A 72,089-nucleotide genomic window follows, 5' to 3' on the forward strand; every position below is an offset into this window, starting at 1 on the left:
TACCTGCACCTATCTTCCAATGATTTTCAGTCTGAGTGTGGTCCAAATCTTCCACTTCCCCAAAACTGCACTAACATTAGGATTCCATGAGCTTCTTTGGACAGAAATGTGTAATTTCTTTATGGTATTCTTCCTAAAATTTTTAAGCATAGCTTAAAAATCCCATTTTCTGGACTTCAAAATATGAACTTGCTAATTTTAATTACTGGACTATGATTATTTCCTTTTTGCTGATAAGGTCCTGAAGCTATTTTACATGAGGGAGAAGATAAAAGCAAACACATGCATCTTTCTAAGGGCTTTACAGATAATGGCAATAATGGCATAACACTTATAGGAACACTTATTATAAATGACAGATGAGGGAACTAAGGAATGAAGAACTTAGTAACTTATCTAACATTCACAGTAATGTCAGAACTGGGATTAAATCATCGAAGCTGGTGCCCACAATATGTGCTGTCAATTGCACACCACACTGCCTCTCTTGAAAAAGCAGAAATTTTCCTTTAGTTACATTTTATGAAAGACAAAGCAAAATATAGAAACTTAAAGTTTCATTTAGGCAATCACCATGAACTGTATTTTTACCTTATGCAAAATTATTTGATAACAGAGTTCAGAAACACAACTATTTCTAATTGTATCATTTTTCAATTCCAAAGAACAAGGTCATAACACATACAAATTTATTTTAAATAAGCTTTAGAATTAGAATTAAATTGATAAATGAAGTCATATGCTGAAAAAGTATTATTTTACATCCATTTTGGAGAAATATTATCTTGAACTAAAAAAGTAGAAGCATATCATTTGCCAGTATTTTAAAACCAGGTCCAGATACAAATTAGTTCTAAAGTTCTTGTAAAGCAATGAGAAAGCAAGTGACTTGTTTTTCTCCATTATTTAACTATTACTATAATAACCTTTAAAGAAACAACAGTAATAAATTTTGGACAATAAAAACTGTAAAACCAGACTGCTGGCAGAGGAAACAACAAACTGTAAGTTAAAATAATTCATAAACATACGTTTATTCAGGAAATACAATTACTAGAGTCCTTAATATTTCAATGATCATTCCATATTATAAAATATTCACAACATGTATTCTTTTAAGTCCATACCAAGTCATGCTGACATTCTTTCCAGATAAGCCATGCTATTTCTTCTACTACATGCTATCATATCCATTTTAATTGTAAACAAAGTATTTGAGCCAAACTATTTAAATACTTGACAAGAAAAAATAAAACATAAACTAAAAATTTAGAAGAGGAGGAAAATGACAACAAAACAAAATAACTCCCTACATATCTGAATCATCAAAATTTTAAAGAACTAGGCCACTATAATCTAGCATTACAGCAAAAGATAGAGTGACCATATTAAGACAGTATGTAATCATGAATTACAACATTTCTCATCTGTAATTTTAAGCTGCTTTTTCAAAGAATAAACACTATCTTTGTAAGTTTTAAAGCAAAAGGGGCAGAAAGATTAAACATTAAAAGTTTATATTTAAACTACTAGTTTTCTTAATAAAAGAAAAAAGGTAGACTATTATTACTTTCCAAATAAGAAATGCCAAGTATGTTTTATGCCTAAATAAATAATATAATCAATCAGCATGTAGCTACGAATTGAAGTATTCTATTCTGATACTTGCAAACAGAATTAGTGGTTCTCAACCCTGGATGTCCCTTAGAACCATCTGGTATGTTTTTTTTTTTTTAAATAAACAAGTGACCCTGAATTAGTTGTATGGGAGGGGACCCAAGTATTAATAATTTTTGAGCTCTGCAGGGCTTTCTAATATGCAACTAAGGTTCAGAAACACTGAGTCAACTCATTTTGAAGTAATAAGAAAATTTTTAAAAAATGAAGGGGGGGTTAACATTTGTAATTTAAAAATCAAGCACCGATTATATACTTACTTTATGCTTAGCTTTATTCACAAACCATCCATTTACAAGATGAAAATTGCTTCATTTCCTCATCATACTAGACCACTTTTCTGTATCTTTGCTATTGACTGAACAGTTCTATGATAAGATTTAAAATTCTGAGATATACTATAAAAATTGCATTCATGAAAACAAACTACTGCTACTCATGCTCAACAGTACCAACAGTACCAAGCAAAACTACTGTATTTGGGTCATTATGCTATCTTTATTTTAAGAATTATAAATAGGTGCCAACTCACACAAAGAATAGATTGTGAATTACTGCGAAAGAAAAAACAACCCAGCTTACTTAATTTACTGAGATTCAACACCAAAAAAAGATTTAACTTGGCTCAAAGTTCAGATACAGCTGAGACATTGAACCAGGAAGCTATAATTTATAAGGAAATGTTGATATATCCTAAAAGCTACTATAGCTGTAGCTATATTAAAATAAGATTTCTTCAGGGTTTATTTACCCTGTAATGCAAGAATACAAGCATAACAATAACAATAATATTTTTATATACACCAATAATTTAATATATTAAGCTCTACAACAAATATCTCTAATAATTTTACAATTAAATTAAGTCCATAATTCTTCTATACTACTTTGGTCCCAATATTTTTAAAACACACCAATTAATTTTGAAAATATACAATTTAACAACATGATCCTACCAATAACAAGCATGTTTTTTAGTGGACTACAGACACATTCAACCATGCAATCCAGTGTTAAATACCTAAATGATAAATAACAATGCTGATTGACTTATATTCTGAGAAATCAGTGAAAACTGGAATAATCTTTTAAGACTCACAGTGCTCACAAACATGCAGAAAAATGTATAGAAATTTCTTTTCTTCCTGAAGGAATATTACAATGCCCACTTTTTAAAATACAGGATTGATAATTATGCCAAACTCTTATTTTTTTAAAAAAATCCATCTTCTTTTAGCATGTCTTTCACAATTTTTAAAAAATGTACAAATGTTCCTGTGAATTGTGACTGAAAATTAACTCTTTAATTTCAACTTTTATGAAGAACTCAGTCACAGTCATATACTAATAGCTGCCGTTTAGTAAAAGAGTGACATCCAGTGGACAAATGACAAAGTAACTTTCAAAATTCCCATTGTATTTGAATCGTAAACAAAGATTGCATCCCTAAATCCAACCGTTTTAATATAAATGAGTTCCTACTCATTGTGACAATCTACAGATTCTTATCAAATCACCTCATAGTTTTTACAGATCTTAAAATATATCCTCTTTTTCCTATTTAACATTGATTCTTTAAAATGACCTAGTAAGATGTGTAACTCAAGACTAGTGAGGTTAAATTTTTCTTCTTTCTTTCTGCTATTTCCCACCACAAACTAACTGGCTCATCTCTAGGCATGGAAAGACCAAACCATGAGAAATGTACTTAAATAAAAATCAATAGTCTTAAAAAAATTTGCAAGATGAGATCTAAACCTGTTTTGCATTTATACTTTTTGATATATTGTTGACTACAATTAGAAAGGGATATAATCATTAATGCTAATAGTCAAATTACATCCTCTTTCCACACTGCTTAAATATTATGAAATACATATTTTAGGCGATGATTGTTTCAGTGTTTAAAACTCACTTTTATAAATCAGTATAAATGAATACCCATTATACATGTTCAAATGAAAGTAAAAAAACTTCCAATATGCTGTGTTATTATCTACAATTGACTATATATATATATATATTATGTGTATGTTCAAAGTACAAAATGCAGCAATGATGTTAACAACGAAGGGTTATGAAGTGCTGTAGGTGAGACTGCCATATTTAATTTCTTGGAAATCTGTAAAGAATTTCAGAGGTTAAAAAAATATATATAGTAAGCAAAAAAAAAAAGTTAGAGAACTGTTAAATTTTAAATAAGTAGCCAGATGGAAAAAAACATTCTTCTTAAATATTACATTTTAATATTTAAAAAGCATTTTTAAAAATCTATAACAACTTTATGACAAAAATCTGCATTTGAAAAAGGTCCGTAAAAACAACAAGACAGAATTGCCCTCAACACCTTTTACTTTTTCTTGTCAGAAAAAAAGTGTATGCATCTCTAGAACCATAAATGATGTTAAAATAGGCATTTATAAAATGGCAAGGAGGATTTCAAGGGAAGTTTTTATTTTTTTGTTTTTTACAATTATTGGCATTTTGGCCATTAGTAGGTCACAAGTAAAACTTCTCTAGCTAAAAAGCAAAATTAAATATAAAGTTTTAAATGTATTAGGTCTGTTGCCTGTGTTTTGCAGATCTCATTTTTTCAAAGCGTGACTCCATTTCTTCTAAGACTTTGGGTTTATACCGTACTACCAATTTAACCTTTCCTTGGGCTGCTTTCAGCAGTTCTAAAGCTTTTTCATGATGTTCTCCTTCAATGCTCTGGAAAATGTGCACACACACAACTAATACTTAGGTTTTGAGAGTAACGACAACTACAAATATTTAAAATTAAGTAAAGAGAGTCTTCATTGCATCAATTCACACAAGATTTGGCAAATTCAGGGTGGTATAGCTATAGAGATACTGAATCCTTTCAATGCTAAATCTTGTTTTATCATTGTGAAATCCAGTGATACATCAATTGTGCTTACAGTCTCGAAATCATTTTTTTAAGTTCCAAGTAATTAGCATTTCAATATACATGTCTTATTACTGCACTATGTCAGAATTTAATCAAGCAACTGTCATTCTATAAAAGTAAATATGATGATACATTTCTAATTTAGTATAATGTTTTAACTACTGAAGAGTTTAATTATCTAATAAAAATCCCACTAAGCACTGGTAATTTACATTGAAGGGATGCAAACCACTTTTAGAGTACCTTAAAAAGATCACTGGGCTGGGGACAGAGCTCAGTGATAAAGCACTTGACCAGTATGAGCAAAGCTCCCGATTCAATCCCCAGAGCTGCATTTTTTTAAAAAAGAAACAAACAAAAAACAACCACTGTCCTAAACAGTACTGCCTAGCATTCACTGAAAGCATTCCTAAACTACAAAGTTTATTAATCCCTTGCACTGGCATCTTCTGTTTCTACAATCCACAGGCACCCCCAAGTGGTCACAGAACATTACTGCAAATTTAAATAAAATTCATCCTCACCACTCCATTAACAGAAAGAAGTTGATCTCCTCATTTAAGGTCCTGAGGGCTCTGAAAAGAGGCCTGATGGAAGGGCCCCATCCTTCTTCCAGGTGAGAACACACAGAAGATGTCATCCATGGGGACGGCACTCACCAGACACCGAATCCCCTGGCCAGTTGATCCGAGATGTCTGGCCTCCAGAACTATGTGGAATTATTTCTGTCAGCCCTGAATGACCCAGTCTGAGCATTTTGTCACAGGCTGAGTAGATTAAGACAATACCATGCAAATATCGCAAACGTTACCTGATGTGAACTTTCTATTGTACATGTGCTCATAAAAGGTTATTTTAAAAAGCAAAATGAGGATCCTCCTAATATTGAATTTATATTTGTTGGAAGATAGATGAGTTTGTGGTCTTGGGGTTTGTACTCCAGTAAAGCAGCCTGCTGATGCTCAGTCTTTTACATAACATGTCTCTCACATACACACACACACACACACACACACACACACACACACACACACATACACACACTTAAAAAAGAGTGAGACTTTGGCATTCTATCATCCAGCCTAGATCTAAGCACTGAGAGTCTGTCCTGATTGTTTCTCGGGCGTATGAAAGCGAGCTTTCTGTCTTGGCTGCAGGCGATCCATCTTTTGCTTCTGTGTTTCGGCTTCTTGGCTCACTCACATTCCTGTCCCTAGGTATGGTTTGCACATGGAAGGCACATACAGCCATGTTGTGGTGGGGCTTCAGGAGATCCTCCGTCAGGCCACTTCACTGGTTTATGCGTGGGAGGAGCAGTGGTTGGCAGGAGTGCAGCCCTGGGGTGCAAGGCATTTCTACCCCTGCTGTGGCCAGGAGCAGGGATGCGCCCCTCGCATCCTGGAGTTCTGCCCTTCCTGACCAGTGCTTGTAAGCAAAGCGGGTTCTTCTCAGGTGCACGTGCCTCATGAGGACAGGGGTTTTCTCAGAACCACCAAGAAAGCCTGTCAGTGGGCAGTGGGTTCCTGTGGCCAAGGGGGAGGAAGGCGGTAAGGCCACATTCAGGGACATCAGTGAGCAGGTGTGGGTGAGTTAGTGCGGGGTCCGCAGCACCTCCAGTACTGCCTGACAGGTTGAAACTGAGAACCCTGTGGATCACCTGTCGCCACTATTCCTAGTGCACTTACACCAGGATAGGAGGCTCTGCTGTGTCTCAGCCATATTTTTTTACAATATTTATGATTTAATTATTTGCTTTAAAGGCATGTGTCTTTTTCAGGATGAAGAAATGGACACTGTTTTCTTAGGCTATTTTCAGTTGGAATTACCTATTTCATGTGACAACCCTGTACAGGGGGCATTAGTGGTATTTTGGCTTCTTGGCAGTTTTTAACACTTTGGCTATCATGCCATTTCCAGCCTTAGGACAACAACTCCCTACACTAGAACTCAGATAACTGATCTACAAAAATGGGACCGAGCAACTCTAAATCCAGAAATGAGCTAGCAGAGGACAGAGTCTCTACCTAGAATCATTTTTGCTGGCCCCAGTGGTGGAAGTGGCTTTGGCTTTGGGGGTGACAGGGTCAGCAGGAGGGGATCCTTGAACAACAGGAATGTCGACAGTTTGCTCTTTGGGCCTGGTGTGTACTGTGTTGGGCATTCTCTGGAGCTCGTTGTTGAACCGCATCTCGGTATCCTTTGAATTCCTTTTCCATGTGATTAGCCAGAATCGGCTGCTATCACTTACCAACAAGTCCCCAAAGGAGATCAGTTAGCAATTAGCCTAAGAAACATCTCGTTAGGGTAAACAGACTGCCGCAGTCTGGCTGGGCACAATTCAGGAGCCACTTGTCAAAAGAAACTAACTTTATTTTTAGAATTACAAACGCCAAACAAAACAGCTCCTCAGGGAAAAAAACCTCAGAGCCCAACTGCCACCACCGGCTTCCAGAAGCCTCTCCCCCCCACACCAGCCTCTCAACCTCCCACAATCCTCCTGCTCTTGAGGCCGATTGGCTGGGTTGCGTGGGCAGAGCCAAAGAAGTCCCCCAATGAGCAGCTCCGTGGAGGAGCCAATCAGTTAGATGTTGCTGGGGCCGCTGTGAGCCAATCATCAGCTGGCAGTCTGAAGGGCAGGGAAACAGCCCAATGAACATCACCGCAGAGGAGCCAATCAGCTAGATGTTGCTGGGGCCACTGTGAGCCAATCATCAGCCAGCAGCTGGAAGTTTGCTGGCAGCCGGAAGTTTGCTGGCAGATAGAAGTTTGCTGGGGCCCCTTTGGCTGTGGCTCTCAACAACAGACTACATATGTCTAGCTGTGTTTTAATGACAGGGGCCAAGGGCAGGATCTGAGCTCAAAACCTGAATGATGTCATTTCCAGGAAGACATTGAAAGGTAGAACCATAAATGAAGAGTGAAGACCAGATTAAAGGTGGACTTTTGGGTGGACCCAGAGTCCACACTTGGGAGCGCCAGCTCCAGGATGAGGTGAGGCACAGTGAGCAGCCTGGGAAGCCAGGAGGTTCCATTCTTGATTGAGAGACAAGGCACAACCTGTGATCACTGTCTCGGCATTGGGAACTTTCATCTTTCCTTATCTTTCCTGAATTCCCACTTCCCTTTGTCATAATTCCAAGATCGAAAATCTTAAAATAGGTTCAAACAATCACATTTTTGTTGACTGTATATGAAGTAACTAAACCAAAACTACTTTTGTTGTTTTTAGGGTTATTTACTGGCATCCATAGTTCCACTTAGTATTTAAGAGTGATGCTAGTTTATCATTGTTTATTGACCATGTGCCCAAGAAAGCAGTTAGAATGAAAAAAAACTGCTTCTAGAATCTGTGGACCTCTGCTCATTGTTTGCCTTTCCTGAGCTCCATATAGTGGATCTATAATCTAAAGTATTGTTTAAATTTTCTTATTGAAAAATAATGCAAACAGCTGGATGTGGTGATACATGCCTGTATCCCAGCAATTTGGAAGCCTGGGGCAGGAGGATTGCAATTTTGAGACCAGCGTCAGCAACTTATCAGGGCCCTAAGGAACTTAGCAAGACCCTGTCTCAAAAAATAAAAAGGGCTGAGGATGCAGCTCAGTGGCAAAGTTCCCTGAATTCAGTCCCCAGTATTAGAAAAAAGAAAAAATAATATGTATAATAATGGGTCTCAGGTCTATTTTAAGCTTATGTCTCACAGTAATTTCAAGTGAAATGAGAGGAAACTAAATGCATTTTCTAGGAATCTTGACTTTTTACTTTTTCTCAACTTGACCTCAGAATCAAAGTCGGAGGGCCCTGTGGTCCATCATTGCCTATTTTCCTCCAGACAGTTGTCAGCCTTAATCTCCTGGCCAGCTCTGTGACTTGATTTCAAGGTTACCTTTTAACATCTGGCAACAACTACTGAGAATCACTTCTTTTCATTCCTGTTGGTGAAGTAACTTCTCGGGTTTGAGCTTTACCTTCTCTGGTTTCTGTTCTTCACACGTGGCTCAAACAGCACCCAGGTGAGAGAATGCTCTGGGAAGCTCAAACCCTCTCTCACTAGCTGCTCGACAGCTGCAGACTCGGGCTGTTTTCCTCCTTTAGGCTGAAAGAGTAAATCAGACCCCTCTCCTCAGACCAGGAGGTGCTGGCCCTGATGTGCAGCTCCTCTGCAGGCCTTAGTTTGTTTGAATGCTGTGGCTCTCAGTGAAGTACCTCCACGGGCTTTCCAGAGCAGGGTTCTTCAAGGCACTTTGAATAATGTGTAACAGGATATTTGCACATATTTTAAACTGGTTTTGTGTGAAGTCATACCACCTTAGCCAGTGGTAGAGAGAGGGGGAAAAAAAACAAAACCTTATCAGACTTAATTCAACCTTGTGGTACTATTTGAGGAACAAATTAAAATTTGTTTAATTTGTTTTTATTTAGATGAATCACTGCCCAGTAAAATGCAAAGGGTGTACTGCACTTCCATCATCAATCCACGTTCAAAACCAGACAGCAGGAATCATTATAAAGCCTTTTGACATTTTAGGCTATAAATAAATCCTGATTTTAAAGTTTACTTTTTCTTAGAGTACTGTTAATTGTGTAAAGTTTGGGTTGATGAGTCTAAATAATGTATAGAATGAAATGTCCATCATTTACCAAACACTTTATAATCTAAACTGCATCTGTATATCATTTGAGATGGCACATTATGATAAGTGCATAGTATTTAAGGCACATGCCTTCAATTAAGCCTTAGGCATAAGTTCTTTGTTAGGAGGGATGGTATTTGACTAAAATATACTTGAGACAAGCCAGAGGTTACAGAAGAAAGAAAGTGACTTTAAAAGGTATTGGGTGTGTGGGAGTATATACATATAAACTCTTAGGTATTTAAGATGTTCAAAATTCTAACAGAGTATTGATTTAGTAGTAGATTGACCTGTGTCATGTCAATAACTCTGGAACTTACATTTTAAATACCATGTTAGTATGCTCAAGGATATAGTTATTATAGAACATTACTATTTCATAGCAGAAAATTAGAGCACCTTGCTTAATAAATTCTAGGGTGCACTTATTTTTACATCTAAATGAAGATGCATCTTGTGGTTGGTGATATTTTATAATGAGTGAAAGCATTTTTGTCATTTTTTCCTTAGTGCATTTTGAAACAAAAGATTTATTTTGCATTGATGAAATCTGTTCCGTGAAATACTGTATAGCAAATGGGAAGTTACTAGACCCTTTACTAGTAATCAAAGTATCTAGCTGAAGGTACTAGTTAGAAAGTTCTACAGCATTTTGAGGAATGTTTTACCCAGCTTTGTTTTATTCTAGGAAGTGGTGATGGTCTATCTAAATGAGAAGGAAGAAGTTAGTGTTAACTATGTAGGCATAAATAAAAGTCTTGATAAGTTTTAGCATTTTCTTCCCATACAATTTTTAGAGAAATGAATCCATGAATGTTGGATGGTGTCAGAGCTTGTTAGCAGGCTGAGGTTGGTTTTCTGCAGATGATTTTAGACTGGAACAATGTTGCATTTTATTTAGTAAATGGAATGAAAACATGCAAAGGTTATTGAAGCATGACATGAATAGGAGAAATTGGAGGCATCAAGAGAATACAAGAATTAAATTAGTTGTGGAAAGTTTGGTCAAGCACACCAATAGCTCTATGGTATGTTGAACTGAAGAGTTATTTATGTAAAAAATTGGGGCTTGGCACTCACCCAAAAAGAGAAATAAACTCTGTGTAGCACACATAGATTATGTCGAGGAGATATTGTTCTTGAAAGATTTAACATTACCCTGGGGTATGCAGTGTAAATGTTGAGAAATAATTTTTCTGTTACACACTGGAGAAAGTCATTAAAAATGGGTTAGGAAAGAGATCTGAGAAAATTTAAAAGATGTTGAAATTATTTGATTGGACAGAAAATTCAAATGATCAGGACTTCCAAGGAGAAGAGGTGCCAGTTCTTCATTTCTGTTGAGGTGGAGTTAGAACAAGGGGGTGCTCAGCAGAGTGGAAAGGATGCAAGCCGGCTGCCAGACCAGATCCAGGAAGAAAAAGAGCATTTCTCCTGAGAAATTGTCAGTGCAACCTGTGGTTGGACCTGGTAATAGCTGCACACACTCATTTAATTAATGCACATCGAATGTCGTCAGTAGAAATGTCCAGTGTTAAATGTTGTTTCCTTTTGAATACAAGAAACTAAAACCCAGGCCTCGAGATCTGTGCCCCACTACTTCTGTGACTCTTCTGCATATAGGTAGTAGGTGGACACTTCTTGAGAGCTGGAAAGCCAGTGTCAGCCTTCCCAGTGGAACACTGTACCAAGAGGACATATGCAAAGCTGGAATGGTGTGGCTCTACAGAGTTATTCACCCTGTGATGTCAGTTAATTCGACCTTCATACCTAAGTGTCTTCTGAATATTCCTTAAGAAATGTCAAGAGAAGCGAGATGCATTTAGTAATGCTACTCATATTTTCTTTGTCATTATTTATGGTGTATTATGTATACAATGTAATCCATCAGCCAACTTTAATTTCATAAGCTATTTATCGTGTTTAAAGAGTGCCTTTCTTATTTTAAATATTTATGGAAGTCTTTGGGAAAAATACATTAAAATGGCAGATGGGGGTCATTTAAAATATGTCATTGATGGAAGGCAAGGGACTCTCTTGTGAATTTATAGTCTGCTTTCAAAGAAAGTTCACACTGTCTGATAACCCAAGGAGGCAAGAATCCCACCAATTCCCAGCACTGTGGTTTCAAATCCCATGGCTGCAAACAATCTTCATGCTTCGGCGCCTCCCATTTTGAAATTGTTTGCAAGGGCAGTGAAGAATGGTAAACAAAAACATTGACAGTTGTATTGCCTATTAATAATTCAAGTCCAGTACTCTTCTTTTGCATTAATATTACTTTTTAATCGATTTTCCACTGCACTAGTATAGCTATGTGGAAAATGAAAATGTTTGACCTATGTTGGACAGGAATATGTGTTGTAGGCTCTAGAATTTTGGACTGTGAAAGATATTTGAATAATTGCATCCTGGATTTTTTAAAATCAGAGATGTGCTTTTTTGCTTTACTATTTCCTCTTTGCCTTGGTAACTGGTAGGCCTGAATCCAGGGATAAGAGTTATTCTCCCCTGACCCTGGGGTGGTTTCATAGTATAAATTCAGAAGAACTATACATCCTAATTACATTATATTTTCTTTAATATTCATCTTGACCTTAATATAAATTTTTTTGTTAATTTTTATTAAAATCTTAGAAGATATTAATTGAACTATCATCTATTGGTAGTTGGTTCTTTCTTTTTTTTTTAGAGAGAATTTTTAATATTTATTTTTCAGTTCTCGGCAGACACAACATCTTTGTTGGTATGTGGTGCTGAGGATTGAACCCGGGTCGCACGCATACCAGGCAAGTGCGCTACCGCTTGAGCCACATCCCCAGCCCCAGTTGGTTCTTTCTTAACCAGTCTTAACTCTGTTTTGCAAAGTGAATAGCTTGTGTTTGATGTAAAAGGGGAATAGTTTGTTTCTGAAGATCTTATTTAGTTTTCATTAGCTATGTTATTAATGTTTGGTGAGAGCTTTGAAAGTCTCAGGCCAGGGAGATTATGTAATACTTAAGACCTATGCCAGTCAATACTGGCCATCCTTGCCCGATAGAGAATTATGTTACAGTCATGCAGAAGGAGTGCGTGGGAGCCCTAGGCATCTGGGAGGAAATAGTGTCTTGCAAATGATCCTTCAACATTCATGAAACGGGCATGTGAAGAAATTCAGTATGCCTTTGTTTTAAAAAATGTTTCATTAGGCACAGTGATCATAGCATCCCATTGGAACATACAATCCAGGAGTTTTCTACAGATTGTTCTCTGTGGATCCATGAGTCACTTGAAGTATAAAGCCATGTGTTACATGGGGCTTGTTTTCAGAAGTGGACCCATTCCTTATGTCCATGTCAATGAATCTTGAACCCAGAAACCTTGAGTAGATAGCCTGGTCTACACTCCTTGGTTTTCAGATGAAGAAACCAAGATCTGACAAAATCAGATATTTTATTTAAAGTGTGGCAATACTGGAAAAGCTCCAATTAAAATCATTTTCCCTCCAGAGACTGTCTCTGAGATGTCTGAAATTCTTCTATAAATCAGATGCTGAGAACCCAGAATAGGTGGGGGGCAGGGGAATACCTTTTTCATACAGAAATCTGTTCAACTCAAATTATGCTTGAACTTGAGTCCTGATTCATATTATCTTGGGATATTGTTTTGAGTTGCATCTGAGCTTGAGGATGATATCAGTAAAGCCGATGTGTCAATATTCATGACATCTTCTAATGAAAATACACTGACCCCAGTCTTAGCGCTGTGAAGTAGGAGTGAGCCTCTCCTTCCAGCTGTTGTTAGTTCCTGGCAGTTCCTCCATGTGGCGGGTTCCCAGTGGTGGCAAAAATCCCCACTCAAAGGTCTAAGCTGAGTGGGTATCTTCCCTGGGAAGATGGTGGCAACAGATGACTTTAATGTATGCAGCCATTTGTCAGCTGGGTTTTCTTTGGGGAAAAGCCAGGTCTTCCCTGAGGAGGGGGCATGTAAAGATACTGCCCCATTCTTCCTCTGGTACAGTCTCACCTGGGAGCCAATGAGAGCATCTCCTGTATGGCGCAGGGTAACAGAAAATGAAAAGGAGAACAGAAGTGGTGCCCCAGGGGCTGCGGGCGGAAGGCGAGATGGTGGAAGGGGCGGGGACGAGACTTCCTGTCTGGGCCTTGTGTGTTTTCATGTTACTAGCAGAAACATTTGCTTTATATTTAGCTTTTTCTTTCACATTCATGATCATCAAGTTAGGCATTATTATTGTTTTGAGGCCGCCAGAGAGCAGGCCAATGTATTATTTTTAAGTTTTGCTAGATGACATCTGAAGATTTTCCACCTGTCCACCTCTAGGGCTACTAGCAGATGTGTCCACCCACTGGCCAGGGGCCCTGATAACCCCCTTTAGGGCTCATCAGCCAAGCCAAGACTCGAGTCAACACCTCCTCCCCTTTTATTCACAGAATACAAAGGGAAAAGGCTCCAAGCCTTTGTACATTGTTTTTTAAAGGGTATCAGTTTCTGATTTATGACTCCAGGGTTTGTTTAAATACTCTAAAACTGTGTTCTCTTATTAGTTTTAAATTATTTTCATAAAGTTGGTTTACAGGGTAATGTCTTTATCAAGTTGATTTGCATTTTCTGGAGGAAAAGTGTAAGTACTTTCTGAACTTCTCTCTTGATAACAAAAACTACCAAGAGAAACTGCATTCAAACAAACAAAAATCTAATTTTGTAAACATTTAATGACTTTAAAAAGATTCAAACCACACTAATGAAAGCTATTTAAGAGAAGTCAGTTGAAGTGGTTTTCAGCATTTATTTCATTGCTTTTTTAACTCCTTGACTGTTAACACCATAAATGTGAATTTGAGAAAAATTAACTTTTTTTTGAACTCTATAAAAAGTATTTTTTTCTTTTAATTAACTTTATTGTTTTTCAAGCCCTGCACCCAGCTCTATTTCTGTGCTTGGGTAGTTCCCATTTGCAGACAGGACAATTTCTGCCTATAGGTCTGAACAGGCTATGCCATAATTATCCCTTTTATTGTAACTTTACTGTCTAAGAAGTAGTTTTCTTCTCCAAATTGCAATTCCAGAGTAACCCAAATGCCTTAGTAAACAAATTGTCATTTACTATTTCCAAAAGCAATGATCCCGGGTCCTGCTAAGAAGACCCATGTTGTGACCTGGAAGGGATTCTTATCCCCTCCCCGTTCTTTGGTATCTTACAGACTAAGGACAGTGGCTGACATTTGTTGTTTACATGAGTGATCTCATGTAACCTTTACATCCACTTCTCCACGTGGGGTATTACCATTACTGTCATATCACAGGTGGGAAGACCTAAGTCCAGGTAGTCAGGGCTGCGTAGGCTACTGAGCTGGTAAGTGTTCAGGCCAGAACACCCACCCCCATCCCCATGCAAATTCTAAAGCCTATTCTACCCTGAATCACCATTCCACAGGACATATAGGAATGTGCATTCCTTCCCATCTGTGAGGTGTTTCCTAGTTACAGTTCACCCTTGAAGTCACTTCCCCTGGGAGAGGGACTGTAAGACCCTTGGCCTTGTGTGGGTACCAGGCGCTGTGCTGTGTTGTTGACTTGCAGACTTTTGGGCAGTGAAGGACAATCATCCAGTACCACTGTGCCCATAACAGACACATTCACAGGGTGTATTAGTGTGTGCTCTTCACTGCCTGAGAGAGGTAGAACCAGGAGTCGCCCTCCACATAGAACTACACCATTGCTGGTAAGCACCCTGCCAGCACGCTACCAAAGGGAGTAAAAAGTGCAAGGACATTCTCTTTTTACATGTGGGTGTCATTTGTCTCTGTGACTCTGATTACCTCTAAAACATGATTTCCTTAACCATAGTAATACTGGGGAAAACTTTAAGTGCTTTTTGTAACAGTGAAGTATTTGAGTGTCTCCCTCGCTTCTGCCCCTTTGCTTTCCTTCCTTTAGTGACAGTAGTAATAAAGCTCTAGAGTCACTGTGCTAAGAGCTAGGTGACCTGCAGTGGGAAGAAAAAATGACCTTTACCTGAGGGGACTTGATATTTTTTTGAACAACAACTGTTTATTGCTTGCTTTAAAGTTATAAATGGAGTAAAATTCATAAAATCCTCAGTGGATTGATCTTACAATATAGATCATCTCCATTTATGTATTTTGCATCTCAAACATCGGGGTTTTTCTGCCTCTGCTTTAGTGCCCACCCATAACCATAATACGTGGCATCATGTACTTCTCTCTCCAATTACTTCTTCCAAATGTAGTAGAAAACATCATGGTGACATGTGAACCAGTTCCAAGCCATAGCAATAGAGGGTCAATAATGGGGAAAATGAATTCATAGTATGAAAGTTAAATATATTCAAGGAAGGAATTTTGAAAGGTTTTGAAAGGAATTACATTTTTTTAGGGTTTCCATGACTATAATTAAGTTGTTGTATACTCTCTCATGAGCCCCAAACTGCTCTGTCAAGATGTGGTTGTCAGGATCACAATCACCCCAGATGCCTCCCACCATGGCCTACTCAATCTTGCCCCCCAAACCCCCATCTGAACTTTTTAACACGCTCTCTACAAGGAGCACCCGACCCATTTCCTGTCATTTTTATTTATATTTAAGTAAGTAGAAAGAAACTTTGCGTAAAAGAGGAACTGGAGAGGGTTCCTGATGACCTGTGAGCCCTGAGGAAAGCCTCCTTGGAGTCCCTGAGTTGAACTGGCACAGGCCACCTGCCCCAAAATCTGCCTTCCTGAACAGAAGAGAGGTCTTCAGTGGATCTGAACTAGGCCGAAGCTAGATTCCCCTCATACCAAGTTCTGCAGTCCCGAAGTTCATTTTAGAGAAATGAATTTTCCAACCAATCTCCAAAAAACGTTTCCTGAAAGAAAGACGTTGGAAGGCATTTTCAACTTAGTTCCAGTGAGAGCACGTTTTCTGATGGATTCATGTGGTCCACACCGGCCTCTCCTGGGGAACCCCCCAACAGTATTGTTACATCCTGGCCATGCGCCAGACCTCGATGTTGTTTGTTTTATTGAAGTTAATTGTGTTACTGCATTCAGCAGTCAGAGGAGATGGTTAGTATTTTCCCCCAGGTCCAATAAGTGACTTGCCTGGGGACCTGAGTTAATGAGCAGAGGAGCTAGGAACCACACCCTGCTTGGCTGGATTTCAAAGCTTTTTGCTTGAGGTGGGGCTTGGGAAGGAAGACAGTTATTATATTCTGAATCTCAAAAAATTCACCCCAGGAAGCCCCCATCTTTGCAAAATCAGCAGCAGAGTAGCATGGACTAAGAGGACTTTTCTTCTGCCATCCTAAAGAAAGAGGGCCACCTTCTTTGTGAATGTGATTGTCCACCTCCTGCAGGAGCATACTGTACCCTTGGCTTCAGGGCAAAAAAGATACTTGTTTGGGTTTCAAAGATCTTTCCTTCTGATTCTTATAGGACTAGAGTATACCAAGGTAAAGTTTATGTTGAGAGTTATTTAGCCAAATAAGTGACATTATGAGTTTGAAAGCTGGTGGTAGTTGACTTAAAAAGGATGAGGTAGTCATGAACTGAAACCAGAGGCCTAAAATTAAGAATGTCTGTGACTGTAACTTTAGCACATTTGCCTGAATGTTATAATATGTTCACTGTAAAGTCTAGAAGCCTTATAAATATATGACTGGCAGTTGCCTCAGGCAGAAATCTTTTACTGATGCAATGAGATAAAAGTAATTAAGCTACATGTAGACTGATGGGTAATTAAATCCATGTGAAGCATTTTGTAACTAATTGCCATGTTCTAATCACAGATTGCTTTCTATTTGTGAAGGTAAGTGTGTGTAATTGCACAGTCCTTATTTTCTTTAATCTGAAATCATCCCAGTTGGGTGAATATTTTTAAGCACTCAGAATCTTATACTGTTCGGTACATTGCTGGTATAAGGGTAATTTGCATATTTTGTAACTTGAGGGCCTTTTTAGAGAAAAATAGCTCTGGTGTCCCTGACAGCAATTCTGTGGTCAATAGCAAATTCTACAATTCAGGCTATTTTATTTGATTTGGTTAATGTGTGAAATACCAGTAACATTCCAGGAATTACTTGGACTATGGCCTTGATCCCAGAGGGTAGACAGAGATCAGGAACAGGAGGTAGACTCCCTCCCTTGACCTAGGGGGTGAGGCCAATGAGTACATGGGAGGGTCCAGGAGAGCAGCACGCTGAGAGCATTCTTCAAATCAGAGGACTGGAGTGGATTTCATCTCTTGGTGGAGGAGTGGAGTTAGATGGAGACACCTGTTCAGACTTGAGCGTTTTTGATACAGTTGCCTCTGCTGCTGTGTGAGGTGCTAGGGACTGAACCCAAGGCCTCCAGCATGCCAGGCAAGCACTCTACCCTGGAGCTACATCCCAGACCTCTTCCATACATCTCTACATACATCCTAATGGTTCTGTTTCTCTGGAGAACACTGACAATATGGAAGGAAAAAAGGAATGACTGTGATATGCCCCTGCATTATTTGACTTGCTTAAATACTTATTTATTTATGTATTTTTTTTTGTACCAGGGATTGAATTCAGGGGCACTTAACCACTGAGACATAGTCCCTGCCCCCCCTTTTATATATTTTGTTAGAGACTGGGTCTTGCTGAGTTGCTTAAGGCCTTGATAAGTTTCTGAGGTTGGCTTTGAACTTGTGATCCTCCTGCCTCAGCCTCCTGAGTCACTGAGATTTCAGGAGTGCACAACCATGCCTTGTTAAACATTTATTTTTTAAGCAAAAAATAAATTTCAATAAGGTTTAAAAAATATGTAAAGTAATCCAGGTGTGGGTGGCATACATCTCTAATCCCAGTGGCTCAGAAGGCTGAGACAGGAGGACTGCAAGTTCAAGGTCAGCCTCAGCAACCCAGCAAGGCCATAAGCATCTTAGTGAGATCCTGTCTCAAAATAAAAAGTAAAAAAAGGAACCAGGCACAGTGATGCACACCTGTAATCCCAGTGGCTCAGAAGGCTGAGGCAGGAGGATTGAAAGTTCAAAGCCAGCCTCAGCAACAATGAGGCACTAAATAACCCAGTGAGACCCCGTCTCTAAATAAAATACAAAATAGGGCTGAGGTTATGGCTCAGGGGTAGATTGCCCCTGAGTTCAATCCCCAGTAGCACCCACCCCCCGCCAAAAAAAAGAAATGTATAAAAAGGGCTGGGATATAGCTATATAGTAAAGCACCCCTGGGTTAAATTCCCAGTGATTCCCTCTCTACCCATGTAGAGTGATGTCATCATGGGACTTTATCCATCTTGATCTTCCAGGAATGTGAGTAGCTCCCTAGCCCTGCTCATAACCCTTCAATAATGATTCCTCACTCACCCTCTCCTCCACCAGCCACTTCCTTCACTGCACCATAGTCCAGCTAGGTCATAGGTAGCACTTCCTGAATTCATGTACTGGGCCAATGTTATGTTTCACAGTTTCCTTCTGCTGTCTTCTCCCAGGCAGAAGCTTCCAGAGTGAACAATAATCATTATCATCTCTGACAATCTGTGAAGATTAGCTCTAAGGGGAAAAATAGAAAAATTGCATGTGCAAGTTATATTATGTGTCTTATTTTTAAAGCCATGATGAACTCCTTGAGCACTGTAGCACACTGCTATTTACCAAAGGCCATTATTAGGAATGCCAGTTTGCATGGTGCGTATTTGTGTCTTTAAGATCATAGTACATTCTGACCTGTCTGGTCTCTGAACTCCAGAGTGCTCTTTTGCCTCAATATTTTAATTTCTTCTTGTCTCCAGATCAAGCAAAACAATGACAGAGGGCTACTGTCTTCTTCTACCGGAGCCACAGGGTGTCCCAGAAGGGTTTTGCTTGTGGATGGCCCTCTGTGGAGACTGCCGGGGCTCTGGCTTGCAGGAAAGGCTGAGCACTCAGTTTGGAGGAGGGCTCAGGTAGTGCATCAGGCTCCCTTGAGGGGCCCTCTGGAAGACTTTCTGATCCCTCCAAGGAATCACAGTGGATAGAGGAGCACTGTGGGGTCAGGAGTCTGATTGGCTACACAGGGGGGATTTGGCACTAGATCACCTTCTGATGAAGCACCCTTTTTATCCCAGATTGGCAAGCACCAGAAGGCACTTTGGATTACATAAGAATTTCAAGCCCTTTTTGGGTGGTTCCTAGTAATTGTTAAGTTCTGGGGAAGGGGTGGATGCTATACCTATTAAAGCTATTCTGTTCGCATTGCCAACCCAGGAGTGGGGTTTCTCCTCACTCAGAGGTGGGGTTCCCATGCACGAGCTCTCCTAGACATCTATATTCTTCCCTCTTTCACCTTAGCCACCGATCAGAAATTTGGCTCCAGTTTATTTCAGGAAAGGGTGCCTGGCCCTTCTCTGGCCTTGCTAGGCTTCTCTTCCAAGTGTCATGGTCCCCTCTCACTTCCCATTTCCTCTCTTTAGATCCAGGCCAACTCCTGTCTTGCCCACTCCTTAGCCTCTAGCTCAGGATGGTGAGGAAGATTCCCTGGGGGGCTCAGGCTCAGCCTCCTGTGTGTTCTGCCTGCCCCAGGCCAACCATCATCCCTCCTCTCAAGGGAATGTTTTGAGGGAGAAGGCAGAGGTTTTGAACTCTAAGGAAGCTCCCAGGTGCTAGGGTTAGGCTTGGTCCCTTACACTTTGAAGCATATTTCATGCAAATGAAAGTGCAGGAGGAACACACTTACATCAGATAAATTAGACTTTAACTCACCAGCTATAAAAAAACACAAAGACGATCATTGTCTAGTCATAAAGGAGCCAGTACAGCCACAGGACATGACAATTTTAAGTACTCATGCACCCAACATCAGAGCACCTAAACATATAAAGCAAACACTCACAGATCTAAAGGGAAAGCGAGGGCAACGTGAGAACAGTGGATTCCAACACCCTACCTTCCACAATGGACTGGCCATCCAGATGGAAGTAACAGATACATGAAGTTACACTGCACTCCAGGCACTTATAAGAGGGCCTTCAAGCTAAGCTGTTACCCTTGTAGTCTTATCACTGCTGGGGGTGGGTGGAGGAAGGCACCATCTCAAAGATGTGTAACCACAGTTCCCTGCCACCACAGTGTCACCCACTGTGGGCTGTGGCCAGTGGCTACTCTGGTCTCCAGTTTAAGACATGAATGGCAGGGACTTTCCAGCGTGTCTGTCTCTACTTCATGGGAGTTGGTCCTGGCAGGAGATTAAGAGGCAGTACCAAGACCTTGCTCTCAGATCCCAGTTCAAAGAGTACATCGAGCTTGCCTGCTCTGTGCTCTGAGCCCTAGCAACCCCCCTGCAGTCAAAAGCAGATGGACCTGAATATCAAAAAGTGGGTTTGTAACATTAATGATGTATTACATCCTTTTCTTATATCAGATCACTCCCAAATGATTATCATGAAGTGAATCTCACATCCTTTCTTCATTCTTTATCTTATCCATTGGGAAAAGGTAAAAGGTTGGCATCATACACACACAAGCTCTGGGGCTATATCTGACTCCTAAGCATGTCAGGCTTTATGGTTTGAGGTTTGACCTCCACACCTGCACATTAGCATCAGCCCTTGCTCTCTGACATTCTGACCTCCTGAGGCCAGAAATTCTGCTGGTCGGAAAATCATACCCGAGACTCATTGATGTAGATGAACATTCTACCACAGAGAGTTGAACTGGCATAAAAATTGTTTGATGTTTTATCTGTGGTTGAACTAGAAAATGCCCTTTAATATATTTAGTCTGAATTGCTGCATCGCTGAGGGTGACTGGCATGATGTTGGGAGCCAGCGACCGCACCCTGAATATGGCGCTGGTCTCTGCTTTTTCTTCGTTAGCGGTTAGAGTTGTTAGAAGTAAACAACTCCTTGTAAGGCTGTGGGGCTGGGCTCTGGCCTGCTTCCGCTGCGCTGTACCTATTAGATTTTTCCATGTGGTGCTAGTTCATTGGCGGGGCTGGGTACTTAAGGTAGGGCAGACCAACCGCTCGCTCTCTTGTTCCTGTTTTCTCATCATGATTCAAAGGTCCTGAGTAACTACTGAAAGAAGAATCCTGTGTCGTGTTTCCTTTGCCGGCGAGGGGTCGCGACAGCATGATTAGGCATGAACAGGTTGGCCTGTTCTGTCAAGATCATCTCATACCAAGGACCACAATCAGTCCTTTTGCTAGAAGCCATTCTGAAGAGGCACACCTTTTACCTGAGCAAATCTAGAAATCACAGCTTTGTTTTGGTTTTTCAAGTACTGGGTATTGATCCCAGGGGCACACTACCAATGAACTACTTTACAGCACTTTAAAAATCTTTTTATTATGAGAGATGATCTTGCTAAGTTGTCCGGGCTGGCCTCTCACCCATGTTCCTCCAGCCTCAGCCTCCTGAGAAACTGGGACCATGCATAGGTGTGCGTACTGCATTCGGCTAGAAATTATAACTTAAATGAGCACTCAGACACTAGCAGAATTTGACAATAGACCTATGTTAAGAGACTTTGATGTTATAGTCAAATATATTCTAAAGTGCTTTGATTGGGTGGTTTTATTTCTGAAAAAAATCTAGTCCAAGAGCCAACAATACAAACAGCCATGTATGTAGCAAGATGATCACAGCATCACCCAACAAAGCAAAAAAGTAAAAGCAAACCGTTGATTAATGTAAGATGTCAGTAATAGCTAATACTGGGTGCAGGATACACTGAAAATCTGCACTGTTACCTCAACTTTGCTGTAAACATGAAACTCTTCTAAACTGAAGTTTGTGAAAGGATGGCCCAACACACATTGGTAGGCTGTTGTGCAATAATCAGAAATGACATTTTTAGAGGTTGTAATAATGTGGAAAAGCATTAAGCCAAGTGAAAAAAGAAGGATGTAAAATTATGCAACTCTGAAAACAATGTGTACCTAAGATAGCCTCCAGGATGGCTGTGGACCCTCTCCCTAGTGAAGCTACTGCAACTGTGGCAAATTATTTAAAACAACCACTTGAAATATCTGGAAATTGTCCTCAGATGTACAATGAATGAAAAAACCCATTGAATCAAGAAAATCTACTAAGGCATAATAAGAACAATGAGACTCTGGCATTCATCCTCAGCCTGATTCTCCCTTGTCTTCCTTGCTGACACCTGCTGCATTGTGACAGGGGCTCCATTCTGGGTGGGTGCAGCCAAGACAGAGATCCCTTCCTGGACTTCCAGCTGAGGACTGCTGCATTCCCAGCGTAGGGGCAGGCCACAGCACTTCTCCCCACCTGGACCACAGCCCAGCCCAGGCAGTAGTGATGCTGAATTCTGGCCAGGGGGAGAGCATCCAGGAAAACAAAGTCTCTGAAGCTCTGCCCAAGGGAACTGACTTCATCAGGACAGAGTGTGGTGAGAGTCAAGTCTGCAGGCACTGAGAAGGCTTGGAGATTTGGGTGGCCAGCAATTAAGAGGACACTCATCACTTCACAAGAACAGGCTAGACCACAGTCCAGCTAGGTATTCACCAGGAGAGCCAGAGCAAAAGGGTCATCTTAGTGTCACACCTCAAAAACTTGTCTCAAAACCACCCTGCAAAGACACATGAATTTAATTGCTCCAGGGCATTGCCAAAAACAGATGAGCAGTCATCTGGCCATTAGTAGAAATTAACAGTTGGAAGTGAGACCTGCAGAGAGACTCAGCAAGGAGAGTCCAGAGGAAGCTCAGCCCAGGGGATCGCTTGAGCCAGGGTTTGGAGATCTGCCCTGCTGTCTTCCCTAGGCACGGTTTGTGTGCCCCAGGCTGTAATTACTGAGCATCAACATCAGAGGCCGCACACTAAGAGAAACTGTTTCCACTACCATGGTCCAGCTAAATTATAAAATAAATAAACAGGAAATCGAGGCCCAGGGAAGAATAAATGAAGGCACTCAGCATATAGAGTTACTGTGATACATAAATGAACATGATCAATTTTTAACAAGAAACTACCATAGAAGAGGGTCAAAGAAGCAGGAGAGTGTCATCCATGCATAGCAGTATTAGAAGCAGGTGACAGATACTGCTCATGAGAGGCCCCAGATGTCAAATTAGCAAAGACTGAAGCAGTGTTATACATGTGTAACTAAAGCAAACTCCACTTAAGGAAGTAAGGGAAGGTATGAAGAAAATGTGTCATTGAAGAGAGAATACCAACAGAGACAGGAAGGGGAAAAATGAATCCAATGAAAATTTGTAAGAAGTACAATAACTAAAATAAAAAAAAATCATTGTAGGAACACAATGGTGGATTTGAACTTGCACAAGAAAGAATCTGTGAATCTGAACACAAATTGACAGTTCACATAATCTCCCAGAGAGAGAAGAAATAGTGTCAGAGAATGGGGACACCATTAAGTGCACCACGTGATGAGAGGGCCTGAAAGGAGAATGGGAAAGAAGCTGGAAAAATATTGGAAGAAATAATGGCAGAAAACTTCCCAGATTTGAGGAAAACCATTCATCTCAATGACACCCAGTAGGACCTGTGCAAAGAGAGCCCCAGCAGACCCATCAGAATTAAACCACTGAAAAACAAAGAAGAGAGCAGAAACCAGCAGGAGAAAAGCTGCTCATATTCACCAGAACTAGAAGCTCTCGCTCCCAGGAGGCAGTGAATGACATGCTCAAATAGAAACATGGTCAGCTTCACATCTGAGACACAGCCAAATGAAGGTGGGCTGTCCACAAATATCCTAGACCCAGAGGTTGTGTGGCTGGCAGACCTGCCTGACAAGAGCTGCTAAACAAATTCCCTCCAGCTGAAAGCAAGTGACCCAACACAGCAATTCAAGTCCACAGAAAAAAAGAAAGAATCTGACAAAGGCAATTATGTAATTAGAAAAGACACTCTAAAAGTGTATTTTCCTTTCTTCTCTTAATTTATTTAAAAAAGCAATTGCATAGAACAATATATAATTGTATTGCTGAACCTACAACATACAAAAATGTAATAATTAGCAGGGTGAGGTTGTGCACGCCTGTCATCACAACAATTTGGGAGACTGAGGTGGGATGGCAAATTCCAGGCCAGGCCTGGCAGCATAGTGGAGACCCTGTCTCAAAAAAAAAAAATAGAAAGGTCTGAGATGTTGCTCAGTGGTAGAACACGCCTGGGTTCAATCCCTAGGATGCCAAAAAGAAAAAAAAATAAGGAAAAAAATTATTCGACAGCACAAAGGGAGCACGCAGTAGCAAAGCTGTTGTAGGAGTAAGAAACCCCATCAGATCGAATCTCACATCCACAGGAGCAGATGAGGAGAACCTCCAATGGTGAATAAGGAGTTCAATATAATGACTCTAAAAATATTTGTTCTTATTTATTCTATCATCCTCATTGACAGACAAAGTTGCATGACAGTTATGGAAATAGTTAACTTTGTAACATTGACAGATATAATATGTGATGTTTACTGTGTTGGCGGGGGACTTTGGTCATTGAGCAACTTGAATAACCCTGCCCTTTGGCCTTGTACTTCCAGAACCCACTGGCACCCTGACAGGTGTTGGCTGAGTAGGACCCTGGAGCGGTCTCTCTGGGAATAGAATTAAATGTTTATAATTCTAACAGGAAGTATCATCCAGCGGGGTGACCTTCCTGGAAGGAATTAGGCAAACAGGGAATGAAGTGAAGTGGGAAGGATGGCCTGAGTTCAGGGTGTACAGGGTGCTTGGATGCTGGATGGACTCATGCGGTGGAAGGCCCAGGGCTGGTCCTTGCTGCCTTTCAGAGGAGTCCCACAGCTTGATGTGGGTAGGGAGGGGACTCTATGTGCTGCAGCCCACCTTGCCAACATCAGGGTCGCGTGAGACAGTGACAAGAGCTCAGTGCCTTCACCAAGAGCAGAACCAACAAGGGCACAGCAATCAAACCCTCTGCGCCTGCCCACCAGCCCTGGTACGTGCCCTGGTACATGTAGGGAGGCCCACAGGGAGCAGCCCTGGTGCAGCAGATGCCATAGCAGCAGCACCAGCAGCTGCAGCAGCAGCAGCAGCACAGAGGCCCTACATGTGTGGCAGGGGCTTCCTTGAGATTTCACCTCCATCTTCGTGAAACTGCCCCAGAGCCTCTGGTGTCCGTTCATGAGAGTGATTTTGTAACCTCCCCCATGGCTTGCCCTCTAGAATACCTGCTGATAAAACAGAAGGAACTTGAGGTGCAGTCGCAGAGTAGAGCCCGCTGCTTCCTCCTATTTATATGTGTGCATTCACAAACAGTGCTTCTAATCATTTTCAATCATCATGCTCCCCCAGACCTGATTTTCAAGGAACTTAGTTATTTTAGGCTGAGATATCTACGACAGTGTATTTGGTAGAATAACTCTGTCCAGTCAATCATTGTGCTTTACACTACAGAAAACACCCCTGAATTCTGGAACCAAATTCCAGTTGCTACAGAGTTTGGTTGATTGTTGTATAAGTGCCTGTACCCCATGGTACATGGAAGAAGGCAGTGCTGATTTTGTCATTCTTTTCAGTGACATTTCTGTTATTGTGGATATGTAATTTTACTTTCAAACCACAACTAACTAGAAGTTGGAAAGAAGTAGTTAGGTCTTGGATCTCAAATAATTACTAGATCCAATACAGATTGAAAATTGAGTTTTCACAAAAATAACACTATTCCATTTTTCTTCTGGAGGGTTCTGTTGTGCTCAAATTTTCCTTGTTATAGATCTAAACTACCATTGACGTTGCTCAAAATTTGTTTTATAGCTATCAACTATAATGTTCGTAATCTTCAGTTTTATTTCCAACCTCAACAGTAGTAAATAGTTTTATTTTAGGAAGTTGGTTTTTCTCAATTATCATTTGAATGTACACTGATATATTTGTAATCATGGTGGAATTCTTCAGATCACTATCGAGCTGCAAGTTCATGATTCACATTCATTATTCAAAAAATATATATGTGGATCTCTGTCATGGGCTTAATGTGTAATCAAAATGGAGAGCATTCTATCTGTGAATGTCAAAAGCCCAGTATGCATTGTTATCTGCCATAGATATTTTGTGAAATTTGCACAAGTCCAGCTTAATGGGACTTCCACTCTTTCTTCATTTACAGAATTTTAATTAGAGAAAACATCTGCCCTCCCAAGAATGAAGGAAGGAAGGAGGCTGGGATGAAGGGAGAAAATAGGAAATAGCAAATAACTAAATGCTGTTTTCAATAAGTTGCTTAAAATGAGATGGACTAGCTCTGAGTTCTGTTTTAGGGTTGTTGTCATAAGATCACATGAAGGAATAGCTGTTAGGTTTCTTGGGGATTTTTTTAAAATTAAATGATCTTGAACTGATCTAATTTGGGCCCCTCAATGGTCAGATTTTCTTTTTATTCTTGCAAAATGGAGTAATGTCCCTGATATGACTTTTTCTGCTCACACATAGAGCCTGAACTTTTTGTTAAACTTATAAATAACTATTTTCTCTCATCCATAGAAGAAAGAATGGAATGGTTTAGAAAGCAGAAAAGGAATGTTGAAAAAGTATCTCAGTCAGTAATAATGAAATCCCAAGTAATTTGTTCTTGTCCTTTTCTGACATATGGGTTCTGTTTTCTACCAATGGATTCAGCAACTGCACTTTCCATCATGGGTAAACAGAGCTCTTCCAGGTTTCAATTCTGTATTCTGTCAAGCTTACCCTAGAAAGTAGGATTACATTTTACAGATATCATGAGGCTTCTGCTTAGCCTGGACTACATCTAACACACTTCTGCTTTCACAGGTATTATCTGAAAAACAACATGGAGATAGAAGTGCTTTGTTCAGATGAGGATGCTCAGGAGTTGTTCCTAGAGGGTCAAGTTTCCCTTCTTCAGCTCAGTACTGTGGAAGTTGCCACCCAGCTCTCCATGTGAAGTTTTGAACTCTTCTGCAACATCGAGCCTACTGAATATATAGAGGACTTATTTAAACTTAAGTCACAATCCAGCTGTCACAACCTGAAGAAATTTGTAAAAGTCATTAACCAGGAGACATTTTGGGTGGCATCTGAAATTCTTTGAGAGACAAACCAGCTGAAGAGGATGAAGCTCATTAAGAATTTTATCAAGATAGCATTGCACCTTAGGGAATGCAAGAATTTTAACTCAATGTTTGCAATCATCAGGTAAGAGCACATATCAGTCTTCAGATTCAGTTTATGTTACAGATTAGAAATCATCTCCCTCTGGGGATATCATATGATTTTATAAGACATGATAGTTTATAAATGACTGAGGTTTTTAATACCATTCTGGTAATCTAGATTGTCATTGACTCTCAGTGAACAGTTATTTTATCTGATTCTTAATCCTTACCTTCAAGAACCTCCCATATGTTGATTTGGAGATTGGACATTTGAAATCCATCACATTTTATTTTTTTTTATCTTGGACTGTGTGAAAACTATTTGAGCTGCTGGGAACATCAATTAACCTCCTTTTAAAATAATAATAACACAAGGAATTATCAAGATTATTTGATATGATGTATGTGAAATTCCATTGGAGAGCATGGAGCTGCATCACAATAAATGTTAATTTTCCTCCCCTTTAAGTGCTTAGATCAAACATAGTAGAAATTGCAAATGAAAAAAAATAGTTATTTTAATGTTAAATATGACTGTAAAGTTAATCATTTTTATCTGATGGGAGTTTGATCATGGTGTCATGACTATTGTGTCTTTTGTTTTAATTTCTTACTGGAGAGCATTTTCCTACTCTGTTTTATTAAATGCTTGCTGTGAGCCAAACACTGTTCTAATTGGAGGAAAAGCAACAAAACTTGTATTCTAGAGGTTTTGCTGATGGTTTGCTACTCAGCTTTCATTGTTGTAACAATGTTGCTAAGAAGCTTTTTATACAGAGGAAAGGTTTATATTGCCTCACAGTTTCCGAGGTTTCAGGTGGTGGTCATTTGCCTCTGTTGCCTTTTAGCCTGTGTTGGGGAAAACAGGTGCATGTGGTGGAATAAAGCTACTTACCTCATGCCTCAGACAGGAAAAAGAGATAAAGAAAGAATTCAGGGTCCCAGCATCAAATTTTAGATATATTTCAGTGACCTAAGACGTCTCTCTAATCCCTCCTCTTAAAGACACCCTCTATCAACTTCCAATAGCACTATGGAGGAGGGGCTGAGCTCATACTCACAGACCTTTGAGGACTTGTGGGACCTACACTCTAGCAGATAATAAACAGATCAGGGGAGTATAAAGGGAAGAAGAATCCAACCCACAGTCTTGGCCCTGACTCTGCTTCTATCTGGCATTCTCATCACCCAGGATTACCCAAGTTTACTCTGCATGACTCTATACATTGCCAGCCATGGAAAGCATCCATGCAGATGTATTTGTCAGTAAATAAGCAGTGCAATGTTTTGCTTCATCCATTTCAGAAGAGAACATTTACATGCATCCCTCTTTTCTTTCTTCCTCTCTCAGTGGCCTAAACCTGGCACCAGTGGCAAGAATGGGATCAACCTGGGAAAAACTTCCCAATAAATATGAAAAGCTATTTCAGGATCTCCAAGACCTATTTGACCCTTCCAGGAACATGGCAAAATAATGCGATGTCCTCAAAAGTCAAAACCTGCAACCTCCCATAATTTCTCTATTCCCAGTTATCAAGAAGGATCTCACATTTTTTCCTGAAGGTAAATGCAAGGTAGGGGAGTTCCACCTTCACTTGTAGCAGTATATAATAGATGCCATGTGATTTCCATTTTCTTCTTTGCCAATTACAGGAAGCAATTCAAACCTAAATAGGCTGGTCAGCTTTGAGAAGCTAAGGATGATTGCAAAAGAGATCTGGCAAGTTGACTGAATGGCTTCACTTAACATTGACCCAGGTCTCATGTTCAGGACTCAGTGAGAGATTCACCTCCAGTGGCACATATGGGACTAGAGAGCTTAAGCTTAGAGTTTTCATACTAATGAAGAAATTTTACATATTTATATCTGCAGAATTGCAGACATTATATTAGGATGTACCAAGAATCACCATCAAAAATTCATTTGGAGTAGATGTCTAACTTGGCATCATGTGTAATTTTGACTATTCATAAAAAGTTTGTCTTTCAACTATTTTTAAGTGAACATGAATCATAGATATTTATTCCTTATTTTTAGAACACTTTCTTGTAAATATGTAAATATCCCAAACAGTATTGTCTCCTTATTCACATGGTAGATTTAGTTGTCACCTTAGTAAAAAATGACTAGGAGACAAAATAAGTCAATCTTTTTCTAGAACAAAAATAAATATGTTTGTCTTTTCAACCAGAAAAAAATGTGTCTAGTAAGGTGGTGTGTGTGGGATGATTATGCAGTTTAATGTTTGTGGACTTGTAAAAGGGCTTATGAAGAAGTTTAGACCTTTATTTCTGAACATGTGATCTCCTTGTCTATTTCTGAACCTGTGCTTCAATCTCCATGGCTCTCATATAAAGGAAGAAGACATGGGAGAAGGGTTTGGGATAAGTGGTGGAGGACTTGCATAGCCACACATAGTTCTTGCTCAGTTCATTGCATTATTTTCCTACCTGGTATATTTTTGGACAATTTGCATTGTTTGAAATCTCTTTCCCTAACAGAATTTTAGATGTCAAACTGACTTCAAATTTAATCTGTTGGGGCCTGTGCTTTTGAATTCATGATCCATGAGATCTGTGAAATGTTTCATGATTATTTGGGGAACTGTGGCCAGACATAATTCCAGGCTCTCAGAAAAAAAACTAATATAATCTGTGCCTTGAAATTAGGAGAGCCCAAAGGAGGGGAAGGGAAGGAGAATATTAGAAAATATTTAAATTGTGCAATTAAAATACTACTGCAGAGATATTTTAGTACATATGAATAAAGTAACAGGTGCCCACAGAGTTAAAATCATATGTTTACAGGTTAATGAAATACAGTTTCCATTATATATAAAACAATATTTTAAAAAATGATTTTTAACAATTCATGTGCTAAACAGTTTATGTGTGTAGATTATCACATTTGCATGATTGTTATATTAACTGATTTATTATATTATTATAAAAACTCATCTCATTCAACCCAAGGAATATGAAAAAAATTGAGAATAGTGGAGCTAATTTTATTTGAATCTTTAAAACACCATTTTTAGGAGATTTAAAGATAATACAAGGCTTAATGATTATAGCCTTGAATTCTTGCATGAGCTTTATTATATAATTGTTCACTGTCTTCTATATAAACATTTGAATGCTCTGTAGAGGAAAATATTAGAATTTCCTAATTGAATCAGAATGAGTGCCAAACACATTTTTTTGTATGTATTGTGTGTAATTCCTTTTAAACAACAAAAAAGACGATTTATTATCTGCAATATTCTTTGATCCATTTAACAGTTTGCTTAGGGAATGAGGCATGTGACCTTTCAAATGTAGAATACGTATATAGTTTCTGGAAGTTTCAAATAGATAAAATCACCCCATGCTCAAGTGAGTTGCATAAGGACCTTTCCATCCTTCAGGTCTCTTAGCCAGGGTAGAACAAATGCAACAGTGCTGGAGGTGGCTCAGACAGATGGTCCTAAAATGTGGGCATGCTGAAGTTCCTTAATCAACACCAAAAAGCTTTATGAAGATGGGCTGATAGTTCTAAATGTGAAGCAGTACCTGTCCAATCTGGAGCTGGAGATGGATGAGGAGAGTCTTCACGTGATGTCTCTGCAGTGTGAGCCAGCAACCAACACACATGAGTTTTTCTGGAAATGGTTGCAGACTCTGACTGCCATGTGTGTTTGTTTCCTGTGCAGTGACATGCATGGTGACAGGATAAGGCCCAGTATAGACAAGTAGGTTTCTAGTTCTCAAGTGCATAACCTTTCCCCTGTCCTTGATGAAGCCTTTGTGTCCAGCTGAGTTAGTGTATGGAGGACAAGACGATGGACATACTCATGTTGTTTGGTTTCATTCCACTGCAGCCAGTACTCATTTACAGGACACATGGGCAGATGCAGTTCAAATTTGCATTGCTTGTTTTCTTACCAAAATACTCACAAAGCAATGTGCAACCTGAGGGGTTGGGGCCTCACAGGTCAGAGGGCACAGGACTGGATGTTGTACTGTCATGTATATCCACAGCCTATATGGTTCCCAGACACATATTCAGCTGTTATTTAAAACAATAATTCTACCACCAAGTGGGCCACAACTTAGGCTGACGTGTAGGTCTCAGCATTTTAAAAGGTTGGCCTAATGATGAGCCAGGCTTGATAGATCACATGTGTAGTTAGTCCTGGCTACACAGGAGGACTAGGGGAGAAGATCATAAGCCCAGGAGTTCTAAGCCAGTCTGGATAACAAAGAGAGATGCATTTCTTAAAAATAAAAAATAAGAACCTCAGGGCTGGGGATGTGGCTCATTTGGTAGCACGCTCGCCTGGTGCGGGGTGCTGGGTTCGATCCTCAACACCACATAAAAATAAAATAAAGATATTGTGTCCACCTAAAACTAAAAAAAATAGATATTTTAAAAAAAGAAGGACCTCAGAATATAGCTCAGTGGTAGAGCGCTTGACTAGCATGTAGAATTCCTTGGGCTAGTCTCAATCAATGCACACTAAACAAAGGCATTTTTCATTTAGAACAATTTTTGTGCCTTGTATGTAAACATGTGAAAAATAATGTTGTACAGAATTTAAATGTTAAATAGATTAATTTAGAAGATTCACAGTTAGGAACTTTATGTCATGGTGAAGAGCTTGTTCTATTCAGGGAGGGCGCTCTGATTTCAAATCCTGCTTACAACACTGACTAACAATGTGACCTTGGAAGAGTTACTTTTCTTTCCTTATCCCAAGCTTCTGAGTGTGTCACATGAGGGAAGAACATGACATTGAATTGTTTAGATATTAAGATTCTACATGCATAACATTTAATTGTCCCAATAAACTGGTTTGCCTTTTTTCTACCATGGAATTTTTTGCATAGTGTAATACATAAGCAATTGTTCATTATTTGCTTACATATATGATTCTCTATAGAAGAATTTGATAGTCAATAGGTTACAGTTTGTAGAATTTATTAAATTAAAAGTTAGCTCAGATGTGTCCAATAGTTTTGAATGTCATTTTACAAAATTATTCCTGGTGATTTTCCTGTTGCAGTTTTTACCCCATTCAGGGGACACAAACCATACACCTTTCTATTTTTTTACTTGGTGTTTTCCTATTTCATCTTCCTCAAGATTACTAATTTCCTTAATTAAATACCTTTATCCTGCCAGTGCTTTCTCATTTTCTGTAACTAAGGTCCCCCCTCTCAATTTCTGGCCTTTATAAGTAACAGCTAGGAGAGATGGGTATTTTAGTATTCTGAAATCAGAAAAGACTCTTGTAGTTCTACAATTATCTTCTACATAGCTGCTAATATTTTAAATTTTTTTGTAATAATTTCAAACCAAACAATTTCCAGTGCCTAAGAATCCTGGTAACAAAAATCCTGTTGTATCCAAGACCTCACAAGTGGCTCTTAGGACATAGTCACAGCAGAAGGAACATCCCCAACCACATAAGGTCAACCACAGACTGCAGGTTCCCACTGTGGTCCTCGATACTTTAAGGAACAAGGTGTCTGACAAGGATATCTCACCTTTTGGTAAGTGATGAAACTCATTCCCCCCTTTCTTTTCCTTAAAGTGAGTTTTATTATTGTTTCTGAAAATTTGTTTTTTTTTTATACTTACACCCTGTAGTTGGGTTCATTCCAACTTTGTTTTATTTTTTGGTATTATGTATTGCTGTAATTTTCAGATTAGTTAAAAAAATGTTTATTTGGACTAACTTGTCTATCATGCTTGAATGTCTTTGTGACTATTATCTCCAAACTAAACAAATACTCAGCAAGGTACACTTTATTTTTACCAGTGATCAGACAGTTTCTAAACATAATATATTATTAAATAACATTTTTTGACTTGGCAAAATAAGGAAATAAATGTACAAGTTACACATTTAGTAACTTAATTTTTCTAGTAATGAGTTTATGTTCATATATGATTTTTCAACTAGTTTTGCCTTATAATCAATGAATTGTAGAAATATAGTCGCAATATTTTCAGCTATGTGATCTGTGTGGAAATGATTATGTTTCTTTTTTATTCTACTATGGTACTGGGGATGGAACTCTGGGCCTTGTGCATGGTAGGCATGAAGGTGATTTCTTTTTATTAAATCACTGATTCTGAAACTTGGGAGCAGTGAGAATACATCTAATGCCTGAATGTTAAACAGCAAAAAACATTTTTAATTTTCCCTTTGAAAATAACTCACCTAAGGCTGGGGTTGTGGCTCATGGGTAGAGCACTCACCTAGCATGTTTGGGTGCTAGGTTCATTCCTGAGCACCACATAAATAAAATAAAGATATTGTGTCCACCTAAAACTAAAAAAAAATGTTAAAAATAACTTATCTACTAACTTAGGCCCTTTATATGAATGTAAAACAAGTAAGTTTTATGAAATGGATGGGCTCTCTATTTCTACATATAGGTAGAAGGAAACAATGCTAATAAAACTAAAGAAATTTTAAAAGGGGATGGATAGCAAAGAGTTTGTTTAGATAAAATTATTTGGCAGTAATGGAGTTCCTGCATTATGTGAGTTGGACATTATTAATGTGTTGGAACACTCACGGACTCTATCCTTGCCCTGTTCCTCTTGACCAGTGAGTGTCTTGTTGAGTTTTATGGGAATGTGAGAAAAGAACACCTTTACTTGACATCAGTCCTCTTTTAAATATTTTGTGTCATTCTTCCTATCTGAAAAAATCAAACACAGGTGTCTTGATTGCTGTTGCTCTCAACAGATATGTATTCCTAAATTCCCTGCAGACTGACTTCTGTCTCCTGTGCTGACATTTTTATTTGGAAGATGATCAGTCTTCCTTTTAGCTAAAAACAGCTTTTTAGCCATATTTTATATAATGCATGTGTGCCTACATATGAAGCTCTCTCCCATTTTCTATACAGAATAACTCAATATATTTTAGCTCATTTTGGATTTATGAAATTACATGTGCTTGAAATATTACTTGACATCTTATTATGTTTAGTATAATATATTTAAAGCAATGTTATATAAAATAGTAACTTAAAGGTAATAAGAGGGATTTTCCCCATTCTAATTAATGAAATAATTTTGTTTCAAAGTAAAATTTGACTTCTTTATTTCTAAAAAATAATGTTGAGCCACTTTAAATCCTCATGCTACTGGATCCTGCAGTGGCCCACCCCTCTGCTGAGGTCTTCTGTCATTGTCTCTCTGACACAGTGTTTTTACATGGTGTCTCCTGCTCCTCTTTAATGTGCTTGTTTAAGTATCAGGGCACAGAATTCCTACAGCTCTTTCATTCACTGTTTGAGAAAGTTCCTCTTAACCCTTGCCCCTTTGCTTTTCTCCATCATTTCCACTTCTCCACAGCTAACATTTCCAGCCACACTACAATGTGTTTCCATCCTAAAGCTGAAACAACTGGAGTTGAAATTGGCTGTGACATTGTCATCCTAAATTCAGATGTTTTATAATTGTATGTTTATTCTTCATTGTTGAATAAAAGTGACAACTTTCAGGTTTGAAATACAAAGTAAAATATCAAAAACAATCTGTAGTAGTCTTTTAGATACCAGTCAAAACTAAAACCTCAGGACTGGGGTTGTGGTTCAAAGGTAGAACACTCACCTGGTGTGCGTGAGGCAATGGGTTCAATCCTCAGCACCACGTGAAAATAAAATAAAGATATTGTGTACACATACAACTAAAACTACATGTTTATGAAAAAAATCCAGGTATCTTGTGCCTTTGGTGATCTGTTTGTACCATGAGTAGTAACACAAAGAACATTTAGATTGTAGGTAAGATGAATCAGACTGTAAAAGTAAATCTTAACACAAAAATGTATTTAGTCATTACTATTTATTTTTGTCTTCAAAATGCATAACCTAAGTTATTTTTTCTTTTATAGGCATTGGCTCTCCAGAAGCTTTAAAGAAAATTCTTTCCCTAACTGAGGAAGGAACTTTGGAATGTCACAAGAATCCAGCTGATGATAAAATACAAAGGCATCTTCTCAGCTGTCTCCTCCTCCAACTTCCCCACAGAGTTCTCCAAGGAAAGGTAGAACAAAATGAGTTGTTCTTTTCCTTTATCAAAATTTATACTTTTCAGTTTTAGTAAATTCTTGAATTATTATATTGTATCGTATTATAGAATTTTAATATTATAATAATTTTTAATTATCTCTTTTATGATGTTCAATGGAGTTTTTGCCCTCCATGAATAAACTTGGAATTTTTAAATTTCTTTTTAATATTATTCTTATACTTGATAGAATTGAATTAATAAATATAAAATCATTCTAAAATTTAAGGTTTATATTGGCCCTGTGTATAAAAGATACTGTTTATGTGAAAATTCCTTATAACTAATTTTGATCGAAAAACATTAATACAGAAAAAAAGCTCTTTGGAAACAAAAAAATACTGATGTTCCTGATTTATATTTCCACTGTGTTAATATGGGTCTTGTGTTTTAGGCAATATAAATATTCTCCTTATATGGATACTTTCTTATGTTAAAATAGATGATAATTCTCTTCCCCATAACTCTCCAAGTTCCTTCCTTCTCCTGCCCTTTAATTAAAAGGGTGGGTGTCAATCATTAGTAAAAGAGCTAAGAATTAGTTTTCTTTCAAGGAAGATCTAAAAGGTTAATCAATTATTAGATTTCACTCACTCAACAAATGACTGCTCTTTTTGTATACATTTCAGGCATCTGTGCATTTTGTGTGGTTGTCTGTTCTAGGCCCTTGTTAAATGGTGGATATGTCTCAATTCATTTCTCATCTGGTTGTTAGGTGGTAGTGGAAGTCAGCTAAGATGTTCTGGCTCTGGGTATTAACCAGTACCTCCATTTCTCTTGAGAGTGAAAATAGTAATTAGAAAACCAAGGCACCACTGATCCATGGGATGATTCCTCTCTTTCCCACCCCAGTTTTGCTTCATCTCAATAGATGAAGGAAATGGGAGAATTCCTCCAATGTCAGGTGCTCCATCTGAGTGATGATTTTTCTAAGCAGTGTTTTCTTATTGTTTTTTTTTTTTTTTTTTGCTTTTGGTTTGGGTTTGGGTTTGGGCTTTTTTAGCAAAATTTCAGGGAGGGATTTAAATCTTTCTTATTAGAATTTGTAGTTTTGTTTATAAAAGATATTTCATATAAGAATATGTTAAATCTTTAAACCCAGGTGTAAACTCTAAATGAGTAAATACCTGACTATTATATAGTTGGAAATATACTTCGGTTAGGAGCCCTTACAATACATATATATATTCTAAATATTTATACATAAAATAATATATTTAGGATATATATCTACTGTGGTGTCCTTAATACATTATAGAAAAGAAAAAAGTAAATCCTGAGAAGGTTTGCTTTTCTTTTCTATTAAACTTATCAAGACAAGCCTCTTCCTTGATATTTTCAGAAATATTTTAGGAACAAAGGAAATTTAAGGATATGGTTAACCTGGAGAATTATGTGGAAGAAAATTAACTATTTTTAATATAAGAATGAATCCATAGAAGGAAAAGATTTTGATTGCCTAAAATGTAGTCTCTTTAAAAATACAACAAAAAGATAATCAAGATTCATATTAATATAATGAAAAAAATAAATCTGGAGTATCAGCATGTTTTATATTTTCAAAGAGCTCTTCTGCATTAATGTTATATGATCTGTTTAGGACAGGAAATGGAGATGTGTTGAGGCATTTTACAATGATGGTCTTGGGGAAAGTACACATTGTATCCTAAACAATTAGCTTTTTATGTGATTCAGCTAACACATTCTTCACTTATTTATGTATTTCTTTATTTAGTTGTGATTGGAAACAATACATTTCTTTTATTTATTTATTTTTATTTGTGCTGAGGCTCAAACCCAGGGACTAACATGTGCTAGGTGAGCACTCTACCACTGAGCCACAACCCCATCCTGCTAATACATTCTTAATGTTGAAAAATGAGTAGCAAAATTCCAAAGAGACACTCTTCAGGTGTTATTTCTTATTGTTTTTTGAAGACAATCTTCAGTTGAATTTTTCTCTGCTGCACTTATCACTCTAAAAATTGAAAACAAGATTAATGACTTTGAAGTTTGGAAAAAATCTCACTTTCTTTTTTTTGGCACTGTAAAATTGGTTTTGTTTTTTAATGGCAGGTCAAATATTCTGAAACATAACATATTTTGATAGTCTTCTAATCCCAGTTGAGTTCAAATATTAAAGTAACACACACAAGCTAAGAGAATTCAATATTGTTCCAAGGCACTTACTGAATCTCCATGACTAGATGAAAACAAGAACAATTAGGATGACGATTAGACAGTATATAATATAAAAATAACTTTTTGCTTACAATTTACAAAATGTATTATTATTACAATCTTTCATCTCTGATAACCTGCAATGCTGGCTGCATGAATCCAGCATTTTTAAAATTCAAAAACTATTTTCTAAAACTTCAGGGCAAATAATTTACAAATAAGGTACACAAAGATTTAGACCATGCAGAAATTTCTTACATCTTCTGTTAATAATATTTTATGACTGCAACTTTATCAAATTATATACCTACTTGCCCTGTACATATACAAAATAATGCATACATGATAAAACAGCAAAAGAGTAGTCCTTAAACTCAATTTATCATAAAAGTATTACTATATTAACATGTCTACAAGCAGCATGTAACAGGGTTAAGAGAAATTAATTCAATAATACTTGAAGTTACAAAATAAACCATATTTAATACTTTTTCCTAAGGCAGGTAGATGGTCCCAGCAAAGTAATATCATGGTAACAATCTACACTGCTATTAGTCCCACATTTTAAAGATGGAATACTATAAATCTGGCTTTCAGTGGCACTTGGATTTTCCAGTAAATTTAAAGTGTCTTTTAGCTCCCTGAATCATGTTCGTTCTAAGGTGGATCTCTTGGTCCTTTGGGTTTTCCACAGCGATTACCAAAACCAATATCTGTGGCTTCTGTTGGACTCTCTGCTATTTGATCTTTCTTCTCACTGGAAGTAGATGGACATTCTGTACAAGTCTCTGTGTGAATATCTCCTGCTGGATGATCACATTTTCCATTTCCAGAGGTTTTCAAGCCTTTAGATTCTATTTGTTCAGACCATTCCTAACTTTGGAGTTCATTCCATTCTGATCTTATAGGTATATTATGTTCACTTGCCAAAACAAAAGATTCAGGAGTTCTTTCAGGTAGGGGCGGTGGTGAATCTTCACTAACATCACCATCTTTTTCAGCACCCAAAAGTATTGTTTCTGCCATATCATGTCTAGCAATGGACATTGGCGATACTTTCCTAGTAGAAATGCTTTCAGTACTAGTGGCAGCAGAAACCGTGGCACTTGCTGTTGAAATATTAGTTTTATTCTTGGTCACAGCACCATCAGAGTTCCTTTCATCTGAATCCAAGTCCTCAGAGTGAAGAGGATTAGTAAAGCTAAGGGGTGCTCTGAATAGAGGTGAACTATTTTGATGATCCACAAAGGTTTCAACGTGTGCTGTAGGAATTGGTGTTAAACTCAGTTTTCATAGTTTGACAGTGCATATCTGAGGATTTGCCTTCAGATAAATCAGGTGTGGCATTTTCAGGTCCATGAAATGACCACATTACATGCCCTTTTTTATCAAGAGGCAAGCAATCTGGCCTTGGAGATGTGTCTGAATTCTTCTGTGATTCTTCTGGTGCAGTAATAGGAGCTTTATTTGACTGTGCTGCGCTACAGTCCACACAAGAATTCTGTGATATTTCATCAACTTTTAGATCCCCTGAATTTACTTCCTGTGGCTTAGACATTTTATCAATTATACAAGATGAAGTAGATTTAATTTTAATTGCATGTCCCCTATTCAAGAGTGCGTTCCCATCGAAACTTTTTGGTCCCTCTTGGAGAGGGACTTTCTTAATCTCAAAAATTAAATTTTGCTCCAATTTTTTATCTATTTGTTCAATAGTTGATTCATTTTTCCCTGGAGGATCTGTTGATTTATTATAGTTTCTGTTGAGGTCTGTTGAATGCTGTTCTGAAGAAACCACATGCAATACTGGCTTTGGGTGGTATCTGTCATTGTCCTGCCACACAGTAGTGACTGTTGGAAAAGCTGAAGGGGGAGAAGGTGTCAAGACGGGCGGCACTGAATGAGGTTCTGGTGGTTGCAATATTTCTTCCTTAGCATCCCCTTCTACAAGGCAACTTCGAGTCCTTGGTGGTTTTGGAGAAGGAGAATCTTGTTTTTCTGTATCTATGGAGCTGACCAAACTTTCAGTGCTAATTTCATTCCCTTCATCAGCAATTTTCTGGGTTCCATGAATTTCATACAACTGTAGCTGTTTTTCAAACAGTTGGGCGATAGCTCTATGAACAAGCTCATATTGCTCCTTTGTTTGCACTGCAGAGTGCCTTTGAGTTCTCATTTCTTGTATTAAATTAAATACATTAAATTCTTCTGGTATTTTCCCAGCTTTTAGTAAATTCCACGTATAATCTATGGCACAAATGGCACCTGTTCTTCCACAGCCTGCACTGCAATGAATACATATAGGAACATCTTCAGGTTCTTGGTGTTTCCTCATTAAGCTTAGCATATCCAGAATAGAATCAAATGATGAAGGAACATCATGGTCTGGCCAGTTCACATAATGAAACTGATAGAGCCTACGAGATTCATTTTGAAATCCAAGTAACAGTGTCCTAATGAAGTAGTCTGTCCTTGCTTGTTCATCTTCACAAGAAATTTTGAATGCTGCAAATGTTATAGGGTCTTCACCACACAAAGGCCAGTAGCACTCACATTTTTTCCTTCCCATCTCAAATTCTCGACAGGCCATTACAATGATTACAACGTTGTACTCCCATATCATCCTCCAAAAATCGATTACTGGATTTGCTAAAGGTCCTTGGGTCGCCACATATGCTTTTGGCCCATAGACACCCTTAATAAAATTTGCATTGATATAGTCTGAATCTTGAGAAGGAGTCTTTAAGATCAACTTAACTCGGCTGTGATCAAATGGCAGTATGTCCTTATATCTGTTCTTTTTAACATTTTCTTCTTTTTCTCCAGTGGCTGTGGGATAAATCTTTTCTGTTCTATATTTGGTAGATAATCTTCTTAATCGCATGAAGTCCCGGGCGAAGTTGTCCTCCCCATTGTGGTCCGGACTCTTCATGGCCTGGACCCTCTGGATGAATTTCCTCAGGATTTCCACTTGCTCCATCCTCCCGCGTCCCCCAGGCTGCGGTCGCTGCCCCCCCCCCCCCCCCCCCCCCCCCCGCAGAGCCAGCTCCGTCTTCCCCAGCTCGCTCCCCCTGCCCGTCCCTCCCTCCCGACCCCGCCAACCCTGCCACTCCCTCCTCCTCCCCACCGCCCAGGCGGCGGCTGTGGCGGCACCTGCCCGGCTCCCGACACCACAACTTCCAGGAGCAGCCAGTCGTTCTCCCACAGTACGAGGACAGCCGCTGTGGCTAGCGCCAACCCCAACCCCCAGCTTGCTCCATCCTCCTTCCCCGCCCTCCTCCTCCTCCGCCCGAGATGCCGCTGCCGCCTCAGGAACACTGCTCTCCGCTCACCCTGCACCCTTCCCTGGTTCTTCCCCCCCCTACCCCCCACTCGCAGCCGCAGCCTCAGCCGCCGCCTCTCCCCACAGGCGCGCCCCCGCCGCCACCCCAAAAATCTCACTTTCAAGTCTACTCAGTTGTTTTTATTTTTTCCCAATATTGGAATTCAAACCGAGGCCATGGTTATATGCTAGGCAAGCACTACTGTGAATTGTCTCCAGCCCAATTTATACTTTTGGTAGGGAGGGTGATGTGAATTGAACTCAGGGGATTTCAACCACTGAGTCACATCCACAGTACAATGTGCTATTTTATTTAGAGATTCACTGAGTGGTTTAGCACATCACTTTTGCTGGGGCTGGCTTTGAACTCATGATCCTCATGCTTCAGCCTTCAGAGCTGCTGGGATTGCAGGTGTGTGTAATTGCCCCCAGACCCAGTGTCCCTTTATGGGTTATAATAGTAGTGTAACTCAAAGCCAAGGGAGCTAAAAATACTCAAGTTATGCTGTGGTTTCTGCATCATTTCATAGCTTTATGACAGTATAAATACACTTAGGGCAGTATACATACACACACACACAAAAAAAAATACAGATGTATGTGTCCCTTTTTAACATTTAATTACATGATTTAGCTCCATCAGATTAAACACTTACTTTAATGTTGTATTCACTTTGTTAATGAAACCCTACTTCAATGATGATAATCCATGGCTACTTTCTTTGTTGCTTGTATTTGGTGGACTTCATTCTGATGTTGTGAACCTAGAATGTCTAACTTATGTTGTTTTATTTCTCATGTAGGTCATCCTTTGGCTCCCAGTGGTACTGTATATAATTTTTCAGATTCTGGTCACAGTAAAATTTCTTCATGATCCAGTATTCTCAGCAATTCTTTGTTTGACTCTGTGCCAGTCTTGCTCTAGAGGCAACCTGTCAGCATTGTGGAAACAAACTTCGGTGTGGCAGGACAGAATGGTGGACCATGACTAAACCCCATCTACCCCTGAGGGTAGGTGGCTTTCCTTAGCATTCTTTCACATACCTTCTTCCAAGTCCCTGTTAAGAAGGAGTTCCCCATGTGGACTATTAAGTATGGGTGACAGTATGCTATAGACCTCTTCTTTGATGTAAGCCGCTTTCCTTAAGTATATTTGTATTTACATTTGATAAAGAATAGTTTAGATATGCGAGTTTTATGACATCTGCTGTCTTACCTGCAAATAACAAGAGTGATTTAAATGGAAAAGAGTTCCTTTTTTCCCTGCAAATTGTTTTGCTTCAAGTTGTGATAACAATTTAAGGTTTTCAAAGTGTGCGCTTTTTTATGTGAAAGATAAATGAATGATAAAGCTGATTTTGGAATTGTTTTCAAAACTTCAAATTAGTGACATATGACTACACTACTTCCCTAGAGTCTTGAAACTTTTACAAACACCCCTTCCCAAACACGCCTGAATGTGCACATATTCACACATAAACACTCACAGAATTTTTATCACTCTCAGTAAACACCTTTAATTTCTATTTGGGTAAATCGGAAAGAATTAAATTAAAATATTGATTACAACTCTATTCACACTTGTACTGGAATAGAAATCTCCATTTGGGGTAATCTGAGAGGACTATGGAAAAGTGGAGAGTTAGGAATTTGAAGCAAAATCCTCTCAGAAAACTTATGAATCTCCATTTTTCTCCTAACTGGACCTTTCCCATGCACATTTAAATGTGTCCCAGAAGCTCCCATTAAGACACATCACCATGGATCCCATGTCTCCTCCTCGAATCTTTCCTATCTCATCTTCCTTCCAGAGCTACATATGCTGGCCCTCTCCTTTTATTATCTCTCCCTCCCTTTCAGGTATCTCTGAACTGGCTTCCACCCATCATTCCATCTGTAGTATTAATGTCTCAAGGCCTCTACTCCACTAGGTCCTTTGACTATTTTGGAATTCTTCCTTAATTCATTGAGCTTCATGTACAATGTTGAGTATTTCCTCCTTCTGAAAACATTGTCTTCCACCACTGGTTTTTCTCCTGCTACTCTGGCCCCTCCTTCTCAGCCATATCTTCTGGCACAATCTCTAACACTTAGGGCTTTGTTTCTGGAGTTTTTGTCTTGACTTTGCTCCTTTTCACTATATACTCTTTTCCTAGGAAATCACGCCCAAGCCTTGTTATCATCATCATATAAAACTTAAAAATCATATCTCCCCACCAGATACTATAAAGTATCAGTCAAGATATCCAGCTGCCTATTTAGCACCTATCTTAGCTTTTACCCCTTGTCCTTGTCCAACAGTCCCCACCTCAGTGAATGGTACCACAATCCTTCCAGTGGTCCATGCCAAGAAGCTTTGAAATGATTCATGTCATCTCTTACCTGCCACTCTATATTCACTTATAAACCAATCCTGTCCATTTTGCCTACAAAAATTCCAAATAACCTTTATCTTTAACTCACCTTTGCTCTCCAAACATGTGATACATTCCCAGATCCACAGTAATCTTTTCAAGGCAAAGATGACCAAGCTTGCTTAAACATTTCTGGCTTACAAGACATGCAAATCTATCCTGTGCCTGCTTCTTCTGTGTTCCATTACTTCCCCCTTCAGCTAGAAAGATCCTGATCTTTACATCCTTGGACTTTCTGTTTCCCTTCCCATAGGGCCTTTAGGTAATTCCTGACCCATAGCATATAAGCTTCATGGGGCAGGGGCTTTATGCTTTTTACTGGTCATTATAATAACTAGCACAAAAAATGATGTGCAGTGTTCCTTGGAAAATTACTATTACAACATGACATAGTACACTGTGTGAAGTTCCTTGTTTCCATTGTAATTTTAATATTTCCTTCAGCAGAAAGATTTCCATATGCATTGTCCATGATAACTTCTAGTGTCTCTGAAGTATTGGTTCCATCCAATTACTCCCTAAATGACTCAATATGCCCTGGCTGAAGAGGGCCACATCTGTATTTGCAGATCTTTGGGATGCTGAGGCAGGCTGATGTCATCCATGTAGCCAGGGAATATATACACATCCTGTCTCAAACATGAAAAGGCTTGGGATGTGATGTAAGTGCTGTTGTTCTTGCCAAGAACACACATGTCCCTGTGTGTTCTTGGCAACAAAACAATCAAAAAGTTTCAAACAATATAAATATTCACCTGCAATTAAACACAATTTAAAGGTTAATTTTGAAAATAAAATTTTATCCACAAACTCACACACACACACACACACACACACACACACACACACACATGTACACCTCAATAATTTTAATTGTGTATACATCTCTATATGCATTTATACATTCCAGATACAAATTATATGTCAGGTATGACCTTTCTAAATATTTTTCCCATTCAGTTGCTCATCTTTTTTCCACTTAGCAGAGTCTTTTTTCCCAAAAAATCTATTTAAATATACCATAGAACAAAAAAATGTAATCAGTAATTTAGAATTGAAAGATATTACATATATATATATATATATATATATGATAGATAGATATAGATATAGATATAGATAATATTTCATCAATCAATGAACAAATATACTTTTTTTCTCCACAGCAAGGCTCATTGTCTAAAATAGACTATATCTTACACAACAAAGGAAGTCCTAATAAATACAAAATAACAGATAATACTCTGCATTCTCTCAGATCACAATGGAATGAAATTAGATATCAATGATAAAGTAAAATATCTAACAAATTGAGACTAAATAATACACTATTGATTGGTGAATGGACAGTTGAAGAAATCAAGGGTGAAATACAAAAAAATTCTTAGAGGTAAATGGGAACACTTATACAACATGTAAAATTCTCTAACACTACATCTCAAAGCCCCAGAAAAAGAACAAATCAATACCCAAAGCAGTAAAGACAGGAAATAAATAAAAAATCAGAGCTGAAACCAATGAAATTCAAACAAAAGAAACAAGTGAAATAAATGACAAGACAAAAAGATGTTCTTTGAAAAATAAAATAGATAAACCTCTGTCCATGCTAATGAAGGAAGAACGAGAAAAAAGTCAGATTACTAACTAAAACACAAGATGAAGAAGGAAATGCCACTGCCACAGTCCCACGTGCCTCTCCTGGTGTTCCAGTGATGAGTCTCCCACGTGCCTCTCCTGGTGTTCCAGTGATGAGTCTGCAGTGTCTGGTAAGCTCATGGTCCTGGTTTTCTGGATGAGGTTCTGATGTGCCCAGGAGTCCATGTGTCTCTGATTTAATTTAGTGAATGCACAGGGAGTAATTTTTTTACTAACCTGATTCACTTATGTATCTATTTGTGCCTTATGCTGCTGCTGCACAGCTGGGTCATTGCCTTCTTTCTTATTTCTTTGTGTGTTGTTCTGGGGATTGAACCTCATAGCATGGCATGTTTCCACTGAGCTACCTGTCAGAGTTTTATTTTTTATTTTGAGACGGGAACTCACTAAGTTGCCTAGGCTAGCCTGACACCAGTGATCCTCCTGCCTCAGCTTTCTGTGAGTCTAGGATTACAGACATGCACCATTGTGCCCAGTTGGGTTAATTCTTTCCAGTAAATTTTGTATACCCAGCATCTGGTGGTTGTCCACTTGGTCTGACAAGGCATGAGTCATTCTGCCTCATCACTTGGACTCAGAAGGGTGTAGCCCAGGAAAATCTGCTGCTTCATAAAACAGGGTAGCTCAGGTATGGGCAGTGTTCTTCTGCATAGTGTGGAATGGCTTGGAGCCAGCACAGCCTGCTCTCCACAAACCTCCTAACTGCTCTGCACCTCAGAGTGGGTGAAAGCTACCGAGTGGTCACCCGGCTCTACAGAGTGGTAAGAAAGTAGTCCATGGTCCCACTAAGCAAGGGCAATAGGAGTCACTAAAGCTGGGAGGCACAGGAGACGTCTGTGAATGGATAAGGAACCCCACCTGAACCCAGCACTATGCATCTATATGCCTGAACTCCTGGGCTAGGAGGGGTCCACACTGAGTGGGAGGGGCCTGAACACTCAACGTAAGTTCAGCTTTTCTGTTCTCCATTCTCCTCCTCAATTCATTGGTTGGGAGTTTCCTGTTTGAACTTGACCTCTAGAAGCCTCAGGGTAAACATGGCCCCATTTTAATGGTAATAAGTATTTATCATGTTATGATTTTCCCCAACTTTGTGAGTTTCTTGTGTTATTTTTCCTTTCTCTTGCATTTTCACTTATTGATCTGCTATTATTATAGCATTCATGACAGTATGCATGCACCTGTGGACATGTGTCAAGCATATTGGAGTCAGCATGCCACAATGCCTGGCCTCAGAACTCAGATTGTGCAGCCTTTGCAAATGGTGCTATCTGTAACTCCGAGGGACCCCTGGGCTGTGAGTCTTGGTGAGCCCATATGTTCAGGGACATTCCAAAAGGGCAGTAGCCCCTGGATCTCAAGAAGACCCACCTGTGTATGGCCTCACCTGTGCTAAGATGGGAAGGACATTTCCCTGAGCTCCTACCCAAAATCCAGGTCTGTAGACGGCTGTGGCTCCTGTGGCTCTGATAGTGCTCCTCCAAGGAGTCCTCCCAGTGAAGGTTCATGTGGAAATGCAGAAGCCAGAGTTTGGTTACTGCCTCAAGCACAGTCAATAGCCTTCCCTTTGTTACAGGCTCACTTTCTGCAGTTCAGTTACTTGCAGCCCCCCAAAAGGCTAAATGGGATACTCTAGAAATACATAATTCCTAAGTTTTAAATAACTTTTATTACAGAAAATTATATAGTCATTCTAATTTTCAAAATTGTTGATCTCTGTGTCTACTTTATAAATTAAACTGTACGGTAAATGTGTATGTCTAGGAGAATGTGTAGTAAATACATAAAATATACATAATGAGTCAGGTACTTTCCAGGTTTCAGGGGATCTTGGGATATATCTGGTGCAGATGACAGGGGAGAAATGTAATTAGTTGGTCTATGGTAAGTAGAAAGTATGCATTTCCTGTGCAGCTTTTTCTTAGGTCTGCTAAGAATGTAAAAGCAGCGCTGCCTTCAACCTTCAACAGGGATTGTGTGAGGGGATGTCACACTGGTGCTGGGAGCAGAGGAGCCCTGGCCAATCCAGGCTCACATTTCCTGCATTTCCGTCTCCAGACATCTGCCCACCACCTCCCTCCCCAACACCACCTGAGGAGCTTCTAAAACACACTCAGCACTTTGAATGCTGTGCCTTTCATGCCACTCACCCACACTAACCCTCCAGTTTGCTCTGTGGCAGTTCTCTCTTTATTCTTGCTCAGCTTGACTGTGTGTGCCAGGTGTGTCCACATAGCAACATCATGAATGCTACCTCAATGCTGGCACACTTTCACACTTTCAGGAATGCACTTTTAGGAAACAAAGTTCTTTATTAAAGAAATAACTTACAGACTAAGAGAACTCTGTTCATTCTATGCATAGGTTTGTAGCCTGTAATAGTCTTCTTTTGTTTTAAATGTAACTCTGCAAAACTATTAACATCCCAAACAGCATTATGAAGCCATTTTTGTTCCATATCCTGTGCAAATACAACTTACCACAGAGATATAAAACTTTTATAAAGAACACATTTCAGTGAAGAATGGTGTACCTTTATATATATGCATATACATGTATATAAATACATAACTTTAAATTAGTTAAAAATGACACCCTTAGTAAAACTAAAGTCAAACTAATCTTAAAACTACAGCAATCTGAGTAGGATTATACCTCCCATGCAATATTTAAAATACATTTAACTTTCCAATACTTTTTATGCAGTATGCCAATAGTGAGAAAATGAAGACTTAAATATAATTCAACATATAAAAATTTCAGGAAGAGCAGAAGGTTCTGTTGTATAGATGTCCAGTCAAGTGTTTCCTGAAGCTGACTTTGACAGACAGCACTGGATAGAGAGTAAGATGCACAATGTGACATCTTACTCTATGACGCCTTCTCCTCTTCATGTCACTTGGGCATCAAGACCCAAAGCTCCCTTGCTCTCTTATGAAGACCATAAGCCATGTTCACAAGCTCCATGACGTGGCCTCTGCACAGCAGGTCATTTGGAGTTTTGCTCCAGCACCAAGTACTCTGTCTCTGACACTCTGGAGGTGTTGGTGAGCTGGGTGAGGCCTATTTGGGCAGAATACTGAAAGGTGAAGGCCTTCATCAGCTTGTACCTGTACTTGTGGTTGATGAAGCTGTAGAGCACAGGATTGATGCAGCAGTGCACCAGGGACAGGCTCTGTGTGACATGTAGTGCTGTGAGGAGCGTGTTCTCCAGCTGGCAGGTGAAGGGGAGGTTGTGCAGGATGGAGAAGATGTCCAGCAGCACTGCCACGTGATAGGGGAGCCAGCACACAAGGAAGACCACCACATAGGAAAAGATGATCTTCCGGATACTCTGATTCTCCTGATCACCAGAGGCTGAGATGGCCCTGGAGAGTAGGCAGTAGAAGACAGTGATGATGGAGAAAGGGACAATGAAGCCCAAGACAACAGAGACAAGCTCCATGCCGATCAGCCACTCCTTGATGCTGTGCTCAGGGTAGAACGACCAGCAGTAGGTCTCGTTGTTGGAAGCAGACACCACAGTCTTCAGGTAGTAGGTGTTGGGCAGAGACAAGCACAAGGCCAGCAGCCACACCAGAACGCACACGATGTGGCACACCATCTTCTTCCTGCGGCTGGAGGTGCTGGTGAAGTAGATGATGAAGAGGTAGCAGTCGATGCTCATGCATGTGAGGAAGAAGATGCTGCCAACAAGGTTGACAGAGAAGGTGAGGTGCGTGACCTTGCAGGTTAGCTCACCCATTTGCCACTGGTTGTCCTGCACCAGGCTGACCACCCAGTCGGGGATGGTGATGACCACCCACAGGTCCATGATGGCAAGTTTCAAGATGTAGCAGTGGGTGTCATAGCCTGTGTTCTTGGCCTGGATGTTCACCCAGACCACCACAGAGTTGGCAATCATGCCGATCACGAAGATGAAAATGTAAATGAAGAAAAGTGTGTAGAGTAGGATGCTTTTGTGGGGCATGGTTGGGCAGTGCACTGTATCAATCAGGATGCAGTTGCTGCTGTTGCATGGCCAGTTAATGTCAGAGAAGTTTCTTGGCTCTGTGTAGTCAAAGAGATGTATATCCATGGTAGGGGGAGTGAGAAGGACCTACAGCAACCCAGAGAGATGGGAGAGAGAAATCACTCATCAGGGAACCTCGACTTCCAGTCAAAACATTTTTCTGGGGTCCTAATAAGGCCCAGCAGTTTTGCCCAAGTTCTGAGGTGTCTCACAAAGAAAGGACAAAAGAAATCAATCAATCAATCATAAACAAACAGCCAGAGTCTCATTGACACAGTGTCCAAAGACAGACACAATGTTGGTTTTCTATCTTTCATTGGCTGTCTTCTTCAGACACCATCAGCCTGGCTGTGCTCAGAGTGTGAAATCAACATGGTACAGGGCCAAAGAAACACCAGACTTGACTTGTCTCCTCTATGTAGGTGGCAGTTCTGTCACTTGCCACAGGTGGTGACTAGCCAAGATTCAGTCTACCATGGGTTACTCAAAGTGACTCCATGTTACACATAGCAACTTCTGCAGGATCCAGGATAAGAGTCAATGTGTGCCAAGTGGCCTTGACAACTGTTTCAGAAACCAAAGCAGGAACATTCCAAGGTTGGAATTATGGCTCCTCCAACCAATAGTGTCCAACATAAGATATACTGGTTATCCTGACCATGTCTGCTGCACTAGAACAGCTTCACCCACCTCAGCATTACCTTAGGGACAAAGGGCCTATCCCCAAATATGAAGGGGGATACATATTACTCAATGACCTGTCACCTGCAACTGTCCAGGAGAAGCAATCAGCTTCTCCTCTTTAGCAGAAATGCAAAACCTCATCTTGGCTCTTCTCCACTTGGGAAACTGTTGCATAACATCCACCCCCAAAGAGGGCCCAGGAACCCACAGAGGACATGCAGCTGAATCAGGCCCTCCTTAGGAAAGCATGGAACAGAGTCCCTAACTATGGAAGACACCTGCTGCCTACCTCCACAGCCTCAAAACTTAACAGGTGGCCCACTCCTGAATCCCAACAAGGAAGACTGTGGGAGGCCTGGCAGCTCCCTCTGTGGGAGGTAGGGGATAGAGGTGGTTGTAGGATCCCCTCCTGGTTGTCCAACCCAGGCTTCATGTGCAGAAAGAAGGCCTGAGCATCCCAGGGTAGTGATATACCCTCTGCTCTACAACCAGGTCACTGGCCCAGCAACCAGGAAATCCCCACAGCCCAGTGACCCCAAGTGTTTGGAAGCTGACATTCAGGCACAGGAGGCCACTCACAGGGGGCAACACAGAATCAGGACAAACAAACCCTCATCAGCAGATGTCCTGTCCTAAGACAGCTTCAAGGATTCCAAAAGGATATCTGGCTAACAAGGCTGTGGAGGGTGATGCCAGAAGATGGGCTCCTGGCCTCCCAGACTGATCTCGGTTTATCCAGCCACCCCAAGCTGCCCTGAAGATACTCCTGCCACCTCCCCTAGGACACAAAGTGTCTGCGCAGACTCTCACCCTGCACCTGTGAACCCAGATGGATGTTGCCCCTGCTCTTTCACATGGCTCCAGTGCAGAGGCCTCTGGCAGCAGCCCTGCTTCTTCCTTCCCATTTCCTTAAAATGGAACACATTTGCAGTTTGACTTAGTTTAAGGCACTATTTCTTTCCCAAATCTCATCTGCTCTCATAGTCACTGGAAGTAGAGGAGCCCCACAGGCATGGAAACCCAAAAATGCTTTGTTGGAGGTGGCTGTGGCAATTCTCTGCCCTACTGGCACAACCTGGGTACTTGGCAGGGACAGCATTAAATCCTAGAGCCCAAAGAAATGAAGGACCCTGAGCCTTTGAGAGCCTGCACTAGGATTTTAACCCATTTGCCACTCTCTCACACCTGGGCTGCTTTTCTGGCCTGCCCTCCCTTTCCCTCCAGGGCATGCACACTGTGGCCCTGATGCAGTCCAAAGAGAATGGTCCCAGACAAGGGCAAGGGCACAGAATAAGAGAAACCTCCTCCTGGGGCTGAGCAGTGTTCTTCTAGGCCCCTCCTCAAATCAATTCTGACACATCCCTTGCACCTGGCAGCTGCCAATCTTTAGTATCCTTTAGGCCAGAGTGGACTTGGACAATGGGAAGGCTCAGGGACTCTGATCTAACCCTGTTGCTTCTGCCTCTGCCCTCTGGGCCTGGAGTCTCACAGGATTTTTGGGACAGGCGGTCCACCCTGCAGTCACACCCTTCTCTCCCCTCAGGGGTTGAGAGTGGCACCACCGTGGAAGGTGTGGTGCAGAGACACAGCTGTTACTCCCCAAGGTTGAAGCAAGCAATGTGTGAGTGTGTGTGTGCACAGGGAGAGAGACAGAGAGTGGAGGAAAGAGCATGAGAGAGAGCAAGCACACATGCTATGTATGTCCTCATCAAATCTAAATGTAAAAGACTCTTTTTGAAATTTTTTAAGAGAGAGAGAGAGATTTAATATTTTTTTTTTTAGTTTACGGTGGACACAATATTTTTATTTTATTTGTATGTGGTGCTGAGGATTGAACCAAGTACACTGTGCATGCCAGGCCAGCATGCTACTGCTTGAGCCACATCCCCAGCCCTGAAAGAATCTTTATTGATTCTATACTGTAGCAGAAATACCAGAATGTTAAAACTATTATTACAGATGAAAAATTGGGGATTAAAAATTTATTTGATTAGCTTTTTCTATTCTTTTACTTTCACCCCTCTCCTAATTCTGAAGTGATTCTTTAGAATCTATATTAATCAGATTTTCTGAGAAAAATCACCTTAAAAGGAGAAAAGATTTGTTTCTGCCTGGTTTCAGCCCATGGTGGCTTGGATCTGTTGTTTGGGGCTTGTGGTAAGACAGAATATCATGGCAAAGAGAATGTAGTAGAACCAACTGCTCACTTCATGGCTGCCAGGAAAGAGACAGAAAGGGATGGTTTGGAGTTGAGTCCAAGTATAATCTTCAAGGGCACAAACCCAATGACTTCACTTCCTTCAACTAGGCCCTACATTCTACATTGTCCACCTCCTAGAAGTAGTGCCATCAGCTGGGACCAAGCCTTTAGTATATGACACTTGTGAAGGACAATGGAGATCAAACCATAATAAAATCCTGTAAGGATTACAGCCTAAAAGTCATTTGAAAACTCAATTCCACAATATTTTTATAGCATCCTACAATATGTTCATATTCTGCTTTAAATTATTATAGAGCAACAAGGGGCTGGGCATATAGCTCTGTAATCGATTACGTGCCTAGCATGCTCAAGGTCCTGGGTTCCATCCCTAGTGCTACAAAAAGAAACAAGGAAGGGTCAGTGCTTCATGAGGTAGTTGTCTAAATCTGAACAACTCCAGACATTAAAAGATCCTAATACTACCTAATGAAGTAAAGAGAACAAGTGTCTTCCATGTGGAAACCCTTCAAATGCTTGAAGTCAACTATGTTATCTCATTTCAGCCTTCTTGAAGTTAATATTTTAACTCACTCAAAAATCATTTTGGGACACCTACCATACACACTATGTAATATATTTGTCTGATCTGATTTTTATAATCCAATCCTGGCAGGATTTATAATCATTGTAATATCTGTTTTGGAAAAAAATGGATGTTTTACTTCTTTTTAAATACTCTTTAAAAACTTAAAAATTACTGGAATTATCTGTTTCTTAAATACTTGGTAGGTTTCTCCATAAAGTTGTCTTTTTTTTTAAATGCTAATAAACATTTTTCTACTCTTATCTTATGTAAAGTTGTACATTTAGATTATACACATATACACACACATAATATAAGTCATAGAACCACCTGTATTTATGAAGAGGGTTCATTCATAATCCTGCCAGTTTGTCTTTCATTTTCCTCTTCTGGCAATACCAGGAATCTCCTAATGGCCAAAAGTTATGTTAATTCTTTGTGCATAATTCTCAGTACCTTTCAGTTTCATCTTTTAACACTGCCTATCTTAATCTCTGTACTGCACTGGTAGCTGCTCTCACCTTTCCTCACCCACAGAGATAAATGGTGCCTGCAGAGTAAATCACAGCCTGGTCCCTTCCTTCTCCCTCCAGTACCCGTCAGTTGGAAAATGCACACATTCATGCACACATAAGATATATTTTTAAGATCCTTGTATTTTCCATTTTAGGGACCAAATCTAAATTTCAGTCAGCCAAGAGACATTCATGAACATATTATCTTCAATCAACCCTATATTTGGTTAAAGCAATGTAAGAACATAAAGATGTGAGCCACTCATGTTTACTTGGCAATTGTGGTTGATATGCTTTTCAGTAGCTTTAGAGGATTACTGAAAGATGAATTGATGAAAACAGGGCACACCTACACTTTCTTAAAATTCTTACATGCCCTTACATGCTAACGACTACTTTCAGCGTGCAAAGTAGATTTTCATTTAAACAAACACATCATATGCATGAAACAAACCAATGAAATCATCTTGAGAAACTATCAACATATTCTGTGGCTGGTTTATATACTAAATATCAAGTCTTACATACAGTTATAATTCATTCCTTTCATTCCTTCACCATTCTGTCCATTTATTATCCAATTTATCTTGACCTCCAAAGCCTTCACAAATCAATCCCTGGATTCCTGCCCTTTGCCTCCTCCAGGGCCAAGCCACCATCTCTACTGAGCAGGTGCAATGCTGTATGATGGCTTCCTCAGGGACCACTTTTGATCTCTGTGCTGTCCGTAAAGCAGTGAGTACTTTTAGACTCTGCACCTGCTTTCTTACTCTTTCTCTTAAAACCCCCAATAGCTGCCATCACCAGGTGACCTCAACTGGGCCCCATCCCCTGGCTGCAGCGGGTGGCCCCAGGTCCTCGTCCCTACTTGCTCCCTGCCGTCCCCAGGCTCTTGCCTCTCTTCCAGGCACAGCGGCTCCTCCTGGGCTGGAGACGCTGTCACCACTGGTATCGCCAGGTCTTCTCCTCCTGTCACTGTGTTCTTTTTGACATTTATATTAAAATGTCAACTCTCCAAAGCACCTGTCTCTACCACCCATTTTCAAGACCTCACCCAACTGGTCACAGACTGTAGTGTGGCCTTTCCCGTCATCCTCGCATAAACCCACAGCCATGCACGGTTTCCTTTGTTGTTCCATTTTATTTTTTAAATTCAAGCTTTGTGATGTGAGGATTGCTTGTACCATACAGTTCACTGCATCTGCTATTCTCACAATATCCACCAGCCCACAGTAAAATGTTCAGCATCAATGAAATTACTGGGAATCCCCATCATGTTAACATCCAACAAAATCGATGCTATGTGAAACTTTCCAAGGGACAACGAAGCCTATTATAAGCAGGGGAGCTGTATTTTTTTGTTGTTGTTGTCCTGGGGATTGAATCCAGAGGCACTTGACCACGAAGCCTCATCCCCAGGGCTCCCCCACCCCTTTTTTGAGACAGTGCTTCATGAAGTTACTTGGGGCTTCGCTGGGTTGCTGAGGCTGGTCTTGAACTTGCAGTTCTCCTGCCTTAGCCCCTGGAGTCACTGGGATACAAGCCTGCACCCCTGAACCTGGCAGGGAGCTGGTTTTGCTTAGAGCTCTCTGGCTGGCTCATGCCACAACTCCTGGAGGAACCTGCCCCCTCATCTCCACTCCATAATGCCCCGTTCCCCAGTGCCTCAGCCAAATTATCAATCTATTTTGAAATCATAAGATGTAAAGAATCTTGACCCTCTCGCAGCAGTTTAGAAGTGTGGAGAGAATAGGAAGGAAAAGAGGTGTGTGTTTCTCCCCAGAGACAACAGAAGAGAGTGGCCCCCAGCCCCTGGTCGGCTTCACAGAGCACCGACCCTCCTCCCGGCCGGATGACTCACTCTGCTCAGGCAGAGGTCATCTGAACATGTCTCCTAGGAGGCTACTTGACAGCTTGTTCAAATGGTGACATCTTTCTGACCTTGGCTTTTATTTTTTCCCATTTCCGAATCACTTGGGAGACTACCGGGAGATGTTTTAATTTGGGCTATAAGTGTTCTCATTCTGTCACACCCCCGACATATGGCAGATGCACTGCTGGATGACCTAGCTTTCAGCTCAATCCTTTTAGGAAGAAAAAGTCGAATTTCTTACATTCAGAGCTAATCTATCTGTCAATAACAGAGAAGTCGCACTATATTTTTAAAATCACATTTTCAGGCAAAAATTTAACCTGTATTTATTTCTTTTGACTGAAGTAGTATGTATAGGTAAATAAATTGGTTGGCTGTGTGATAAGTTCAAATTATTGTAAATGTCATCCTCATTACAACAGAACACTGTTTTGCTCGCAGATGTACCCTAGTGCTCAGAGCAGTGTCTGAGATGTAGTTGCACTCAGTCAGAATTGAACACCTAAACAAATCGTCCACCTTTAGAGCAAGGGACAAGATTGTACAATTTCATACATAACCATGTCTTAAGATAACTCAAAAAAGATAAAGTATATTAAAGTATTTTATAAACTCCCCCAATGATTTTAGAAATATTCCATTGAATTTAAAAATCTGAAAAAAGCATACATTTCAAGACTCTGATCTTTTAAAGAATTCTCATTAGCACAGTCTTCCATAAAAAGTATCCATTTGTAAGCATCATTTACCTTTATTTTAATTATTATTTATACAAATAACCTTTAGAATCCACATGAGACTACCAGATAAAATTACTAGACAAAAAAACTAAGTTTATTAGGCATATTGCAATAGAGAATCTGCCTTGATAGAATCTTAATAGTTTCCCAAAATGAGTAAATGGGTAAAATATACCTATGGTTCTGTGACTGGGGCTGGGTATTTCTGAGGTACACCCTGGAAACGTGGGGCCTGGGGTGGAGTGTGTGTGTAGGGTAAACTCCCTTTGCATGAGAGCACAGAACGGTGTCTGAAAGGGAATCTTCATGAGCAAACTCAGCCTTCAGTTTCAGTTGGTCACACACAGTCTTACCAGGAGCAAATATTTCTTGAGGCAAGCAGTCAATCTTTTGAATATAATCTTCATGCCTTATCATGGTACTGCTTCCTGTGGTGTTGAAGGGTGGATTCTATTCCCGTTGGGGGTGCATGTGAGTGAAAAGAGGCAGGGACCCTGAACTCGAGGGCCAGAGGGCAAGGGGAACGCCAGTCGCTGCTGAGATGCTCACGCAGAACACGCGTCTCCAGAGCATCCTAGCGCAGCCACCGGGGAAGGGGCACGCTCCAGGCAGACAGGCCTGCAGAGCCGTTCTCAGTGGCGCAGGAAGAGAGGGCACTGGCTCGGTCGTGAAGGTGACTTGAGCTGCTGTCTTACAGGCAGGCGGGTGGACGTGGCCCCTGAAGCCCATGGCTCCTGGACAGCTGGAGGGAGAGGCTGGCTGCGGCTTCCCCCACCCTCGTCCTAGGATCTTCCTCTTCCAGGCTCACAAAGTCACGTGCCAAAGACAGCAAAGCCCAGAAAAGAGACAGAATAGGAACAAAAGCAGAACTGGGCGGAGGCTGTGTTGAGGTGTGCACAAAGCAGTCCTTCCCAAAGGGGGACAGTCTCCACCCGATTCAGATAATAAAAAGATTCATGAATAAATCCATGTTTGAGAGCTTGAAGAAAGGAAATTTGAGCTCAGGAAAACAAGAGAAGCCACATATTATTACCCTTGTGGGCTGCCCGTGGAGGATCGGATGATTGTGCGAGGACGCTTCCCTCTGATCTCTGAGGGACATCCAGAGTGACTGACCCTCAGTTTTCTCAAAGATCAGCAGAAACTTCTCTGTTCAGCAAATTTGACTTGAGTTGCTCTAACCAGAAAGATGACCACTTTGCCAGAGGTCACCAGTATTTCAAAAGAGGAAAATTCTGGAAGGGTATTTACAGTGTCTTCGGTCTCATCCTGGTGATTTTAAAGCAGCCCGGGATGGGACTACATTCTCATAATAATGATTCTGGACGGTGGGCACCAGAGGGCAGGCGTCTTCAGCTGTCCTTGGTGCCCGCAGCGTGGGCTCATTCACACCTGTCCTACCCAGGAGTAAGTACTTCCAAAAGCAGGCAATCCAAAATGTTGCCCAGGTCTAGGAGTGTTCAAGGGGGACAGGAAAGTATGCTTGGTCCCAGGGCGGTTTATTCCTGTCAGTGATGATTCATTGTGCACATACTACAAGGTAGGAAAGGCAGAGGAGGACTAGAACGAGCTGATGGAATAGAAAAGGTGATATTTGAAGAGAAGCAATGACCGTCCTAGACAACTAGGTCAAAATGGTGCATGCATACACTAGATTCTGAGGTACTTTTTTTCTGGCATATTAACACAAATGCTACTTGAAAATATATTTAGGTATAGTAACAAACATTGATGAGGATTAATGATGCTTAGCCCCAAAGCAATGTCTATAATATGTAGGAAAAATCAACTAATTTCTGATTAAGAAAAGTTTCTTAAAAATCAACTTTTTCGTTCATATTTTTCATGAGATATGGCTTTGTAATACTTTGGTATCATTGGTCTGTTGATTTTGCTCCTAATCTTATAGAAATACAATAAATAGAATTTAAATTTATTTAGTGTTTTATTGATTCAGCTTAGATGAATAATTAAAAATAATAATTTTTATATGACTTTATGCAAATTATCACCCACAAAAACCCTAGGATCTCCTCTCTCTTTTATAATCACACTTTTTGGATCAGCAAGTCCTCTGGGATTTACAAGAACGTGGAGGAGACACTGTCCCCTTGGGAAGCTTCTTTTGAGAATGCTGAACTCCACATCCTCATGGGGAAGACTAGCGCTCTGAAGCAAGCTTAACAATTACCATTTTATGCAAATTGAGATAACAAAAAACCTTAGAAAGAAGATTGTAAGTTGCTGTGCTAAACTATACTACACATTAAGTTGAAAATAAGGGGATAGGTATGTGTGGATGGGGGGGGTCACTTGAAGACCCCCGCAATAATGTGTATGTGGAGTACAACAGAGTGAAGAAGTCTCAAATGCTAGTTCATCCTCTCCCAGCTCCATTCAGCAGTCTGTGGCTCTGCAGGTTAGCAGGCCTGTCAAAGGTCTAGCGCCCAGTTCTTCACAGAAGTGTCCCGCCCTCCTGTACCAGTCCTCCTTAAAAAGTGCATGTACTTTGCTTTTATTCCACAACAGAGTCTTCTCATATCTCCAGTTCTACTCTGTATCTCTCACATCTTTAGGCTGCAGGATAAATCTAACTGAAGCATCCTCCTATGAATCTCCGTGTAGTTGTTCCTGTATTTTCATAATTGACCTAAGAATGCAGTTCTCCAGAAAGAAGATCGAGTTCCTATGGATAGAATCATTCTTTTTCTAAAAACTCCACTAATAATGAAAATAAACAAAACTACAAATTGCCTGAACTTGAGACATGTATATTTTAAAAACAGCCCAGACATCAGCTCTGAGTTCTGAACTCACATCCAACCTCCTACTTGAAATCTTTTGCAACCGTGACCTTTGCTCCCTGGGTCCCTAAGTCTTTCTCAGAGTCCCCTGTATTAGTAATAGGTGTATCAATCTTTTCACTTCATAAGACAACACTTAGGGCCATTCCCCACCATTTCTGCTTCCCCAGAACTGTGTCTATTCTAAGTTCATGACATTTCCTTCACCATTATTCCATGTCAGGCGACGGCTATCCCTGGACAACTGTGGGAACCACATGTTGACACTCTCCATACGCAGCTGTGTTCTCTTGCAGGCTATTCTGTATGATGTTCTGTATGACGTGGCCAAAGCAATTATTTCAAAACTTAAATCTGCAGCTGTGGTCTTTTCTCCTGAGCTGAACCTGGTCCCTTTAGTGGCTCACTTGTCTTCAGGAAGGACCTCACCTTGACAGACAGAGACCTGGGTGGTCAGGCTGATACTGACTTTCAGCACATCTCTTGCATGATCTCTTGAGTCTCTGCACCCCAAACAACCTGGACACAGTACTCTGTTTTCACCACGATATTCTGTTTTTCAATACTCTGTCACATTTTAGTGCAAGAGTGACTTCCTCAACAAATTCACAATTTTACATTTAAGTAAGCATTACATATCTCACCTTCTAGAATATTCCTCCCCAAAAGATTTACCTTTTCTGTTTGTGTACACTGTTTATCCTTCATATAGGATTAGTGCAAACCCTGGCATCTACTAAACACACACACACACACACACACACACACACACACACGTGCGCTCTCGCGCGCAGGCATATATGTACCCATGAATGAGTCCAGGCTTCCTTTGGAGACATACTGAAATAGTCACAAGTTTTACTAGTTAGAACTTCCATCATAATCAGAGGATGGTATTTCCTCTCATTCAGGATTAAGGAAAGCTAGTGAACTGCTTCTACCAACAATTTCTTAATTGGTTATTAGACTATTAGTGGTTCTTGTTTTGATTTGGATCTGGAATGTTTTCCCAAAAAACTCACATATGGAAAGCATGACCCCCAAAGCAGCAAGGTTAAAAAATGGGGACTTTTAGGGAATGAATGGATCATGTGGGCTATAACCCCACCAGTGGGTTAACCCAGTTGATGGAATAATAGTTGAAGTGGGCCCTTGGTTGATAACTTCAGGAAGGTAGGGTGTGACTGGAACACACGAGGGAGACTGGGGTCATGACCCTGGAGACTACATCTACTCTACCGTGGGGTCCCTGCTGTCTCCTTCTCCTTTTCTGCTGCCATGAACTGAGGCACTGTCCTCTACCATGACCTTCTACCCTGATGTTTCTATCTTGGAGCCAGCTGACCATGGACTGAACCTTTGAAACTGAGACAAAATGAATCTTTTCTAAATTGTTCTTATCAGTTATTTTGTCGGAAGTGTGAAAAACTGACTAACACAGAAATTCATACTGAAAGGAGGGGTAATTGTTATGACCGTACTTGGCCATGTGGTTCAAAAGCCCCTGGAACTGATATACAGCAGGATTTGGAAAAGTTTGGGGATGCAGGGTGGAGAAACCTTAGAATGCAGTAATCTGGGCTTAGTGGGTGATGCTCAGAGGAATCCGGAAGACCAGAATGCTCCCAGCAATGTGAGCAGTGAAACCTGGCTTGTGAGGCTTCAAATGGAGACGAGGACTAGAGGTGGGGCCACATGTGTTCCACTCTGGCAACGAATTTGTTCCTTCGCCTGTGTCCTGGGACTCTCTCAGGCTGAATTTAAAAGTGATGGACTAATTAATCTGACAGAGGAAATCTCAAGGCAGAGGTCTGGATATCGCTGGCTGCTCTGAGCCAGGTTTACTGTGAGAATCAGAAGTAAAAGAGACAAGGCTTTGAACACTTGGAGTGTGTCCAGAAAAGCGTCTACACAGAGGACATTGCACAGGTTGATGGCGCCCTAGTGTCTAGTTTTCACTCTGGTTCTTGTGACCCAAGCTCCTTTTTAAATTTATTTTGAAACTAGTCTGTTTTCCCCTTTCTAAATTGAACATCCGTCTCAAGATCAATATGCAGTACAATCATCATAATTTTTTTTTTAATTTTTTTAAATATTTTTTAGTTGTGGTTGGGCACAATATCTTTATTTTATGTTTTAGATATAAAATGTGTTTTAACTGTGTTATAGTCACATTTTTATTTTTTATGTTTTTTTTAGTTTTATAGATTTTTTTAAAATACATGACAGCGAAATGCATTACAGTTCTTATTACACATATAGAGTACAATTTTTCATATCTTTGTATATAGAGTATGTTCATACCAAATCATGCCTTTATACATGTACTTTGTTTTTTGTTTGCATTCCAATTCTTATTATACATATATACCACAATTTTTCATATCTGTTTATATATAAAATATGTTGACACCCAATTCGAGTCTTCATACATGTATTTTATCAACAGATATATGAAAAAATGCTCTTCATCTCTAGCAATCAGAGAAATGCAAATCAAATCTACTCTAAGATATCATTTCACTCCAGTCAGAATGGCAGCTATTATGAAGACAAACAACAATAAGTGTTGGTGAGCATGTAGGGAAAAGGCACACTGATACATTGCTGGTAGGATTGCAAATTGGTAAAGCCAATATGGAAAGCAGTATGGAGATTCCTTGGAAATCTGGAAATGGGGCCACCATTTGGCCCAGCTATCCCTCTCCTCAGATTATACCCAAAGGACTTAAAAACAGCATACTACGGGGACACAGCCACTTCAATGTTTATAGCAGCACAATTCACAATAGCTAAAGTGTATAGAGCCATCCTAGATGCCCTTCAGTGGATGAATGGATTTAAAAAAATGTGGCATTTATACATAATGGAATTTTACTCAGCATTAAAAGAGAATAAAATCATGGCATTTGCAGGTAAATTGATGACATTGGAGAAGATAATGCTAAGTAAAGTTAGCCAATCCCCCCAAAACAAATACTGAATGTTTATTTTATTTTTAATGTGGTGATGAGGATCCACCCTAGCGCCCCACACGTGCTAGGCGAGCGCTCTACTGCTGAGCCACAACCCCAGCCCCTACAATCGTCATAATTTCTAAATTCAATGAGGTCCCAAGAAGCATACTAATGATTTGATGGAATAATGCAAGGTAATTGTAGAGTCTGTGTGGAGTAATAAATACATCAGGATTTATTAACACTAAGAAGGAAGGTCTTGTGAAATGAGTAATCCTACTAGATATTAAAATATACTTCAAAGCTGCTTTAGAAAGCACTTGGCAAACAAAACCAAAGAAAAAACAAAAGACACAGTGCTCAGCCCTGAGCACAGATGCTGATAATGGAGCAAATGATAGACATGGAATCCTGTGTGTGGTGACATGACATCTCAGATACTGTGTCAGAGAAAATAGGCATGTGTGGTGACATGGCATCTCAGATACTGTGCCAGAAGCGGACTTCTTGCCAAGCGGTCCTGGACAGTTGGGTATTGGTTGGGGAAAAGGTAGGTGTATTCATTCTTCACCACCCCACACAGATGAACTTGAAATCGACCTATAGTACCAATGTAAAATATGACAATAGGATTACAAAAAAACATAAGTAATTTTTTTTTCTGTCAAAATATTAGAGAAAGCATTCTAAGGATCATACAGAGTCAACATGGAATTCTAAAACATACTGATGTATTTTACATTAAATGTCATTACTTGTCAACAAAAAATAAACAAAGCCAAAGATCATTGACAATCTGGGAACCAAAATACACAGAAAGAGACCAAATGACAAAACAATAGACAGAAGATAAAAATAAGTGAATTGCAGAAAAACATGGACAAGTCCCCCCCCCTTAACTATTATTGTATTTTTATTTGTTGGAAAATGTTCTAAAAAACAATCTAAAATTTTAGATAAATAAAAATCTGTCTTTATAAATGTCCTATAACAACACTATATATATGGAGTCTTAGAGCTCAAATCAAAAACCTAATGATCTATGAAATGAGTGATTACAAAAGAAAATCCACACTCTTCTAAAATTAGCATGCTTTTAAAGAAGAATTAGACTATTATTTTCTTATATATAAACGACTTTTAAAACACAAAGGACATATAAATTATAGGCCACTTTCTGCCTTTTAATATCACCCAAATGACCAACTCTTTCAACAGATGGCAAATGTTTTCATTCCTCCTGCTCAAAGCTCAAAGCTGTATACTAATGCAAATACATGTGTGGATGGCTGCAGAGACAGGTAGAAAGAGGGAGAGACAGGAGGCAGCTACTGTGAATATGGACAAAGTAGGAGCTGCCCAGCCAATTTAAACACACCAGGAAGGCTTCCCAGGGCTGCTGATAGAGAGGGAGACTCAGTCAGAGCTCAAGGTCCTGAAACTGGTTGTGGAGAGTTGCTAAGAGCTAGGGGTGGGGGCTTCGGGTCACTATAGGACCTAATGGGCCTGACCCAAAGGAAAAGTAAATTCTCTTGTCCTTCTATGATAAGAATTTGTGTCGACCCATGAGGTGGATGGACACAGGTGTTCTTCCTCCACAGGTGCCTTGCAGAGATGGCCCAGGACACTGAGACTAACACTTCTTCCTCACTAGAACTGGCAAAAGAATTTTTAAAAAGACTTTCATCTTAAAGGCAAAAGAGAACGATTTACAGAGAGAAATTTTCTAAAGAAAAAAATTCTAAGGCCAGGGAGGCCAGGGTCCTGGAATCAGGAAGAAACCCACCCAACGTGAGTGCCCTCAAACAGGAGGTCAGGACACTCTGGGTGCATGCTGACGGACGGGAGGAGTTCCAGGGAAGGCTGAGGACCCTCTGGACCGTCCAGCTCCTCAGATTCTGTTCGTGCTTTAGACATCATCAGAAAGCTCTAGGGTTTTAAGGGAATAATTTGTGCTGTGGTATTGATGACAGCCTTTCTCTGGTTTCCCACATTTTATCTTAATTAGTTGTCATATTTTCCCAATTTATCTTCTTCAGTGACCACTTACTAATGTTGTGTCCTGAGTTATGTGTTCAAAGGCTCTATTTCTTGGCATTAATGGATAAACTTGCACCAAATTTTTTAGGTAGTGTGTTAGAGACATGTTTCAAAATAATTTGTAAGAAAAAGCAGTATACATCCTCAAATAAATAGGTACAAACAAATCATTTCAATGGGTAATGAGACATATTATCTCTGTTTTATCTATTATCACACTGGTTCCAACATCCTAAGTTTGTATAAAGTTTATTCTATATTTTCATAGCAAATTTCCAAAGAAAATGCTGGAATTCAACACTCAGATGGTGACATTAGTTAGCTTATAAATCGAAGAAGTAATCATGGGCATATAAGGAAGTTTTACTTGTATATATTACCTGACAATATAGGCCCTTAAGAAAAATTATATCTAGTTAAAGTCCGTAACAAACAAGTTATATGACAATACTCATTATTACCAATCGTACTAGTACAGATCCTTAAGCAACATCTAAGCACAGGAAGCTTGGTGGGCACCCAGCGTTTTCTGCTATGACCTGCATTATAATCTCATTTAATATTTGGAAAGGAAAAAAGGGGTTAGTTTTCCTTATCAGTCTCACTCACAGATGATAAATATCATGTTTGTCTCATGAACTCAAATAATATGTAATTTATTAATGCTATTTACAAAGGGAAAACTGATTAATTGATAGGAAACTAACATATTAATAATTTCCTTTTATAGATCAATATATGTATATTTTATGTCAAACAATATGACATGATTTTCATTGATTTCTTTTTTATGAAAGACAAAAATTATTTTGTTCAAAAAGTATGAACTTGGAAACATTGATAAAAAGTGTAAGTTAGTATGTTTTGTTAGAATATGATTATTTCATATTCATGTAACCTGATTATTTCATGTAACCTGCCTTTTAGTTAACACATTTTATGGCAAGATCTTCAAAGAAGCCATAAAAGGCAATTTCTAATAATCCTATAAACTTTCATGCAATAGATATTATTTAGCAAATCCACACTCATTTACAGAAATATCTGTTATAAATCATCTTTGAAATGTGAAATATTTAATATATTTTGAAAACGAAGCAAACTATGTAGCACTGCATTCTTTTCCCCACATCAGTTAGGGATTAAAAAGTAACTTAAATTTCTAGGTTTAAAGAGAAATCAAGTTTTTTTTAACTTTATTTTGAAGATTGAGCAGTTTTTATACTACAATTACAATATGAAATAATTTTACTGAAAATAGAAAATGGAAGTGCTTATAGAATTGAACATTGTATAATAAAAGTGAAGATATTTTAGAATGAAAAAGCATTCTGGCATCAATAATCTAACAAAATGTTACCATTCTTTACACTTTGAAAGTAAAGTTAGCAGTAGTTTCATAGTGATTAAGTGAACACAAATAAAAGGCTGAAAATAATGCCTGTCATAGTAAACCTTCAATAGATATTAGCTAGTATTTCTATCATCACTGTGACAAGCAATTACAATCTAAACTGATTGTTACAGAGAGTTGAGTAAATTCAACAACACCGTGATTGTTTGGTTCTGTGTCTGAAGCACAGAGGTGGTTTCTTTAGTCATCTGTTGCTATTGCCCCCAACCTGGGTCACTGGACACATTTAGCAATCTGCACATGGACACCACCAGGTCAGCCAAGCAAAGCATGAGGTCCACCAAACCACTGTTTTCTACTCTCATCCAGATGAATTTCTCTGTGGCAGGACATCTTCCATTTTTTAGGAATCTGGCAAAGTTGTGGAAATTTCCCTCCTGTTTCCTATTACCTTCTAAAACACATAAATCCCAATTTTTAAAGTTCTTCCTTACATACACCTCTTGGAAAGCCCTCTCCCCAAATGATCCCCATTTCTGTAGGAGTCCTGGTCTGCAGCTCCCTGTCCCTGGATGGTTTGGGTTTGTAGCACGGTCTATTGACAATGCTGTCAGGGTTACACTCTCCACCATCACTCCTTCCTGAGAAGGTAAGATGTCTTTCCTACTTCTTTGTACACTTCCCACAAGATGTGCTTTCATAACATGTCTGATTTTTAAAATAAATGCACCGATTAATGAGCAAAAGCAAATCATTCTCTAATGAAGTGCAACATTTACAAAGGCAACATAACTTATTTATAGACATGCTCTAATGTTCAGGAAGGATCTAGAATGGTACTTTTTTGAATGCTGGCATCAACCAGTACCTTAAGCTGACTTCGACTCCATGTAAGGACAAGGTGTGCACCTAAGAAGTACTTCTGAGAGGTGTGCACTAGAAGCAGATGGGAAGCTGCAGATCAATTGTATGCCTAATTCAAAACCAGGCTCTGAATTTCACATCAAATTCAAACAATTCTAAGTAATATTTATGGCTGGATCTTAGCTCTGCTGCTGAAAGATATTTTATAATGAAAACATTCCAAAGACTGTCAAGAGTGAAACAAGTCTTTCAATGAGGCCTCGTTCCTGCTGCCTGTATGAAAGATGAGTGGTTGTTAACTCACACTCCAGGAGCAGGAATGGAAGCCCACCTGTCACTCTCTCCTGGGCTGTTGCAGAAATCACAGCTCAGCCTTCCCTGAGCAGCAGAAACCAGGTTCCTAGTGCCCAGGCCCTGCTCACATGAAGCTGGTCTCCCCGTGGTCCGAAGGCTGAGTCCATTCACTTTGGTGACCAATGCAGGGGTCTGCATGGGACATATCATAGATCAAGGAGACTGACCAGAGAGTTCTGCAACAGCTTTATTGATCTTTTGCTGGTCACTGGGAAGGATGTAAGAGAACAATTGCCAGTAGGCATCTTTTGCATGACTCTGAAAAAAGCCAGTTCTTAGGAGAATAAAGCTGAGAGACAGGGAAAAAGAGAAACTGAGAAAAAAGAGGAAATAAATCAGATAGATAGTAATAGATAAATAGTAGATAGATAGATGATGGCTTTTATTTCTGATCATTATTAATAAGTGTGAAGATGTTACTAGAGTCTTATTACAATCACCCCTCTTCCTTTAATTATTGATTCCACAAGTTAGTACATTTTCATCCTATTGATTGAACTTGATTTTTTACCATTTGCAGTTAAAAACTTTTGGTCTTTAAAATCATGATTCTATGTAAATGAAAGTACCAGTTCTTTTATTAATGTATACTGAGGTTAAAATTAATCTCACAGGAGGGGAATAAGTATAAAAGTTAAACTGTTAAATCATTTTAATTCTGAAATCATTGGAAATGTCTTTCATTTATAGAGTAAACATGACTGGATTCTGTAAATATGCCAGCTGCTGTTGATAGGATTGATAATTACAAAATAAAACCTGAAAACATATTTTATGCCAGGTACAGTGGCCCAGGCCTGTGATCCCAGTGGCTTGGGAGGCTGAGGCAGTAGGATCACAAGTTCAAAGCCAGCTACTTAGCCAGATCCTGTCTTAAAAAAAAATAGGAAGAAAGAAAGGAAGAAAGAAAGAAGGAAAGAAAGAAAGAAAGAAAGAAAGAAAGAAAGAAAGAAAGAAAGAAAGAAAGAAAGAAAGAAAGAAAGAAAGAAAGAAAGAAAGAAAGCTGGGAATGTTGCTCAGTGGTTAATTGCCACTGGGTTCAATTCCCAGTACAAAAAATAATTGTATTGATTCATTAATCAAAATTCTTCATTATAAACGTCCTGTATTCTGCCTCTGGGACCTGAAGATGGTAGTCATTGATGGGTCTTTTGCCTTTACTGATTGGATAGTTTAGTAGAAGGGACAGGCATGATGAATTAATCATCACACAATAAACGAAGGATTACAATTAAGTTTTCAAAAGGAGGATTTAGTCTAATCACACAATCAACAGAAGCTAAGAACTGACAGGTAAACATAAGAGTTCACATGATTATAAATGATTTTAAGAAAGAAAAAGAGAAGGGTGCTCTCAAGGACACATAGTCATCAAAATACAAATACTCAATGTGACAACCAAGACATCAACGACAAAAAGACTCTTAAAGAATTCCTAATAAATATAATTACTAATTTGTAAGCATGTTGGTAAGAAAAAAAAACTATATTATTTTAAAGTATCAGTATTTATTGTTTTTATCCTCTCACGCTCACTGAGCATAGTCAATAATACATGTGAATCTTATTTTCTGCAAGCAATAAAATGTTTCCTGCAAGTGACTAGAAATCACATATTTGGGTAATCTGTTCAACAGTTCGTGGTGGACACTGAGGGGAAACAAAGTTCCCACATTAACTTCTCTCCTTGGTGTACTACAGGTATGTACATATGCACACACATGCATACCCGTGCACACACATGTGGATCCATGCACACAACCAGACTTGTGGACACACCAGAGAGACAGCATGCAGTGTCGATCTTGTCAGGGAGAGTTACATGCAGAAGTGCTAAAAGAATGGGAAGAGTATAGTCCAAGTGATAGAAAAATAACAGATGGAAAACCACTGCTGACGGAAGAGATGTGGCCACAAGGTTTGGAGAGAGAGAGAGAGAGAGAGAGAGAGAGAGAGAGAGAGAGAGAGAGTGTGTGTGTGTGTGTGTGTGTAATTACAGATGATTTGTACACAGGAGAAAGCACCACTGAGGCAAGAAACAGCTGCACCACATGCAAGAATGCGAAGTGCAGAAAGTAAGAGCTTGGAAGAAATCAACACTCTTTGCAAGGCTTTTTAAGAGAGATGAAATTTGAAGGGAAAGAAAAAAACTTCAATTTTTAGTCTGCTAAGGATCATGTGTCAAAGGGATGCTTGTGTGATTTTTGTTAGCAATGAAGAAGTGAAGGAAAAAAGAGATTCAATGTTAGCCTCACAGTGCAGATTTTCTGAATATCTGAAAAAAAGATAATCATTAGAGGTAAAGAAGTATAAAACTGAAGGGGGAGGTTCCCAAGAGTGAAAAACTCACAAAATGACATGAACTGCTGTGGCTCCTCTGTTGTCGGAGTCAAGCTGCATGGGATGAGAATGTCTTTGAAGTGCAGGAGAACAGGTCTGCACAACTCAGAGGTGGATGGATCCTGACAATTGGAGACCACAGCAAATCACTCAGTCAACCAATTACATTCAGGAAAAGTGAGAAATGAAGTCTATACTTCAGAGCAAAGGAAATCACTATAAAGTGCAAGAAAAGAATACTTTTGTGGGAGGAGAAAAATTAGACTGTCAATATACCATTTTCAAGGGTGAAGCAAGTCTATTTTATATGGGAAGAAATCCTAATTGGAAATCAATATGCTTTTCAGGATACATGCCTCAGACTATGCAGTAGCCAATAATCCTTAAGGAACCTGCTGCCACTACAATCCTGACATGTAAAGTATTCACAGCCACACCGCCCTTTAAAAAGCCATGCTCACCCTGTGAATCCAGACCCACCTTACGGCAATTGCTGTCGGGAGGTATTTCTTATGCAATGACATTTTGATGCAGTAATCAATCAAAATTTCATAATTGTTGACAGCCCAACACAGGTATTTATAATGCTTGCTTTAAAAATCAGTGGCAAACTGTCAGTAAGAATATCCTGAGTGTCTTTCTCTTAATCCTAGGTTGCTTTTGTGATGCCCATGTAGCTGGTCACAGAGCATTGTGTGTGTACGTGCTTAAAAGCTGCAGGATAGCAGATAAATGTAGATGTTATCAGAAAAAACATTCAACTTTGCCATTTAAGAAAATGTCTGAGTCGTACACATATATGGATTGAGAAATGTCACTTGAAACTCATTATGAATTTTCAAAATTGAGTAACTTTTGTGCTCTGTGACCTGATAAGATGGCAACTTAAAAAAAGGTATTTTTGACACTTGTTAGAATCATTTTAATAGTAAAAAATCAAGATTTCCTGCCTTTTTCAGGGAAAGCATTCTGACTGTCAGAATATAAAAACTGGAAGGAAAAAAAAATAAACTCTTCACCATTAATTATCTATTATGGGGAGGTGGACAGAGCGCTCCAGGAAATCCTTTTTCCTGTCTGGGAGGGTATAAGCCACTGGAGAAAATAAGTCAGAAATAATTAGTGAAGAACAAAAGGCAGTGTCAGAATTACATTTTGAAGCAGATCCAGCCCACACAGGAGCTGGAGCTGGACAATTAGAAAATGGCTCCCATGGTTTATTTAAGGGGGTACAATAAAGGCAGGGATAAGGTTTCAGGGGCAGAGTGTTGCTTTAAGATGTCTAGCAGTCAGCACCTTGATTGGCATCTTGGATGAGAGGCTGTGTGGCTGCAGCAGGTCACACCATCTCCAGTGCTGTGTGGGACCAGGAAGAGCTGAATAGGGGTCCCATGTGTCTGGGTGGTCTTGGCCACAAGAAATTTCCACTGGAAGTTCCGAGGTACCAGGTTCTACTATTCACTGGCTGCAATGCCGATTTTGGTTCACACATAGCGCACGGATGGTCCTCAACAATCCTTAACCAGACAACAAAAATGTGAGAAGACATAGATAATAACAGTCCTGAATCACAACCAAATTCAATTTTATGCATTTCATAACTTCTGTTCTAGATATCTGCATGAAGTAGAGAATAACAAAATGAAACATGAGATAACTTCTGATAGTATCAGAATGTGCACAGATGTTTCAGGAAATAACAGCTACCTCAGAACATTAGCAATATGGACATGGAATTTCCTTTTACAGAAAGCTATCTCTCTTTTTAAATAAAACATTCATGTAAACATCTTTCTCCCTATCAGTAAGGCTGGAACCTCTCCCCCTACACCCAGTTATTAATAGTGATCTACTTGGGTTTTCTTTTTGGCTCAAGTGTTAAGTCAGATTTCTATTGCTGCAATAAAATACATGAAAGTAATTGACTTAAAAGAGAAAACATCTATTTGGCTCATAGAATCAGAAGTTTCATGTGAATCTGATGGGCATGTGAATCTGTTGTTTCTGGGCATGTGGTGAGGTGGTTGCAGAACATGGTGCTCACATCATGGAATCTAGAAGGGAGATAGATAAGTAGATACATAAATAGATAGATTGATAGATAGAAAGAAATTGACCATGAACAAAATATAAAATATACAGTGACCCACTTCTTCTAAAAGGCACCACTTCTCTAATTTCGCAATAAGTTCCAATAGCCCATTAAGTTAAGAATTCATCAATGGATTAACCGACTGATGAGGTTGGAGCCCTCATGATCCAGCCATTTTCCAATGACTCACCTCTGAACACTTCTGCAAGACTTCAACACTTAAGACTTTGGAAATGTCTTGGAAATGGGATGTTTCAGATCCAAAATATAACAACTCAGATGAAAGTCCCAGAATTGGGGATGAAGAAATGAGCAATCTTGGGACCCCAATAAAACTCATATCTCTTTGCTAAAGGGGAAAGGGACAGTGGAGGGTGACAGAAGACTTTTCGGCAATAACTATTCCTACTCCAGGCAAGCAGGACAGAAGAAGCAATGCCTCAGCTAGTCCTCATTAGCCAAGGCCTTTCCAGTCATTTCGCAATCATCCTACAGAACAGGTAGGGAGACAAGCCTCCCACCTCCTATCCTACCTCCAGGAGAAACCAAGGGGGGACCTAAATTTCTACCCCACCCAGAATTAATGAGGAACTTACACCCTCATCCAACTGGGATGGAGTCAGTGGAAGCCAAGGGATAAGAATGGTAGATTTTGATTAGGCCAAATGTCACTCTATGACAGTGGGAAAATGCTTAAAAGAAGTAAAATTGACACAATAAGAGAGACGACATAGTAAAATATTTTAAAGTGCTGAAAATAACTCGTGAGAGTCAGGAAAAAAAGTGTATGTCTCAATAGTACAAAATAGAAACATGTTTGTTACCTGAATGAGAATGAAAAATCAACCTGAAAATCACTGTCATATCTGAATGCTAAAAATTAATATATGGAACCTGAAATTTGAAATAGAACTATTTATATTTTCTACAAGGACAAAAAGGTCATCATTTTGTATAATCTAAGAAGATCTATATGAGGAAAAGAAAATCCTTATAAAAAAATAAGTCTGAATCAATGAGGAGATATACTATGTTCATTGATTGAGTCAGTATACTAAATACATTGTTTCTCATCAGATCAAAATCCCAAAAAGATTGTACATATAGCTGAGATTATATAAAATTTTATAATAAAATAAACTAGAGTAGCTAAAATCATTTTAAAAAAGAACAATGAAGAGGAAAAAATTTTTCTACCTGATTTCAATATTAATATATAGTAATAAAGATTGAGTAATATTGATGGAGAGATAGGCATATATTTCAATGGAACATAGTAAAAGACCAAAAAATACATGAACATAAATATTTATTTGAAACATATGAAAGCTACTCATTGGAAAAAGCATAGCTTCTTTTAATAATGCTGTTGTAGCAATTAAATGCCCATAGGCAAACAAACAAAAAAAAACCCTCATCTACTTCACATCTTAAGTCAAAATGAATGATGAAGTTAAATGTAAAATGTTAAGAGTAAAGGTTAGAGAAAAAATACATAGGAGGAAATTTTAGAGATCTGTGGTGAAGCAAAGAATTCTTTATACTTGACACCATTGTGATGATCCCTAAAATGAAGAGTTGATAAATTGCACCACATCAAAATTAATCCCTAATACAGTCTGAGAGCTCATATGAGGAAGAAAAAGACAAACCTTACAAAATTGGAGAATGTATTTGAAAACTATGTATCTGACAATATTTATTTGCCAATTTGGGGGGATATATATCAGG

General features: G+C 39.5%; 1 protein-coding gene, 1 long non-coding RNA gene and 1 pseudogene across 3 annotated transcripts; 1 reads left to right on the forward strand and 2 right to left on the reverse strand.

Moving 5' to 3' along the window:
• Positions 1–7,326: 7,326 nt before the first annotated feature.
• LOC144372584 (uncharacterized) lies at positions 7,327–32,822 on the forward strand. 2 transcript variants are annotated; one of them, XR_013432552.1, is made up of 4 exons: positions 7,327–7,582; positions 26,953–27,336; positions 28,648–28,870; positions 32,649–32,822. It is a non-coding gene; the product is annotated as an uncharacterized LOC144372584 (long non-coding RNA). The 2 variants fall into 2 exon arrangements; XR_013432553.1 differs by having other exon boundaries at positions 28,648–28,859.
• Positions 32,823–38,208: 5,386 nt separating this feature from the next.
• LOC144372592 (tyrosine-protein phosphatase non-receptor type 12 pseudogene) lies at positions 38,209–40,584 on the reverse strand (annotated as a pseudogene).
• Positions 40,585–47,823: 7,239 nt separating this feature from the next.
• On the reverse strand, positions 47,824–49,021 carry LOC144372593 (atypical chemokine receptor 3-like). Its single transcript, XM_078035937.1, has one exon. It carries the CDS (start codon positions 49,019–49,021, stop codon positions 47,933–47,935), a length of 1,089 nt encoding a protein of 362 aa, XP_077892063.1. The 3' UTR covers positions 47,824–47,932.
• Between the last annotated feature and the right edge of the window lie 23,068 nt (positions 49,022–72,089).

The sequence above is a fragment of the Ictidomys tridecemlineatus genome, unplaced genomic scaffold (genome assembly GCF_052094955.1).
Source record: "Ictidomys tridecemlineatus isolate mIctTri1 unplaced genomic scaffold, mIctTri1.hap1 Scaffold_135, whole genome shotgun sequence".
NCBI lineage: Eukaryota > Metazoa > Chordata > Mammalia > Rodentia > Sciuridae > Ictidomys > Ictidomys tridecemlineatus.

Excerpts from the sequence above, each read along its gene's own strand:
- LOC144372593 (XM_078035937.1), bottom strand. The coding sequence starts at position 49,021 with ATGGATATACATCTCTTTGACTACACAGAGCCAAGAAACTTCTCTGAC.